Source organism: Nasonia vitripennis, chromosome 5 (assembly GCF_009193385.2).
Source record: "Nasonia vitripennis strain AsymCx chromosome 5, Nvit_psr_1.1, whole genome shotgun sequence".
NCBI lineage: Eukaryota > Metazoa > Arthropoda > Insecta > Hymenoptera > Pteromalidae > Nasonia > Nasonia vitripennis.
Window position 1 is genome coordinate 4443694 of NC_045761.1, and position 63048 is coordinate 4506741.

At 47.8% G+C, this 63048-nt stretch overlaps 3 protein-coding genes across 3 annotated transcripts; all 3 read right to left on the minus strand.

The window, feature by feature from the left end:
* Nucleotides 1-19095: 19095 nt before the first annotated feature.
* Nucleotides 19096-25622, minus strand: LOC100678527 (pro-resilin-like). The gene is made up of 4 exons (XM_003426988.4): nt 25608-25622; nt 24619-24966; nt 21319-21625; nt 19096-20726 (listed from the first exon to the last, which is right to left on the minus strand). The coding sequence occupies exons 1-4, from the start codon at nt 25620-25622 to the stop codon at nt 20623-20625; spliced, it is 774 nt and encodes a 257-aa protein (XP_003427036.1). The 3' UTR covers nt 19096-20622.
* Nucleotides 25623-39950: 14328 nt separating this feature from the next.
* Nucleotides 39951-50136, minus strand: CPR23 (cuticular protein RR-2 family member 23). The gene is made up of 4 exons (NM_001167843.1): nt 50062-50136; nt 46107-46358; nt 41352-41673; nt 39951-41277 (listed from the first exon to the last, which is right to left on the minus strand). The coding sequence occupies exons 1-4, from the start codon at nt 50080-50082 to the stop codon at nt 41099-41101; spliced, it is 774 nt and encodes a 257-aa protein (NP_001161315.1). The 5' UTR covers nt 50083-50136; the 3' UTR covers nt 39951-41098.
* A 5685-nt stretch (nt 50137-55821) lies between these two features.
* Nucleotides 55822-60554, minus strand: LOC103316597. The gene is made up of 4 exons (XM_031931872.1): nt 60208-60554; nt 59837-60117; nt 59396-59682; nt 55822-58609 (listed from the first exon to the last, which is right to left on the minus strand). The coding sequence occupies exons 1-4, from the start codon at nt 60552-60554 to the stop codon at nt 58382-58384; spliced, it is 1143 nt and encodes a 380-aa protein (XP_031787732.1). The 3' UTR covers nt 55822-58381.
* Between the last annotated feature and the right edge of the window lie 2494 nt (nt 60555-63048).

The window sequence follows — 63048 nt, forward strand, 5'->3', positions numbered from 1 at the left end:
GCGGTGTATTCCACTGTATGTATGTGCGGGAAGACCTACGGTGCGATTTTGACAAATGACTTTGTATATACACGCGTGTGTATCTATGAATTTCACTTTCAATCGGCGCCGATGTCGATTTACGAATCTATCCATTACACGCCTGCACGCGAGCTTTGGATGAAAACGAAAAGATTCTTTCGAATCGATCGCGCGGGTGCGATGTTACGCTTATGCTTTCCGAATGATCCGACGTCTTTTTTCCGCTGTATACACACGTACACTCATACGCAGTGTTTCGTAATCATATCGATTCACGTCGCGTAATGTCAGCCGGCCGGTGTAATCCTTCTTTACCGTAATGAATTCCATCCCGCGAGAGCTACCGGGGTCGGCTGGAAAATTTACGATTTTATATATCGAAGTTTACGCAATCCTTGCGTAAAATGAAAAATGCTTTCCGGACGCGAAAGCCTCTGCGTACAACATCGCAGCGACGAGAGGAGATATAGTATATCTCACGGGGAGGCTTATAAAGTAAGTATATGAAGCTCGAATGTAACGACGCAGTTCTGCGAGAACAGTCGCTCATCCTCGTAACGGAGAGCTCGTCAACCCCAATAAGGTGCCTCGTTAAATTTACTCTCTCGCGAGCGAGCGAGCGCGTCTTGATTCGCGACGTTACGGCGACTATACTCCGCCGCCACCATACGTTCACGCATTACACGCGTTACGCAAACCCTCGCTCTCGGATAATCGTACAAATTCGTGCGTTGTGCCAGCAGCATCGATATTCCTGCATAAAATTCAAATGAGACTTCGTTTCCTGACGAAAAAATCATCCTGCACTCGTATCTCCGACGTTCATCGTATACAGGTATACATGCACGGCCGTTACCCTGACCTCGCGCGCAAAGTTTCAGCCCTCGGGCTCGATATGCAAATATTGTGCAGAGCCGCACGCTGTTGAAATGACGAGTACACACACTATATCGCCAGAGGAATGCGGCTCCCGGATGAAATTCTCGTCGGTGACTAAATATAAATCGTGCGCGGCTTCTTCGCCGTGTGTATATGCAGGATTCAGCGCCGCCGGTCGTAAAGTACGGCTGGAAACGTCGAGGAAATCTCGCGGTTGCGCAGCTCTCTCTCTCTCTCTCTCTCTCTCTCTCTCTCTCTCTCTCTCAGCTGATGGACTCTCGCGGAGAGGATTGTGGAATAATTCGCGTGTTGCGAGGGACGATGATTCATGCGTCTCATGATCATCCGCGCAGACGTTGACGAGGGAAGAGGAAAGGGTCAACGGACAATGAGTAAGCCAGAGGTCTCGGGACGGATGTGTGGGATGAAGGATTACATTATGGAGTGAGAGAGTATCGGTCACGAGCTCGTTTTTATTTCACACGCGATGCGCTCTGATATTCGAGACTGATTTGATTAGCCAGCAGCAATGACGGATTTTGAGAAAGCTTTCGTTGATAATCGATAACTTCGCCGATCAAGTATTTACGTTCACGATCTCCGCCGTCGCCGTCTGTAGATGAAAATAATCAGTGTTTTGCAGAATTCAATACTGAATATATTTTCGCACGGTGATAAGATTGTCCGGTGCAATTAAAACCCTCGCATTATAAATCGAAGGCGCGTCACGGGGAATCGATAATTATGCTGGCAGCACAAAATTGAATGTATATCCAGCGTAATCGAACACGAATAAAATTTACGGCTACACACACACGTGTGAAGGATATCATTCCGCCGTATGAACGCATAGTTTCGTCGCCGCTTACGCAACGAGCGCAATAGTTGGTAAGTATACATGGATACGCGCGGGATCGACTCGCGCGGGTAACCCACACTTAAAGTGCATAAAAATTCGTCTTAATCCTTCTTACAAAAGGTTTAATATCCGAGCGAGCGAGAGAGAGAGAGAGAGAGAGAGAGAGAGAGAGAGAGAGAGAGAGAGAGAGAGAGAGAGAGAAAAATCGAGTAAAATAGCGGCGTGCATTCTCCGCGGCGGCAGTGCTAGTTATTACATTGTTTATACCCGATATTTCATTCGAAAGCCCGACGCGCGCTCGCGAGCGTGGGTGTGCCCGTTTAATGTCACGGGAGCAGTTCAGCTCCAGCACGAGCCTTCGATCGCTCTGCAGCATGAGGGAGAGAGCGACTAGTACTCCGATTATCGAGAGACGATCTCTTTCTCTCTCTCTCTCTCTCTCTCTCTCTCTCTCTCTCTCTCTCTCTGTATATAACGTCGTTAGACGGCGTAGCGATCGTTTTCGTTCTCGAGGGCGTTCCAGAATTAAAGAATATACGAGAAAGCGAGTCTCCTTCTCTCGCTCCGTAGCGTTGCGAAGGGTCGAAGAGGCAATAAAAATCGCTCGGAGAAAGAAGAAGTGCGAGGAGGAGAGAGGAAATCGAAAGGTGATTAGAATAACTCGAGAGGAATATCGGCGCCCGAGAAATTAACTCCTCGCTGCAGATCGACGTAGGCCTGATTAAACTGCGACTGGGAGCGAGAGCCACTTAGGAATATCAGATTGCCACCTTGTCAAAGTGTATGGAGAGCGCAGGAACGCGTTAAGCGCATAATCCCGACCTCTCTCTCTCTCTCTCGTGAAAGAGAGGCCGCCGCAAGTATAGAACGTATAAGGGCAGATACTCTCGAGAAGGATCCCGAATTCCAATTTCGCCTGTACTGGCGCGTACAGACGGAGAGTCGCTCGGTATAACACGTCGGTGATCTCTTTTGCCTGTGGAGAGCGACGGATTCTACTAGAAGCCAACAGAACACACCGACTGCTATAATGCCAGGGTATTGAGACACACACGCGCGTTGTTGCATTCCGCCACACACACACTCGTAGCGTCGGCGAGGCACAGGTGCGCGCTGCACTCGAGAGGGAAACGTACCTGTAACTCCGTTATACGTATACCTATGCATGTGCACATCAGTGGGCTCACACGTATGCGCATGCATCATCATGATTACGGCGGTGGGAGTGAGCAGCAGTAGCAGTAGCGATGGGAGATTAAATTTCAAAAGTCAAAGAGAGTAGCTCGCTCGCGAGAACCGAGCCTCTGAGCTCGAGCTCGTTAATGCCTCTGCTCATTTTCTGCCAGTCCGTGTGTGCGACGATTCTATATTCAGTGTGTCAACGGTTCGTCAGCGAAGCTTTCTTTACCCGTGTATCTACAACGCGATGCGTGAGCCGTTTTCACTGCCGCGCAACGACGAAATTAACTCGCGGTATATACTCTCCCTCTCGTAATCAGAACGTCGATATTGCCTCGCGCTTTCCATGGATCATGTGCGAGTGTATAAAGCGGTCTATTGCCTGCTACACCCCCTTTCTGTCTACACAGCCGCGTTATGGCAATAAAGTGCAGGTATACACACGAGCGGAGAAAGCTCGACAATCGGCTGCTGCGTGCGCGGAAAGAGTCAAAAGAAATATACGAAGCTCTGCAGCGCTTTATCGCCGTAAAACCAGGCGCTCCGCTATTGCTATTCTGATGTACTTTTTATCGCAGCTTCCAAGCCCGCTCATTTCTTTCTCTCCCGCACTGCTATCGTGTGGTATTGAGTGTGTATACGGGCCTTTTGATTTGTTGCCGGTGTTAATCGCTCGACTCGACGACAATTCGACGCGACTGTCTGGGTGTAGAGTGTCGAAGCTGATCCACAAAAAGTTTAATTTTTTACGTATAAAGTTTTAGCATTGTTGTTTTTGAACACTAGTGAATATATAGCATTAACTGTTAAGTTCACGCCCCTTGCGACTCTTCCAACAATTACGAGAACTGCAGTGCGAGAAACGTCAAAGAACTCGAAGCGCAATCCAACTTTGGCGAATTTTCATTTTCACGCAAAGTTGCCTCACCCGCCGTGAAAAAGCCAAGTTGGCGAACTCCACACCCCTCCTCTCTCTCTCTCTCTCTCTCTCTCTCTCTCTCTCTCTCTCTCTCTCTCTCTCATTCTCTTCATTGTGCAACTCGATCTCAGAGCATTGCCAAACAAAACAGCATCAGGGAGCGCGCGCTTTGACTTCATTTTTCGCGAAATCTCCTTAATTAGCCTCGCGATGCTCTTGGATTTCCAGTGCTATCTGCGCGAGCCATCAAGCCAGCCCAAACGAAGCATAGTTATCGAGCTGTCAAGACGATTCATTAAAGCAGCGCATACAATACGTCTCTCGTGTACACACTATATTCCGAGTGAAAGACATCGGTCTCGCGATTCTTAAAAAAAATATCGTATACGAATAGGCGATAGTCTCGCGACAAAATTCCGCGATCTTGAAGAACGTGTGTGTATACACGAGAGGAAGCGACGGTACGCGATAGAGTACGTGCACCTGGAGGCCGCGAAAGAGAGAGAAGGCTCGAAGCCGCGCCTCGCCAACAAGAATGTCCTTTGTGGGCTGGCTCTCGTGGCGCCCATTGTGAGCGCCGCGAATCTCCTTCTCGCTCGTTTTTTTTTTAACGCCGCTGTCGCGTCTATCCTCTCTCATATTCGCGAACAATCTTCACACTCGTAGTGAGAGAGCGTGAATGAAAAGCTTTTTCTCATTCGCCCTCGTTCTGTATAATAACGCACGTACGATTGAATAACGCGCGCTCGGTGTCGGAGTTCACGTGCGAAAAAACAAGCGCGCGCCCGCGACAACAAAAGACCATCAAATCCGATTAACTCGCTCGATGTTTGACGGATAAAAGTTTTACGAGCGACAGAGGATCGGATTCATAATTAAAAAGCGATAAATCGCGAGCGAAGCCGCAATTAAATTCTCCATTCTCGCGCATTTATTTATACAGCTACAAAAGCGCTGCACACACACATCGCGGTTATGTACACGCGAATATGTTTAATACGGCAGCACGCTGGTAAATCCAATTCATTTGCGCAAATGCTCGAAATTTAAACCCCTTTGGGTTACACGTACATATATATATGTATAAATGCGGGTAAACATTGCAGAGAAATAAAAGCTCCGACGCTTCGGGAATCATCAAACCAATTTATTTCATATTATTCCTATACGCGAATTCACTTTTAATCCCTGGCTTGCACAGCGCGAGAGCTCTCTCCGCGTGTGTGTACGCATACACGCGCGGGGCTGACGAGAATCGATAATCGTTTGTCTATTTGACTGCATTCAGCCGGTTGTTTCCGCAGCAGCCTACTCGGCATCGGACAAAATCGACTGTTTTTGTGTGCGTCTGTGTGTGCTACCCTACTGTTGCTGCCGCTGCAATTCGGTTATGAAAGCGAACGGCGCGGCCCCCGCAATGGCCACGTTTGCATTTATTGCAATAAAACGCGAGCGTTATACGTCGGGGGGATGTGCGGCCTGTATCGGGACTAGGGAAAATAAAACGGGATTTTCAGTGCGCGATGGCCTTTTTCTTTAATTGCTGAATGACTGCTGAAAAGGGTTATGGCTTCTCGGTTATCTTTCGTTGATGCTCTTTATACGCGCCATGCGCTCGTTGTTTGAAATCACGCTGCGCTCTGTGCTCTCTTTTGCAGCGTTTGGCGTTTGTCAAACATCGCAAAGTACCTCCGATGGTATTATTGCTATTATCGTCAGCTACATGGAGATTAGACACGACGAGTATAGACGTAGCTCGAATAAGCAAACAGGTTATTGGCACGACAGATGATAGCCGGGCAAATAAGCGCGGGTAGTTCATATTTACACTTTATCAGTTTGCGTCAAACAGCGCCTCTTAATTTATAGAATTTCCATCAAGCCGGCCTAAGCCTGCGGGCAAACTTGTGTAATCGATAACGATTAGGCCATCAGCCCGAGCTGATGGTCACACGCCAAGGTTTATTCGTTGCTCTCCGCACAACAATATACCATTACTAATCGGAGGCGAATCAAGCGATTTCGACCCCATCGGAGCGCGGTAAAGCTCTTCCGGCGCTCGTTCAACTGTATTATTTAGAAAAGCAATCGGACCAGCTCGTACGTGTACTATATCCCTCGTCGCTGGTATTTAATAAGCCTAGAGAGCGAGAGGGCGCAATAAAGCACTGCGTTTCTGACAATTAAAGCGCCTTGTGTATTTTATCGCGCTTCGCCGGAGAGTTTCGCGTGCCGTTAATCTTAACAATAATGCACGCTCTCCCGCAAGCCCTCAGCGTTCGCGAGCGCGCGGCTATACCCTATACACACACTAAGAGCTCTTTATACGGGCAAAGTTTATACGGGCAATTACAAAATAACAGCTTTCCGGTTTAACACACCGGAAGTAATTCCGGCTAAGCGCATCGGTTATTGTATACCAGAGAATTCTAATATTCAATGTAATATCCCGCGCGCTTGCGCTTATATTGCCCGGGTCCTCCTCTCTCTCTCTCTCTCTCTCTCTCTCTCTCTCTCTCTCTCTCTCTCTCTCTCTCTCTCTCTCTCTCTCTCTCTCTCTGCTGCGCTTTACTTTGTGAAGAATTGCCGGCGGAAATTCGGAGGCTGAGCTATAGATCCTATACTCGCGTTTAATAATACGCGATAGCTTGTATTAAAAAAAGCCACGCACGCGTTTGAAGTACGTAATTGTATGTCGCACGCGCGCGCGCGCGCAAGTCTACAAACAAGCTTTAATCCTATTTGCTGTACAAACGCGCCCATGTGAACGTATCCGCGCGCGTTGTAATTTCATTCGGGAATATAATCATATCAGCCGAGTGTACATACGGAGGGAAAATTTCCGACGCTAGCTGCACTCTTTTCTAGGGCACAAAGAACGAAAGTCAAGAGTGGAACGAAGTTTGCAATTAAGCCAACGTAGCTGCAGCGCGCGCTGGACTAATTTGAATTCGCTTGGAATTAGGAGAGAACTCGAACGCGCGTCTAATTTATAGAATCGACTCGTTGGATAATATGCGTTGAAGAGAGCAATGAATCACTTGCTCGCGGGTTGCTCAATTATCGCGCGACATGCGCACGCGCGCGGATCGTGTGCCTTTTTGTGTGTGTGCATATAGGAACGATGACGAATCACGTTTGTAAGGCGCGAAGACGTCGAGCTGTTGCGCCTTTGGCTCTGTCTGTCTTGTATACTAATTAGGAGAGACGTCGTCATGTGTTGTAGAGGCTAGAGAGAGAGAGAGAGAGAGAGAGAGAGAGAGAGAGAGAGAGAGAGAGAGAGAGAGAGAGATGTCGATCACGCTGTAAGTAGAAACGGATGGGCGTGGCCAGACATCCTATTTTTTTCAATGTATGATTCGGTTGTGCGTTTGTACATAACACCTCCGTTCGACGCATATCGGATAGAGACCCGCAGCCGCGGCAAACTCGCTCGCAAATTCTCAGAGTAAATTTCGCCCGGGTCACGCAGGCGCAGGCAACGCAGCCCGATAGACAGAGAGAGAAAGCAAATACCACCTAGCCTCTAATCCCATCAGAGCTATATCAATAGGACGCGCTGAGAGGGGCCTCATCCGTCTATATCTACAGCCGCGTGCGCGCGCGCGCACAGTGTCTCGATCGATCGTCTTTGACGATTGGTTTAGCTCGGCGCAGTTTACATTGGCTGCTTACCGGTTAATGTGCTTCGCTGATGCGTCTTCCCTGCCCTCGTGTATCCACTATGCGGCGATATATAATATATGCATGGATATGCAGGCTGTAGTGTGCATATTACAGTGAGAGAGAGAGAGAGAGAGAGAGAGAGAGAGAGAGAGAGAGAGAGAGAGAGAGAGAGAGAGAGAGAAAGAGGTGGGCTGGGGGTATGGCGACGCGTATGACTCTGGAACTCAGCTCCGCTGAGAGATGGAGCAAGTTTGACTTATCGTAAGAGGATTGCCTCTCGGTCTGTATACCTTTGTTTAATTCGTTATGAGATTGGAATTCTATACGACGACAACGGATGGGGCTGATCCCCTTCGGGATCGGCGAGGTCGAATGAAGCCACGACACCGATGATAATCTCGAGATGCTGAAGACATACGTATATAACCAGAGCGTATAAAAGCTCTTCCCGACGTGCGTTACCGCGAGCACCACCTTGTCGGCAATTACCCACTCTCTCTCTCCTACTCTACTCCTCGACTGCAGCTGTTCAATACAAATTGCTACAATCTCGGCAGTAAATACCGGCTCTCGAAGCCGTGGATAACTGCAGCGCGCTAAGAGAGAGTTCTCGCGTTGGCCGGGCCAGTCGCGAGCGCGCGCGTCCGCAGAAACAATTACCCGTGGGTATACCTCGTACTCTCGGCCGAAGAATCCGAGCCAGCCCCGAAACTCCGAACATCAGTGAGCCTTGAGAAACTCAACTCCAGGCTCTCTCTTGGCCCCCAAGAAACTGCAGCGCTAGAGAGAGAGAGAGAGAGAGAGAGAGAGAGAGAGAGAGAGAGAGAGAGAGAGAGAGAGAGAGAGAGAGAGAGAGAGAGAGAGAGAGAGAGAGAGAGAGAGAGATGTAGGGCAAGGTGTCTGCTTCAGAGCCCCGTTGAAGCCATATCGAGTGTTACACAGCTCGTCGTCGTCTTGAAACTTGCCCGCGAAGGATTAGGCCAATTACCAAGTTCGTCGCCAGTGCGCCGACACTATACGCTCCGCACACTTTGGGCGTCAGATTCTGGGCCTATTAGCGCCTGCCAGCCGCCGTCGAGGTATTAAATCGAGTCGTCCTCGTCGTTCAGCAGAAGCTCTCTTCGCCGACCCACACACACACACACACACACATACGCGGGACATCGTCGTCGTCGAACGGAAGCCCATTAGCGATGTACGAGCTATATACGTACTCGCTTGTGCGACTGCTTCCTCCCTCCTGCGCCTATACCTATCTCGATTACCGCAACATTGTTCGTGGGAGCGCGAGCTTACCCTTTGACTGCAGCTGACATCGATCAATCATTCGCGCGCCCGCGCGAGCGAGCTACTTCCCTTTGTCTCCGCGGCTCTGCATAGCTATATGTACGTGAATACGTCTTCCGGTGAATTCCTCCTCGACGTGATCGCTTGCTCCTGGAAAATGGCTATTTGCTTTGGATGTAATGCCGGAGTATCGCTTTTGATGTGCCACTTGCGACTGATTTCATCACAAACATGCGCGATGTAAAAACCCTTATTTTCTCTCTTTTCAAGTTTCATCTAAGAGCGGAGAGCTTCGTTAGAGCGTGCTGTAGCTGATAAATTTTCTTTTCAGTCGAGGGGATGAAAAAGTTGTTCACCGAGCATCGTTTAGCATTCCAGCTGGATTACGAGTTCTTTGCCCACGTTTCTCTATCTCTCTCCCTGACAATGTTCCGCTTTTACAGATCAGTTCGCTGCTGAATTAGCAAAATCCACAGAGATCCGAGCGCGCGGCGTGACTTTTCTTTGTCCGCCTTCGCGAAGCTCAACTTATATGCAGCTAATAATCGTCCGCGGAGGCATTTGACCCCTTGCAAAGGGATAACCTGATTTCATTTAAGAGGAGAGATCGCTATCCGTATCCACGTATGCATGTATGTACATACAGCAAAGCTGCAAAGCGTCAATAATTTCGTATTTTATCGGCGCTGAAGCCCGTGTCGCGCGTGTTCGCAATATTGCAAAATCGGCGGAGCATTTATGCGCGCTGGCGCCCAGCTACGAGTTTATCGACAAATCGCACGGGTACCCATAGTTGCGCAATGCCGGGAAATTTTAAAACGAAGACGCGACGGCACCAGTAATTACAACAGCAATCCTTCATGCATATCGCTTTCATAAATATTTAGCGTCAATAAACATAAGCTATGGAAACGTAGCATGGGGTGGTGCTTATAAAAATAAGCTCGACCTACTACAAAGGGCACAAAAAAGTATTTTAAAACTTGTAAACAAGAATAAATTCGATGAAGAAAGTCCTTTGAATATGAAACAAATTTTTGCATATGAGTGCGTAATATACCACTATATTGATCTCAAGAAATTATATGTAATGTCCAGCAGTGGCACTAGAAACAAACTTATAATACCGCCTAAGAGCTCTAAAGCAGTTAGTGATAAAAATAACTACATAAGAGCGATACAAGTATACAATTGTCTTCCAAAGAACAAAATTAATCTTAAAGTCTTAGATATTAGCAAAAAATATAATAAGAACAAAATTAAAAAATGGATTAAGAAAAATATATTATAAAATTAATAGTATATTACAAGCAATATTTGAATAACATAATTAGAATCTGTTATGGTTTTGGGTTTTGTTAAAATTGTTTGATTCTGTTCAAGATTTTCTGAAGATCTTGGAATCTAGTTTTAAGTAGTTCGTAAGTAGTTCTAAGTAGTATGTATCATACTGAACCTATGTACAGGTAGCTGTGTCTACCTCTATAGGATGTTTTGGCTGCCTCGGACATATCAAGTATGTCCGGAGGTTAGCAAACATGTATTACATGTATAACTTATGTATAACTTATGTATTACTCTAGTAAATAAATAAATAAATAAACGAGTGCGCGAGAGAGCTAGCCGTAGGTGTGACTCCACTCGGACCAGAGGCCCTCGCATGTTTCTTGGGGTTCACTTGTCGGGCGTTCTCGGTACATTGGCACGTTTTCTTGTGAATCTAGCCTACATAGACTTAAAGAGGACAAGAAAATACGCGAAAATAGGTAGGCTAGAAGTTTGGGCAGTTACTACTAAGGCCCGAAGCATCGGCGAGAAACAGGGGCTGTAATTCGCCTGTTTCTTGGGGGTCACTTATCGGGCTTTCTCGATGCCTTGGCACGTTTTCTCGTTAATCTAACCTACATAGACTTGAAGAGGGCGGAAAAACACGCAAAATCAGCTAGGTCTGTACCAGCGCCAGTTATTGCTAAGGGACGAAGCATCGGCCGGCCATAGAGGGGGAAGTCGTTTAAAATGCCAGCGCGCCGAATATGATTCGCGGTGAAGCTTGCATAATTTCGCGACGACGCTCTCGCTGTATACTTGTAACTTTTCAACGACAACTGGCCGAGAGTTCACCGACGCGGATGTGTAAATCGAACGACGCCAAGTGGCCCGCAATCTCGGCTGAGGAGATTCGTACACGCGTGTGTACGCATATAGAGATTACAGCCCCAGGGCCGCCCGCTTTACTCTAGTGTATAAGAAACTCCCCTTTTCTCGACCTCGCCGAGAGTATCATTCTCGCGCGAGCTCTAGATGTACAAACTCGCTGCCCCAGGCCAGCGAGATTCGAACTTTCCGATTGAATTGGTTCGCGCGCGCGCGCGAGAGAGCGACAGGGAAATTGCTCCGGTAGGGAGAGTTTCTTTAGCGATGACGCGCTGCTGCTATATACGTGTATACACACACATGCGCGCGCGCAGTAGCTTCTCCTTCTTGGACGACGGGGAGAGCTGTAAATTCGTCGGCGGCTCCCGGCACTTCAGCTTCGCGCGCATTATGCATTTATAGGGTCCATTCGCTCTCCTTGCAGCGCTCGCCGAGCAGTTATGGCCGCGGAGTATAGGAAAGGGGACGTTTAATAGCACTTTGGGTCCTGTATACGCAGTGCGCTCTCCCTCTCTCTTTCTGTATATAGTATACATTTCGCGGAATGCGCGTACGTGCTGCGCTGGCTTCTTTGAAATTCGTATTATGACTCGAGCTTTTTTCCAGCTCCGTGTCGCAGCAGGAAACTGCGGGCGCCGTAAAGCCGGATCCGCGTCGATTTTGCAATTAGCCGAAAGCACCGCAGCGGAGAAAAAAAAGGACCGGTTTCGCTTCCAAATCTCCGCGAAACGAAGCAATTGTGCGCCTATGCTCGCGCCGTAAAACCATATACTCGTCGACGAGTGTACGTAGACATTCCTGCGACTTCGTGGGCGACACACCTGCACGCCAGGCAGATGCGCCCGGCGAATTTCGCTCCGATGCTGCGCGCGCTCTCGGGATCGCGTTCTACGAGGGCATAAATCCCGAGTCGAGCGTTCGTGCACTGCTAGAGCAGACAGAGAGAGAGAGAGAGAGGAGAGACATTCGCTCGTCGGTGCAGGTATGAATGTACTACTACTCCCTTTTCTCGATGCTCCCGCTTCAGCTTGGGCAGATGGGCGAAAGGGTATGATTTGCGAGGTTGTAATTACTTTCGGCAGGAGATGCCTCGCTCAGATCTGTAAATGCATTGGTGAGAGAGGATTTAGTGGTAGCAAATTGGCTATTGCTCTGTGTGTAATGCTTTCATGACCCTTTCGATACCACCTTCTCCTTTATAATACATATACCATCAGCTAAGACTCGCGAGAATATGGTTTTTTTACACATATAAAATTACGCCGCGGCGCCGCGAATAGAAGCGCGAGGTCCTCGGGAGCCTAACAAACGGGATTACGCCGTCTATGTGCGGCCTGCCTCTGACCTTAATCTCTTTTCCCTTGAGAAAGGTATAACAAATCGCGTTACAGTCCATAACTCTCGAAAAAGCCGTGTCGCCGCGCAGCTGCCTACTGCTGATGCGCGCTTCGCGTCTTTTACGAGTCGTCGTCGTCGTCACTCTCTGCATTACTGCCGCCACTGCCGCCGCCGACGACGACGACGACGTCTTGTTATACACGGCGAAATGGCACCGGTCGTATAGTACCTATATATAACAGGAGAAAAAGGAAAACCGGACACCGCCGCAGAACGGGAAATTCCTTTTATCGCTTTATTCCGGGAAATTGAATTTGAATTTCTCCCATTGTTATTTTATTGAAATATATAAGAGAGCTAGTGGGAGACTCTTTGTTAAAAATGCATGCGGGACTATATATAGTACGATCGCAGTGTCTGCGGCTCATGGCTAAGTGCATTCTTCCCGCGTTGCAAGCTTGCAAGCTCTCCACGGAGCTTTGAAAAAGATATGAGAGAGAATCCTCGGGTGAAGAAGTTTGTTGCGGATGTACGGGCTGAAATCCAATACACACACACACACACACACACCCAGGGCAATTGAAAATCTCGAGCTTCGGACAAGTAGGGCACGCATGACGTCTCCGATTACACGTCTGCGTGAACGAGTTGCCAGCTCCTCTTAGCGCGAGAGACAGAGAGCGAGAACGTCGTCTTTCCTCGGGCGCGTGTTTAATTAAGGAACCGAGTTAGGCGCCGCTCTATAAACTGCCATTTCATTTTGGCCAATCCAGAGTTAATCGCGCGCGCGCGCTCGCTGGCAAAGTCGAAGGAGCTGCGCAGCACGCTCGAGAGGACCTCCGCTCCCTTAAAACGCGCCGCTGTAATCAAGCGCCGTCGAAGCGCCTAAATCGTCCTCTCGCGCAACCATTATACATACTGCTATGTACGCAGAGGGAGGGAGCTGCTAGAGAGCGGGAATTCATTGTCTCGAGCTACTCGCTGCTCGAGTGCCGAAAACGAAGGAAATTATTCGCCGGAATTTAATGGATATTTAAGGGTAGTCTCGTTATCGGGATAATTATAACAGAAAATAAATGTCGAAGTGTATAAGTGCCTCGAGCACGGGCGAGTTAATTAATCGTCGGGACAGCAGTCGATCGGCGCTGGAAAAAATCAAGACAAACGCGCGAGCTTTCAGCAGGGGCAGTTCAAAGGAACGAGAGAGCTTGTTAAGATGAAAGCTCGCGCGATGGTCTTCTTTGCTCGCTCGATGGCAAACATTGAAAGAGAAGCGGCCAAAGACGTTGCACAAGGATGCTCCTTTCTCCGGACACTCTGCCGTCCTTGGCTGTCTCGCCGGTCGTCGATCGCAGGCGCGCTATCTCTGCGCCTCGGAATATAAGCCGCGCCTCGCGCAGAACAAATAGCTGCGCCTGTTTCGCTCGTATACTCTCGCGTGCGCTGCCGCACTGGGTAAACTCGTCCTCGCGTGCAGCCTCGTATAATTGGAGTTTGGTTAGTTTTCAATAATTGCCAAGCAGCAGCCTGTCCATAGCTAGTTTACCCGTCACGCCCGAGAGAGGGAAAACTGATTCGCGCAAGCTCGCGCGATGATACACGTGAAAACTTTGCGGCCCGCTCTTTAACGCGCACCGCCGCCACAACTTTATGCCTAATTGATAACCGACTTTCGTGCGGATGTGTGTCCGTGTCCGTGTGTGAGTGTGTGCTTAGTCAGGTAAGAGTTTCGAGCGAGAAAGTGGTTCGAACTCGCGCGCGACGAGCTTTCACGGCAGAGTCTTATCGGAGGGGCGAATGGATAATGCATTTCTGCCTGCCGTCGATGAAATTAAATCGCTCTCGGTTGTAGATATGAATGAGTGCGCACAGTCTACTTACATCTAGCAAGGGCGAATATATACGTTCGCCCGCGGAAATTCAAAGCACATACAAAAGACTCGCGCGCAAGCATCGGAGGAAGTAAATAAGGGTAGCGAAGTTGGCGCACGGCTCGAGCTCATAGCGAGGGTGTGTACGATGTGACGGGCCCTAATGGGAAAGTAAATAAGCTACAAGTCCTACGGCCGCGCGAGAGGAGCAGGAGGGGTGGTATACAGCGGGCGATAGAGCGGCACACGCCCGGATGGAGGTGCGCCCCGGCTCCGTGTGCAGTGCGGAAACTTTCTCGATCACGAGGCGCCGAGAAAGTCGAGAACGGCCGTGTGTCGGTAGTCTGCTGGGCGAAAATTTCATTTTGCCAAAAGTTTCCGGCGTCGTCTTTGCGCCTGCACACAGCAGCTTATGCAGCCAGACGGCCGCCGAGGACGATACCGCCACCGCCGCCGTTAAGAGTTTCTTGCCACGGCAGCTCACGTGTGCGCAGGTGCTCTGGGCGAGAGATGTGATGAAATTTTGAAAATTTCCCCGGTAAAAGGGTGCTTGCGAAATGACAGTTATTATTAAGCTACGTCTTTCGCGGAAATTTCGTTGATTTCCGTGCAAAGGCTTGTTATCGCAAAGATCTGGTTGGATGACTGTTGGCTGCTGCTATCGATTGGCGAAATGAGCGAATTTTGCGAATAATACTTATGTATTCACTCTCCTTGAGTGGATAATTTTTATTTTTGTTTCGGAGAAGAAATACTGCCAACTGAATTTGGCATTGAAGCTATCTCGAGGAGACAAAAGCTCGGTCATATTTCAGTTGGGTTATTTAAAGTCTTAAAATATTAAAAAAGCTCCGATGAAAATCGCTGTTTTGATTTGAAAGTTAAGCTTTACTTAAAAGTGAATTGCTGCGAAAATCTTTGTTTATTAATTCTCTTAAACTGCTAGGTCGCCCTATTGTTAATTTACAGTGCAATTTTATTAAAAGTATCGTAATTTATTAACGACGACCTTTGGAACAGTACCTAGTTGGAAATTCAAGAATTTCGATGAAACGTTTTTATTTTCGTTACACAAAAATACTTCTACAAGGATTGACAAAAATTTGACTAATTCAACGCCTGTTTGGGCTGTCATTCTAGAAGAAGGTATAGGACGAGAAAATAAAATAAACACAGAATAAATTTAATCAAGTAACATCCTTTATTCACACGGCCCTAGCCGATTAGCCACTCGGACTAATCTCACCAGCGGATTCGCGCGAGCGAGCGCAAGGAAATTTCCCGAAGGCGTATAATGCGCGAAGATAGTGCCGCGCGTGCACACATAAAAGTGAGCGGCGGGACAACACGAGGACGCTACTCTAGCCCCGGGTATATCCGCGGCGCGAATGCAGAGATAGGACGAATGCGATGAGTATCAGGGATAAGCCACTCTAGTGGGTCATTAAGTAAGTTAAGCCGCTCGAACGACGCGTCCCTTTCGCGAGGGCCTCTCGTAAAACTTAACGTTTACGAGAGACAGACTGCGCCTACATCCGACTGCGCGTTTCGCCCTAGGTACCTCTCTCTCTCAACTGCATATACTTTCTTAGTTTTGTCCCCGTTTTACCCGCTTCATTTGCTCGCGAGTTCGGACGATGCAAACGAGGCCGCGAAGTTCGAGCGCGAGAAGTAGCCGCGTCGAAAGAGGACAAGAGCTTTCCTTTGTGCGTCGCCGCTTCAGCTGTTGATCTACAGGAGACCCTCGATTACGCCCGAGTGGCTGTCGGTTTTTTCTTTCGGCTCAAAGAAAGGGTCGAGTACTGCAGTGTGTCGTTGATTTAATCGGCACCGCTTGCCAAAAGATTTTATCTCCTTTCATCCCGCCGAGTCGCTTGTTTAGCTCACTTCTCGTTTGGCCAACTTCTCGAGTTTTTAATAATCCGGAAAATGAAACCGGATTACAGAAGTTCCAACTTCTCGCCGTCGGGAGACAAACTAACTTTGTCATTAGGAGCTTCTAAGGCTGAAATAGCGCGTTTGCTCTCATTGCGCAGATGGAAGCCTTATTCGCCAGCGAGAGCTCCTCGGGCAATTTTCGCGCTTCTGCAACCTAGCGCAAAAATCGAGCACGATCAAAGTTCTGAGAATTTCCGTCGCTGCTGTTGCTGCGTTTCTCATCCCATCAGCAGCAGCCCTGCGCGTATAATCGATCTCCTCGCGACGGAGGAGGAAAAAAATATCTCTCTTTATTAATAATTCAGCCCAGGGTTGTTCGAGCATCACGCCGGGGGTAGAGAGAGAGAGAGAGAGAGAGAGAGAGAGAGAGAGAAAAAAGCGGTTAATTAAAACTTTTTTAATCCTGTGTAGTATCCCCTTTAAACACGCTCTCGCGATTATTCAGCGGACGAAGACATCAATAGGGAGGAAACGGAAGAGTAATGAATAAGGGAGGCCGCTGCCTCAAAGCCGTAGCAGTGGTGGTGGTATTAGAGAGAGAGAGAGAGAGAGAGAGAGAACGCGCGTGCAAGAGCAAATTAGACGAGGCGAAGTAAAAAGCGGCGACGGAGCGACAGAGACGAAAACAAATGAACAGCTCGGCCGCGCGCAAAGTGCACGAACGCGGAACACTGACCGAAAGCCGAAGGGTATTATACCTCTATAGGTGTGTTGGAGAGTGAGAGAAAGGGACATAGAGAGAGAGAGAGAGAGAGAGAGAGAGAGAGAGAGAGAGAGAGAGAGAGAGAGAGAGAGAGAGAGAGCAAGAAGCGCCGTGCCGTTTTCGACAAATTAGGATCATTTGGATCGAGCCGAGCTACATCCTCCTTACTTCGTGCGCTTTGTACAGCCGTGCGCTTCCTGTGTGTATAGCTCCGATGCGCAGATATGCTCTCCCGGAGAAAGCCGACTACACACGTATATACAGCTGCAATTTATCGCTGTCCGGCTGGATTGGATCCAATTTACTAAGTCGGCGAGCGTGTGTGTGTAACAAAGTTTACGCTCTTGACACGCGAGACGAGTGCGAACTTTTTGTCGCTCGTCGTTATATACAACCGATGCTGCAGGTGCACCGCCTCGCCAGAGAGGAATGTACACGCGCGTATGTATAGTGTATACCTAGATTTTCTGACGTTGATACTCGAGAGCGCGTTACGCTTGGCAGCTGCTGACGCGGCAGTGGAGTGTGAAGAATTTTACAAGTTTCTGACTGACGTAAAAATTGCTCTCTCTCTCTCTCTCTCTAGCGCGTGCGCACGTGTTATATAGTAAAAGTTTGATGATTTTCTTCCCGTTTTATATATCCTCGGCGATTTCCGCTTTACTTTTCTCTTTCCATCCGCCCAACCACGCGTGACTCGTGTGACTATATGTCGTTTAATTAATAATGACGCGAGGTTTACACTTAATATACGTGGTTACACACACGGCGCCTAATTTGAGCTTTGAATAATAGAGTTAATTTAGCTCCGTATAAGTCCCCGCGAACTTTGTCACGTCGCGCGCGGATACTTTAGCGACTCGAACTCGGAAACCCAACTGCGTCTCAATTTAAGGACGACGAATTTACCTCGAAATAACCTACTCCAACCCGATGACTAATTACCACGTGCGCACCAGCTGCGCGTCATTGTTGCTTTTTCGTCGCTGCGATGCGAAATCCGCGATCCTTTCGAAAGTGCGCGCTAATATATTAATCCGAGCTCACCTTTATGATGAGAATCGCGGAGCGGCCGAGTGAAGAGGCGACTCTCTGAGAACGTTCCCATTATATCGGATCGCGCGCGGCGGCGCCTTTCTTATTGTTGTATTACTCTCTGCGGGTTGCGTCGAGAGTAGTTGCGGCGTTGTTGCGCGCGAGCGAGAGCCCAACTTAATCACTCCTTGCTTCGGTCTACATCGTGTGTATGTGACACACACACACACACACCTAAACTTTCTACGTGTGTCGATTATGCACTCTCGCGCTAGTTCGCTCTATCGGGTCGAATCTCACTCGTTGAGAGAGCAATTTGGATTGTGAGAAATGCGTAACCCTTTCTTCTTTTTTTTTTGAGAAAGCACCTCGCGCACAAAGCTCATTATTCGCGGATATAATTTTCCGAGTAATGCACGCTTGCTTCTCCCGATGAGCTTTCGCGCGCGCACAGGTGGACTCGCGGCCTCTTCAGTGTTCGCAATCCAATGGAAAGTATAGTGTACGTCTGTGCGAACGTCGAGCAGAGCACATAGCGCATTCAAACTAGTTAACGCCTCGAAATGTCTGAAACAGCTTATCATCAACTCGACCGAAACTTGTTTTCCGCCGCACGCGCGCGAGCGTTCTCAAAGGCCCATTCATAGAACATTTGAGCGCGAGCCAACCCGCAGACGAAAATTTTCATAAAGAGCACGGTGCCGTATACGAAAAAAAAAATGTATAATGATAAAGAACAAGAGTCCTCTTTGCGCTGAATAACGAAGTCTGCGTATAGTGTGTGAAAACAATGGGCCGCGCGATTGTAGCTCGTGTGCTCGCACACGGTCAGAGAGCTTCCGCGGTGAGCCTTCTGCTGTCAGACCCTCCGATTTTGTTTTCCGTTTTGTTTCTTTCGACCAAGGAAAAAGAAGCAGTCTCGCGGCTCGGATCCTTTGTGCCCCACGGACAGTTGACAGATGCTGGCAAAGGTGTTTGTAGCGCCGAAACGCGCGTTGTCACGGAAGGCGAGCTTTTTGACGAGAGAGCGGGTTTTTTGAATTTATTGTTCGTCGGCGGGGGCGAAAACAAGCCTCTCGCGGCTGTTTTCAGTTTTGAGACGCTGCTGCTGCAGGCGGAATAAGACACAAAGCGATACGCGTTTAACGGGCTCGACGCGAGTTGAAAACAATTATCTGTGTATACGGAGCTGTAAATGTGTCAGGAAGTGCTCGTTTGCAGCAAGGTGTGGATGGTTATGTTTTTTGAAGAATACCTTTGCTGCTGTGCACACGTATTTTTATTGGAGTATGGACGTTTATGCTGGTTTTTCTTTACATTACGATATGCGAGGGAAAAGCGAGGTATACAATTGCAACGCTAAGCAATACAATCGTTTTTTACATTTTTTTTTCGTGTTTTACAATGCATCCATATTGTTCATTAAAGGTAATAGTATACATGCGTGTAAGGGTATTGTTAACATTTGATACAAGCAATTTTCACTTTATTCATAATTTTTTGGAAAGCTATTTTAGATTTTGTGTTGAGCAAAAGCTTCGGCTTGGTTTGAAAGAATGATACCCGATATTTCAAATCATCGTGAAATTTATCATACCAGCGATGGAAAACTTGGCCACAATTTAGCGAAACTCGCGAAATACGTAAAATGAATGAATGTTATAAAAGCGAATATTTTATTTTTAATAGTAGACGGCATATTTCGTGTTTAAATTCGTCGATTCACGCGCCGGATTTGAATATACCAGACAATAATATGTGAAATACTGATCGCTGCAGAATATAACAGTAGATAAACTGTACAAGTTTCACGTTTTTTTAAAATTTATCGACGATTTGCTATACAGTCGTTTCGCAAAACGTCGAATCAAGCGCAAATGATAGCGAAACCACTGAAAACTATCACAGTAGCGGGAGGAGAGACAACTAGAGAAAAAAGCGAAGCGAAAAAAAAAGAAAAGAAAAATTACACCGAATCGTAGCCAATTGTGTCGTTATTCACTCACGCTTAAAATGACAAAATCGCTGCTATACTGCTGCGCCCGCGCGCGCGTTCGGTTTACTCGAGCGAAAATAATTATTTTTCCTTTTTACAGAGGCTTGCGGGGAGACGTATTTTTCCTTCTTACGCAATCGCGTCGCTAAAGTGCGTCCACCGCAGACTATAAGAAGAAAAAATAAAACAAGACACGAGAGGGAAGAAGAAAAGAGGGAGAGCGCGAGCTGGGGGGATACAGGAGGAGAAGAAGAAGAAGAAGAAGAAAGAGGAGGCGAAGGCGAAGAATAAGAAGAAGCCTCCCCCTCTGGGTACTCGAGTGGCCGATTTCCTGCAAAAGAAAAGCTCGACTCGTATAGCCGCTATATATATATATCGAGCTCTCGAGAAAACGACTCTCGGCCTCGGGGCGAAAAAGCCTGTATGTGTCCATCTGTATCAATCGCGTGCGCGCTCGCGTACGCCTGTGTATGAGCGGTGTACATATGGGCGTTTCCGTGCACTATACGTTGTTCTCTTTTTACAAGAAAAATTTATCGAACAAGAAGTAAAGTCACCCATACATCAGCGAGCATTCATATTGTACGTGTCGCTCGCGCGCGCGCGTGTTGGTACATCGTCCTGGGAGTTTCCACGGCTAGCGCTGTCGTCTATCCGCGAGACTTCCGCATCGGAGTCAAGTGTTGCCGGTCCGACTATGCCGTCTGTCGCCCAAGTAATAAGTGTCGAGTGCGGGCTCGGTGCTGCTGCTGCTATAGCCCCTCGTGAGAGAGTCGATCACTTGCCGTAAGAGCCCGCGCTGGGAGGCAGGTATTGATTACTGGCTCCGCCGCCGCCGAATCCGTCCGTTGCTCCGTTGTAGCCGGCGACGTTTCCCCTACCTGTCGACAGAGACGCCGATTCTCATTTATATGCATGATCTGTCGCGCCGTCTTTCGCCTCTCGGAGCCTCCGTCGTCGTGTGCACTCTAAACGCTTTCGGCTCCGATCCTCCAAGCGTCACGCGGCTATACTGTGCGACTTGCTATTACGGAGGCTGATGTGTATACAATGCTGAATTTGCAACGAGGCTTTTCGTATAATTACGGAATTGGGAAAATTGGGTGAGCCGAGATATACGTATTTGTGTATGGAAAAGGGTGCGGCTGGAGATGAGGTGAGAGGATCACGTAGCCGCACTTGATAATCTATGTGGAGTAAGAGTCTCTCGATGCAGCTCTGGAACGTTTTCTGTTAAGATATGGGAGAGATGAAGGGGCATAGGATTATCTCGGCGCTGCTTTGATCGCGATCTCGACGAGATATCGAGCGATGGTATACTTTTCACACATCAGAGTCGCTGCTGAACGAAGCTATACAGTATAATTAAGAGGCAGCTGATGTATCACTTAGATAGCCACTGTTTCAGCTGACGTATAACACGATGACCTGTTTATCACGAGAGCACAAAGTATAGTATACATCAAAACGAACCTTGATATCCACCTGCACCACCACCGGCAGTACCGCCGAAGAATCCAGGCCCACCAGCAGGGGCACCTCCGGCTCCGAAAAATCCAGGCCTGGGAAACTGCGCCTGTCCCTCGTAGCGGACGTCGGCGACGTAGCCGTTGGCGTCGTCGGCCGTGTAGCGGACTATCTGCGTACGGGAATCCGGCAGCAGAACGCGGTACTCACCGCGCACCACACCTGCGGCGTCGCCGCTCTCCTGCTGGCCGTAGTCGTTGCCCGAGGCTGCGTCTCGCACCTCGTACTGGAAGCTGTACGGCCGTGGCGCCGACTGTTGACAGACGCGTGTTTACCGAGCGATTAATTGACACATCCGACACGTTGAAATATGTAAACGAATGCTTCATCATGGAAGACCACGAACAGGGAAGAAATAGCTGACACACTGTGTGATCCATTATAGATCGTGCATTTATATTCTATGCGGATGCATGTTTCAGAGGTGCAGGTGCGAAATTTGTAACTTTGCACTTTCGAAGCTGAGAAAATGATTTTTTAAACGGGAAATAAAGCGGATTGAAAAGCTTTATCATGTAATTCAAAGCCGTCTGTGGTAGTTTAAAATTGATAATAATCAGCTGTACTTAACGTTCGGAACGAAAACCGCTCGCTCATTTATTCAAATCTATTTTCAGCCTTCGATCCCGATATACATACATTAATATGAAAATTCTCACGGAATATATATAGTCCGCGACAGTGAAGTGACACGAGTGCAGGACAGCAAAAAGTTCTTTGAGCTCGGAGCTTCCGAAATCGCTTCTCTCGCCCTCTGTTTGCCCGGCGTATCGAATATTCACGATTTCGTTACTTTGCCGCCACACACACGCACCGGAGCTTAAACAAGCGCAGAGTTTAAAGTATCGCGCAGCTATACGACAGCGAGCGCTTCACTTCGCCTCCATCGGGCTGAATATTACACAAGCTGACTCAGAGCCGATCGAAGCGCTTTTGATCATCCATCCGCGCTTGCGTTAGCGGAATATATTTGAATTACTTTTAAGCTCGACGCCGCGAGGATTTTCGATATTTTGTTTCGACGAGATCATGTCCAAAAGTAATCAGAGAGCGCAGCGCGGTCGTCCCCATTGAAATTCTTAACAATGATCCCCGCCAACAAGCCTTTTGCGCGGCGCTTGATCAAAAAGAGTCGCCGCTGCGAAATTCACGAGAGCTTTCGCCAGTTTCAATAAGAGCCGCGCGCGCGCGAGCGTGCGAGCGCACTGCCGAATAATTAATTTTGAATAATCTGCATCAGCGCGGCCGACGCGTCGTTTATTAGAAAAGACACTATCAGACCTTCGACAATAACCCGCGGGCCGAGCGCGCGCATTTGTCGCGAAAATTTCAATGGGGCTGTTTAATTTGACGCGACGCTTGCAGCGCGCGTGTCGACCGATGCGTTATTATACCCGAGAGCTGCCTCTCTCTCTCTCTCTCTCTCTCTCTCTCTCTCTCTCTCTCTCTGTGCGTCTGAGTCTGCGATGTGCCGTCGAACCGCAATTTTCAGCGGACTTTTTGCACTGCGGAGGGAGAAGAGAGGGAAAAACACGCGCGCTTAAATAGAGCGCGAAACATTGCCGCCGTACGCGCGCGTTTCTATATGTATGAGCGCATACAAACGTTTGCGGGGATACTACGCGCGCAACAGCCGAGAGGGGAAGAACGATAGCTGTTTGCCGCTGGAATAATGAACTTTTCATTAGGGGACTTTTGTCTCGCGCGCGGCACGGGAAGATACGAGCCCGCGCCCCCGATGAAAGGCTATTTTGCGCGCCGCTCTGATGGCTTTATCCACGGATTAGCGCGAGATTTATAGAGGTACCATTGAGCCGCGCGGATTTTTTTATTCGGATAGACATCTTCTCATTCGGCTTTTGTCCCTCTCTTTTTTTTCAATCGCGAAATTATGAAACACGCGCTCTGCGTCGGTGCAGCAAAAGCCGATTTATTCAAAATTTTAATCACTCCGCAAAAGCGAGCTCGGCTGGAAAAAAAATGAAAAAGAAGAAAATTACTCGTTCGCATAAAACTACAGTTCGACTAATCCCCGGGAACGCTATGTGCGCGCACTCGAAAAGTTACGCGTGCAGCACTTCACTTTCGGCATTACACACGAGTCCGGCCCACACACGAACCGCATACTCTCTGATGCATCTGGGCTCTCCCTCCCTTCCTCTATACGTCTAACGAGTGAGTCGGTCTATCAAAAAAGAATATCCCTCTCTAGAGCTCGTACAGGCTTTTCATTGAAATTATCAAGAGAGCGGAGTCGGCCGACTCAAAAGCCGAGAACGCGCGATCCCTTTGAGGTGCCCGGAAGCCGTGCGGCCGCAAAGCGTTTTCCGCACTCGACTCGGAAACGCGCTGCATTGGCCCTCTCTGCAGCGGAATTCAACGATGCTTTGACGTATCCAGCGCTATGCGCGTATATGGTAGCCTCTTATCTTACCGCTGTGTACTCGCCGATGTTTTGTGTTTAATTAAACTATTGTAAAATGGCCCACTTACATTCGCGGTCGATGGTTATACGAACACACACACACACACGCGCGCGCACACGTACAGCTAGGCTTGCGATATCGGATCGGATCCATTTGGCCGGCATTTAGGGAATAATTTGTCGGGGCGGGCGCCAAAAAGAGCAAGCAAGGGGGGGGGGCTGACTCGTAAAAAGGAGGCGGCACCGCCTGGAACGGACGCGGAAGTTGTTAATCTTTAGCGAGTATGCAATTACACCAGCCCTTTCGAGCCCTCCTCACACACGCGCCGAATACGTAAACGCCTGCTTGGTCATAAGGCTGCGAGGGAGACTTGATCGCCGCCTCTATACACTAATACTGCTGTATCTAGTAGATTATTTGCTTCGGGTCGATGCTAACGTTGTTGCCTGCTGCATTTTTTTTAATCGAAAATCAAAAAGGGCCATTATAGGCGAGCCGGTGTATAAATATTGGCCTTTGGATGTAACGACGAGTTATATATTCACGGCAAGTTTACGGCGCTCTAACTAGCAGAGTAAATCGTTGATAGAGTTTGCTCATAAATTTACGTACCATAATAACTAAAAGGGGGCAATAAGAGGAGACAACGATCTAATTAATTTACGCTAAGAGAGCGCTTTATTTCCCTCTTGAAAATGCCCCGGCGCAGACTGGCTTTTTACCGAGTGAATAGTTCCGTGAACCGTTAACTAAATTTCTCGAGCCACGAAATTTCTCATCTAACCTTCGTTATGCAATCGATAAGTGTTTTCAAACTCACCCTTCCGTTATCGCCCGCGTCGAAGCTCCGGTAACCAGCGTCGTTGTCTCCTCGGAATCCCTGATTGTTGCCTTGGAATCCTTGGTATCCGGCGTTGCCCTGATAGCCCTGGTAACCCTGATTCCCCTGATATCCCGCGGGGAATCCAAAGCCAGCGGGCTGTCGGGAATTGAATCCACCGCCAAAACCGTCGGCTCCTCGTCCAGCTCCAGCAGTGGGTAACCTACCGAGAGCGTTGTTGCGCTGGCCGAAATCAGCGGCTCCGAAAGCTGGCCGGTCGTACTGATAGCCGTCACCCGGCAACAGCCCACCGCTGGCGGCACTGCAGAGCCCAATCAGGAGCGCGAACTGCGATAGAGAAAAGCTTTGTTGTTTGTTTTTTCATACGCACTATATACCGGAGTGTTTGCTCGGCGATCAAGCTCTTGTTGGCACGACATAGCGTTTACTTATAAATTTTCCGTTATGCACGTATGCGTGATTTTAGCGCCGAGCGACCCGTTCATTCCTTTACAAACGAGAATTAATTTTTTTATATTTCGCGGATACGGCCGACGCTGCAGCTACGCGCACTTTCGATCGGATATGAAATTTTTTATTTAAATTTGCATTTGGACGACTGGAAGTACGCTCGGGAGCTTTTTATGCATATATTGAAAAACAAACCGTAAAGCTTCCGCGAAGGTAAACGGTTGGTCTAATACAAGCGAGTTAAGCGGAGTCTGCTTGTAAAACATTCGAGTCGGTAACTCTCTTTGATCGAAAGCTTCGCGCAAATGAATTTGCATGTAAATCAATGCCGCACGAAGTTACCGCGTATAATCTCAGAAGTTTGATTCGAGCGTATTAAAGCACTTCACTGTCTCAATGCATAAATCCACGAACCGAAGCTACGTAGAACTGTCTTTTCTCGAAATAAAAAAAGTCCGAGGACACAAGCGATTAATGCACACGACGACGTCTCCGATGTGTCCAATTTCTTCCCTCACCTGAAGGCGGTTCATAGTGTGGCCTGAGAGTCTATAGCGAAGGGAGTCCAGGCGAGAACTGAGAGGACGATTCCCCATTGAAGCTTATATAGCGTGATTCTTTGCGTTACAGTTTATTACGTCGGGACGAAGCCCCTACTACGTGCGAGAGCAAGGCGACGAGACCAAAGGGGGAAGGCGGACTTTGAAATCGAGTTTTCGCCGATCAAGAGAGTGAGAAAGAGAGACCGACTGGGGGGGGGGGGGGCGCCAGTCGATCCCATCATTTTTCTCGGAAAGAACTTGGAAAACGTTCTTTACGTCCTGTTTCCCTTTCTATAGAGATCACTCGTTCGCAGCTCTGCGCAAACAAGTAATAAAGCTCGAGAGCATCGAAAAAACACCTGCGAAACGCATAAGTAAATCGCCAGTTACGGCATACGTCTGCGCACGCTCGGCTAATAAATAATCATCAGCATTTGACTTTCGTCCGCAGAAGGCACACGTGGCCGCTCGTCCCCCCTCCTTATGCATCCATTTGCCAGGAAAGTGAATCCTCTTCATTGAGAGAGAGAGAGAGAGAGAGAGAGAGAGAGAGAGAGAGAGAGAGAGAGAGAGAGAGAGAGAGAGAGAGATGATTGCCAGCACGTAACTCTCACGGCGTGCGAGGCATCTTCATGCGCAGTGGTGTATCGAGCTATCCCTTCACTCAGCGACGTCGATATTCGCGCCTATATAACTGATTGGCACCTTGCAGCGCAAATTGGTTCGACGTAAGTTACGTCGACGATAAATAACAATTAGAGCCGGATCATGCGTGCGCGAGGGTATTACGGATGGCTCGATGATAAATTATTCGCGGCGGTTGATGTAATTGATAAAAACGATCTTGCGAAATAAACAGATGCGCGAACTGTATTATCCAGTCGACGGATGGTCATTTAACGGCAGAATCGAATCATCGCTCATGATTCTCTCTCTCTCTCTCTCTCTCTCTCTCTCTCTCTCTCTCTCTCTCTCTCCCTCTGTCGCTCTCGTTACGCTCCCTCGCATTATTCACGCGTTATTTATGCATAATTTATATATCCGCGGCAGCGTACGCGTATGAATAATCCGCCTGCGGGGGTGGCGGTCAACGCGTGGCCGCGACCGCGACGTATATATAACAGCTCTATATTTTTCGCATTAGTCGGTCGCCAAAATGCAGCGCGCGCGGGAAATAATAGCGCTCAAGAACGTGATGCCGAGCAACGGCGTATACAGCCTATCGATTGCGCCGATTAAATTCTCGCGATCTCTGTGCGGCGGCTCGAAAAGTCAGGTAAAATATATGCGCAAACAGGATATCTAGCACGCTTGTATTCGTCGTTCGCTTATTATTTATGCATTATTTGCGCGCGGGGGCAGCGTATATGAATATCTGTATTTTCCATACACACCGATACACGGCCGTATAGAACCAAGCTCCCCGGCGCGCGCGAAAGATCGTCGCGCATATTTACGCGCTGCATAACGTCCTAGACTCTCCGCCGCCAATTATGCATGGGCACGCACGCTGCAGCGTTTACGAGAGCGAAAGGGCCTCCGACATCGAGTTTATGCCCGCGCGTGTAACGCCGCATTGCACGGGGCAATTGTATTTAGTGCCCCGCGCTATACTCTCTCTCTCTCTCTCTCTCTCTCTCTCTCTCTCTCTCACTCCGTGCTCCTGTGTGTGTGTGTGTGTGTGTGCTGGTATGCGAGGCTTGTTTGCCCGAGCTGTGTGTAGTAGTAAGGCTATATCGCACCTGCGAGTAGGGGGTCGAAAAAGCTGATTCGCCCCGATGGGGGATGAATATTTATGACGAAGAGTAGCTCGGCCGATAAATGCGCGCCCCGTGTTCCTCTCTTAACGTATTACGTGTGTGTGTGTGTGTGTGAGGGAAAAAAGAGAGAGCCGCTCGAAGATTGATGGAGAGTCGTTCTTATATTGGATTGCCGCGTGTGTCTTGCCGTGCTCGGCTGTTTCCACTTGCTATATTTTTCTCTCCGCCGCTTCGCAGTCCGTTTCGTGTATCGGCATTAATTAAATATAGCAGCGGGTGCATTGTTGGGTCGGAGTGAAAAATAGAATATATAAGAGGAAGTTGAAAGTTCCGGGAAAGTTGAAAAGAAACTTCATTTATCCAGCCGGCGGAACTTCCTCGGCGTGTCATTTATTATCAGCGCGCCGTGTAAATTTTCAGGACGAGTGACGCGCGACAATAAAGCTGTGTTGATATCGGGAAAATGTTCAACTTCTCCGCGATCGCTAGCCTGTCAGGAAATATCTTACGCAACAAGATGTGTGTTGCTCCGCGATGGATCATCTCTCGTGTGTGTATGACTCTTGAGCAACGTCTCTCGGCTAATAGTCGCGTTCGCGTGTAAGCGCGATGATGCACTACTGCGATCGACTTCCTCGACTGGAGAGGATTTTTTTACCGCCGCCTCTACTCCCCCGCATCGCTTGCGTAAGTCGATTTTCATCCCAAATCTCTTCTTTCCTCGTCGAGGCTGCATACCAGCCTCTCGATTCGGCCGAGACTTAGTGCCACGAGTGAGCCGTTCACAGAAAGTTGCGGCGGCTGTTTCAGTGCAGATAACACTTATAGAGTCGATAACGCCGTAAAATTTATACGCACACACGTATACTCTACGTGACGCTGTAAGCGCGCTCGCGAAGTCGATTCTTCGAAGATAATAAAGCCGACTTAATTTACTTACCTCTCGCTCTAAAGCTCATTTTTCGTTTATCGCGTACACGGAATTCGCGCGCGCGAGTAGGCCGTAAAAAAAGTAAGCGCGGCTACTCCCGGGAAAAACGAGCGGGTATTGCTTTTTAATATATTCATCGATCCGCAAGCGTGCAGCGTGATACTTTTACACTAAATCGCTTAATGGTCTGATCCATGCACGAGTGCTGCGAAGCCGATTATATTATACTACAGGTATCGATGACCCCCTCGTGCCTGTTCCTTTGAATGAGCCGTGTTGATATCACCGCAGGATAACATCGTGTGTGATGGAGTCGAACCTGCAAATGAATGGCGGTGAGAACCGAGAAGTCGCCGTAATATGCAATTACGGGAATTGCGTTGATTTTACAATTTGACGGATACGAAATTCTGCGGTGAAACTGCTTATACCTCACACTTTCCCGCTTTGATCTCCGTATTCCATATTGTGCAGTTTCCGCAGAATTATAATTTCAAAAATCGATCGTGAATATCGACTCTCCGTCGACGGTTCAGCTTTGCACATAATATAACGCGATGTACATCGCGTAAAGTTTGCCGATGAAAATTTATCGAGCTCACTCCTTGCGGAAGTTTCTTTAATATACCTACAAGCCAAGAGCAGCAAGTTAGCGAATTAACCTGGCCGACGAGTGTATAAACACAGGCCTAACCGCATTACACACTTTCATCCTCTATTAGATTCAAGCGGTAAGTAAAGATGCGACTTTCGCTTTCTCCGCGCGAACGACGACCGCGTAATAAGGTTAAACAATGAAGAGTCAACGAAGCAACCGTATCGTCATCAGCTCTCGGGTATTATACGTATGTTTTTTTGCAAACTCATAAGCCTTTACGCGGGAGATTTGAAAATTGATAAATAACTAATGAAAAAACTTCTAAAACCGGATAATATTAGCCGCGGCAGCTCGTGTCAAAGCATCGCTGTCGGAAGGGGGCGAAGCCGACGGAGCTTATTCAGAATAACGAAACGTCCTCTTTGACAGTCATGTATGCAGCTCGAGGAGCTGCATTATTCAGTGTTCACGGGTCACTTTTTGTCCGCGTTGTTGTAAACAGCGTAAAGCGGCTGCAAATGAAATGCTAAAATTATGTGAATTTTTAGATTCTCATCGGACTCGTGCTCGGCCCTAAAAGCCGCCACGCGTGTAAGCTCTCTATAACGCCTAGCACGGGCAATAAAGCTCTTGGCGTTGACATCTTTATTTTCGATTTATCGCACCTCGCGCGAAATTCCGGCACGCGTCGCTCTTTGAACATTTCTATAACAGCCGTGCGTTCCACTTCACGGCGTGAGTACATGAGCGCACGGGAAAAAGAGCGACGATCGAGCCTTGGCAAGGTGTAGTACGGAGGTGAGATTACGCAGTGAGGTAATAGCCCGTGATATGAATTTCGGGGCGACGGGCGCTTCATTAGAATAATCCAGTGGGAAAACAACGATTGCTTGTACAGGCTGTACGCTGCCGCGGGATCCCGCGCATGTAAGGTGGACCGTGATACCTCGAGCTGCGGGAAAGTATTTTCCCGCTGCTTCGGCTTTAACCATAACGGGATTGTGTCGGAGGAGAACGATATTGTGATTGATACACGAAACGTTGTAAAAAAAACACGCTCTACTTCTATTTTTTTCCATTATGCTATTTATGTTTTCAGATATTCGAGGAAGCGTATACCACTGTCTCGTATCTTGTTCGATCGACGTTCCGGCGAAGCTTTTCTTTCTTCGCCGGGGCTGCGCAGCAATTTCCTCGCTACTGTGTCGCTCTTTTTCTCGTCGTTTTATTTTTCATACTTTTAATAGCCAGAAATCGATTTAAAAGTCTCGGAGAGAAGAACAACGTCGCGTCCGCGGCAGAATAAAGCTCAAATATTTATAAGCGAGAAGTTTAATGGCGAGCAATTTTTTTTTACGACTCTCGCGCGCCTCAGAGCTTTCAGTACACGCGCGTATACGGGGACGTAATTTACTCAGCGGTATTACAGTTCTTGAAACTCGGCAAACGTCGGGGCTATATTGAAAAGGCGTTTTCGAGATTGCTACGACTTTCTTGGTACTTCAAGCGTCGAACGGAAAGAATAAATCAGATTTTCACCAGAAATATTTCCAAAGATAAGTTGCTCGCCAGTATTATTATTATTGTTATTATTATTACACTCGATCTAGCCCCGGCACAACGGGTACGCGAAAAAAAATTCAACACGCCTGTATAGCCGAGAGTCTCGGCGGGACACGCACCCGTAGCTTTACGATCGTTTGGCCCACTTTACAGCTTCCTTCCGCTCGGCGCTGCTGGCACGACATTCGTCAATCGGGTATCACGGCCGGCGCCGCCCAATTTTTTATTCCTCCCTTTTTCGTTTCGCCGACGCGGGCTCGCCCGCATTTTAGCCTGTCGTAAAGCAAGCTGCCTGCCGTTTTTTTTGTGCACACACGCATGCGGGGAGGTGCAAATGGGTTGACCTTCGTTCGAAGCTCGAAACGAGCGATCGAATCGCCGCTACGGCTCGTTAAGGCTCGCGTTTACGGCTGGACGTATTTTTTTCTCTCCCTCTATCGCCTGGCTTCGATCCTTCCTTGGCGATACGCTGAACGAAAGCCGCTTCTGTTTTGATGGACACTCGTTTAAAGCTTCGAGTAGTTTTCGGTATTAACCGATTCACCTTTCGGCAGGAAATTTTCCAGTCTGACACTTCCAACTCGAAGTCCCGTCGATCGTCGTGCTAAACCAGAGAGCTGGTGCGCACGTGCTCCCGATTGATTTTTCTCGACCGGCGGCGGGCATTTTAAAATTAAAAAACGGCCTGCCGCGCGCAGAGTTCTCGAGCGTCAGTCGGTGCACGCGCGCCCGCCGGCTAATTACAATTAGCTCTGCTCCACAGTTCATTAGTGAAAGTCCCTGGATAATTGGCAAGGGATTTGGCTCGCGTGTATGTATATAGCCGTCGCCCGTAAAGTGTTCACCGCTGCGCACACGACGTTCTCTCTCCCTCTCTCACTCAGTCTGGGTAGAGAATTGGAATATCGCGAGCGTCGATCGATATATTCGTTTGCGCCCGTCCTCCATGAGGGGGCGACTGTGATGGTTTAACGGCGGAGGGAGTCGAATCAGAAATTCTCGCCTCGGTATAACGTCGCGCTTCGCTGCGTTTTTCCTATGGGGAAAGAGGAAAGTGTATCACGAGGTCGCTTGCGACTATTGCAATGGATGGCGTTGGGACTTTGAAGAAGGTACGAAAATGTGGAGGATCTGAATATTTATTTAATCGTACAATTTTGAAACAACGGATTAACGCCATTTCCAGCGCAACAAACTATACTCGCTCTATTCGATCGCGCATGTGCAACGTTACCCGATACGACGACTGGTCCGATAATGATGATGGTTTATTCATTTACCAATCGCAACACGGTGCATTAACATCGGACGAAGACTGCGTGCGCATACATCTCCCGCGCACAGCAGCATCTGTGAAAGCAAAAGGGCGGGAGTACGAGAGGCCGAGCCACAAAGCAAAGTATCAGTGTGTGCATTTAAATTCTGTAAGCAGCTACAGCGCCACGAATGCAATCTAATTGCCGTTATAGAATATTGCCTACTTGCTGCTGCAACTGTTGGTATGCCCTCCGCGTCAAAAGCCCAGCTTTGCCAGCTGCCGTGTGATGTAATATGAATGTAAAACGCGCTATTTCTAGGTGAAAATAATAGAAGATGTCAGACGAAGAAAAATTCAGTTTGATTTTGGAGCATCTTGAATTATTTAAAAAACACACTCTACTATGACAATCATCAAATTTATTTGGGAAATGTCGTACAGAAGACATAGTTTGTCAGATGTTAATAATTAACAGGCGTCAAAGAAGACTTGCATCAATAATCCGGCGACTATTAATCCAATGAAATAACTGAAAATTATACAACGTCAAATCAGAGGCAACTTTTTCCAATAATAATTATATCGAGATACCAGAGATAAAGCAATCGCATTTTTAATCCCATTTTGTTAAAGGCATCGTTATTTTAAATCGAACCTAATGTCGATATATTGGATTATGCAACCGTAGCGCGACACGGATTCCAATTATTTCTTCAAAGGACGAGAAAATGCTTCGAATAATTCAAATCCAAAATTGGCTCGAATCATAAAACCATTATTCTCGGCTCAAACTCGAGCATCACGATTTCTCCGGTAATCCATCTAAAATTAGAAAAATAAGAAGATTGACAACAAACCCGAATAAAATGCAAAAAGCGGAAGCTTCCGCGTAACAAAACTGTCTCGAAAACTTCCGCGCGCCACGGCATCAGAAATGAAATCGTCGGATATTTCAGCGCGGAACGATCCACACCGTCCTCATTGGTACGAGGGACGCCATCGCCGCAGCGTCGAAAGAAATTCATGAGGATTCTCCTCCATCGCCTTAAAGCTCCCGCGATTTCCGCCGTTTGACTCTCGGCAGACGCTTTATATCTCCCTCCTCCCCACGGCCGCGCGCGGAATATGACTACGATTGCACTGTTTATCGCCGCGGGCGCTCGAATAATAAAAATGGAATTTCCTTCCGCCCGAAGTATAAGAAAAATCCCACACCCTTTTCCCTCATCTCCCTCTTTCCCTTCGGAGGTTAGCCTACTTTCCGACTTATTGCGCAGCGGCACTTGTACTTTTACGTCCGGTTGCGCGCATCGACGTCCCGAGGTCATCTGCGCGAGAGATTGAAGAATATCAAGGGAATTTCCAAGGGAGTCGGTGCAATATCTTTACGACGCGATTCGCGGCTAGGCACAATATAAATTCGGCGGGAGGAAGCCACTCGCTTATATTGGCAAGTAAACGAATATAATACGCGCAGAGTTCGAAGAATGGTGACGCCCGCGGGGAAGGAGATGAGACGAGTTTTACGAGACTAATATGTCTGGAAATTGATATACGCTGGATTTATTTGTTATTCGCAGCGAAGCTTTCATACCGGCAGCGCGTATTAAATTTATTCCTCGTCGATGTCTCTCCTTTTTGCGCGGTATTATCGGAGGTAAAACTCGGGATATAAAAGCGCGGGTAAATATCCCGCGCGTATACACAAACGCGAAATGATGAATCCTTCTGACAAAAAGAAAAAAACGCGTCGATAAAGCTTCGATGATTTTTCAAAAAAAAAAAAAAGAATAGCACGATTTTTCACCCGCGAATAATCCCGCCATAAAGAGCCGCGCACGCGTCGCCGTAAAAACGCCTCGGTCCCAGCACGGTGCAAACGAGCTTCCGAAGAACCAGCGAAATATAAACTTTCTCACCCTGCGCTCGCGCCTCTCCCCGAGATTCTACTCTCAGAGAATATAATACACCGCGGGGAAAATTGTTTCACGATCCTGCCCGTGTGTATAGCAGTCCGGCTTATATTACCGATGCAGTAAACAAAAATGCCGCGACCGAGTCGTCGTCGCGCATATTTCTTTGGATAACCGCGTGCGAGCGCGAGCCGCTTTACGACTTTGCTCCAGATCCACTCGCTTGCGCTTCTTCCTTTTCTTCGGCCACTCGCGCTTTCCATCCCAGCCTCCTCCGACGCTTTTATAAGTAGGTACGTGCATTTTGCGACCTTTTTGATTTACACGCTTATGCTAATTTCGCGCTAGCGCGCTTGGCTGCTTTTGTAAACGTTGTAAATCACGGAGCGGAGGCTGCGCGAGTGTGTGTGTGTGTGTGTGTGTGTGTGTGTGTGTGTCGGTGCTGGCTTAATGATTTCGTCGTAAAAAGAGTCCGGCATCGATTTTTCTCCGGCACTGGGTTTTCAGAGTGCTAGGGCTTTGTCTTTCGCTCTTGGAATTCATGGAGATTACGCGCGTATGTTATGCGAAAGGGGAGTTTTTTTTTTGTTCGATTTTGCGCATAATGGCACGAGATAGGGAATGAGGCGACGCATTCCGCGTGATTATAACGAGTGACGAGTCATGACGCGCGTCGAGCTTTGTACTTGAGCGACCGAAATAGCTTCATTTGCGACGTCGGCATGAATTTCGCACAAAACCGATTCTGACAGCTAAACGTTGCCTCATTGTTAATACAGGCGAGAGAGAGAGCGAGAGAGAGAGAGAGAGAGAGAGAGAGAGAGAGAGAGAGAGAGAGAGAGAGAGAGAGTGAACGTTAGGCAAAACAGAAAATGCTATTCTCTCTCGCTTTGAGCCATTGAAACGAAGGCTATAATGACTCCCTAGCTATAACGCGTGCATTATTAACGATCGGAATAATAACTCTGGGATTTCACAATTTTCCTAATAAATGAATGATTCGGTTAAATATTTTAACGATCTTGATTGTCCGCTATCTCCGCTCCATAAAGCCGAGAGACCACGTGAGAGTGACTATATACACTAGCCGGATATCAGCATCAGCGCGACGCGCGTTCCTCTCGTTACCGCATGCCGTAATACGGATCGTTGAACTCGTTGTCGCTGCGCAGCTCGACGGCTCTAGTATTATAAAACCACGCCACACACGTGGATTATGCACAAAGCTATAAAGCACAGGGAAAGCTTCATTAGTATAACGCAAGTGTACGCGCGTTACTGATAATATATGTTTTTCCAGGAAAATAAAAAAAAATGTCGTTTACACTTCTCTCCGATACTTTTCCCCTCTGTGTACACACGTTATGTGGAAAATAAAGGTAAATAATGCGTACGAAGCGTAATCGGCGGTGTGCGGAAAACACGTGTAGAGCTGCGTATGAAAGCACGTGTACACGCTTGTTTCTTCATTCGAACGTACATAGCACGGCTCGAGCGACTTTAACCGTTGAACTGCCTGCGCGGGAAACATGTTCCATATCCGTTCAGTTACACGCGCTGCGCGGCTACAACTATTTGCCTTGCCATTGGTACACTAATGTTCACTGCAGAACGCGCGCCAGGCTGATTCGCGTCACGTACACCGAAAGACGCTCATGTGTACGCGTACTTGAATTTAGACTGGTGGATTTCGCACCGCACGAGTATTTCGAGTAATAAAAAGTCGGAGATGCGTTTTTTAGAGGACGTTCCGCGAAAATCCACGGTTTTTCAAAAGCTCTGATATTCAGCGACGGGAGAACGCGCGTGGATTAAAAGCTTTTTTTTCACCCCTGCAATCTGTAGCCTTTTGATTTGACGGGACAACAAGTTTTCGATGCTGTCGGTTTTGCAACATATTATCTTCGCGCATGGGTATCGCGTGTCTCGCGGGAGAGAAAATTGAACGCGCAGAGCTTTTCAAAGCTTCTCGTTATTCCCGCCGAATCCGTCAAAGTGAAATATCTCTTTTACCATTATTTTTACATAGGCTGCATTGAACGAGGAATAACGTCGTCGTATTACTTTTTTTCAAATCAACGCGGTATCGCGAGGCAATTTTTCGAAATTCCCGCTTTGCCGCGTAAGAGGCGGAAGTCGGCATATCACACAGCGCCTCTCGCTTGCGCAAACGGTGCCCGCGCGAAGGAGAGAAAAATCGAAATAACCGTGTCAGAAAAAGGACGCAGTCTCGCGAAATTCCCATAAAAGCGATGAGCCGCACGCCGGGCGCGCAAATCATTTTCGACGGCGCAGCGGTGGTATGAATGCGTTTCTCTCTTATACTCGCGCGCCAGCGGAGATATTATGACGCAAGGCTTGCATTACGAGACTCGACGACGTGAGACCATTTGCCGAGCGTTATTCCCTGGCAGGAGGGAGAGCTCGCGGCGCGCTAACAAAGTGCAGCGGCCAAACGTTCAATTTGTTGTTGCGCGAAATCGATCGATCATCGGCGCGTGTATACGGATGATGCGCGCGCGAGCCAGCGAAATCTCGCTGTGGATGGTCTGCTTGGAAGTAGATGGGACGTATTGCGCGCATTGTTTTTTTTTATCTTTTTCTTATACTGCTTCTGGCTTTTTATTTGCAGCGGTGTAAATTGATATCGCGTCGTGTGTTTGGCAATACGTGCTCTACACTTGTGAAATTGGAGGATGGAGCTGCCGCTGTTGATTTCAGAAGTCGTCCTTGTGTATATAACGTGAAGTGTACTCATTACTCGCCGGGAGAAACTCTTTCCGATTTCCTAGTAATTTCCAATGAAAAAGAAAGCATTGAAATATAGTCCGTCTGCTCGGCGGCATCTTGTATATAACACGCGGTATAGTCGCGAAATAAGAAAGAAGCCGCAAAGACACAAGGCGAAAAATGAGGCGCGCGAGCTTCTCCTTCAGCGACGGAAAAGAAAGAGAGGCGGCTTTTCAAAATATTTTAATCTACCGGTCGGGAGATGGACGTGGCCAAAGGAAGAAAAGCTATGTAATACACCCTCTCGCGCGACTCGACGTGTATACATATTCGGTATAGACAGCGCATGACTAGTGGTAAAAAGTAAAGGGGATGAAAGGGACGGCGGTGAGAAGAGAAAGAGAAAGAGAGAGAAAGAGAAAAAAGGGAGAACAGCAGCGCAGCTTTGAAGTATATAGAGAGAAAGGTATATATCTATATGCGAAAGATACTCGAGAAGGACGTGGCTAATCTGCCTTCAATGGACGCGACGACGACGAATCGGACGTGTATACTGCGCTAGCTCTCGCGCTCGATCATTCATGTTGAGCAAGTTAAAGCCTCCCCTCTTCCTCTCTCTCTCTCTCTCTCTCTCTCTCTCTCTCTCTCTCTCTCTCTCTCTCTCCCTCTTTTCTGGCTTTTACGAGGTGCGCCGCCGCCGCCGTCGTCGTCGCTGCAGCTCACTCTCTACACCTATACACGCGACGAGGCATCTTTTGTTAAAGGCCGCACAAAAGCTCTACTCGCTCCGTAGTATATTTGCCTCGTCTCTTTCTCTCCCGTACAGTCGTTCTACTCGTCTATTTCCAGCGAGTGCACCGAAGCTCGGAAGTCGAGAACGCGCGCGCGGATGACGACGTAATTGCTGATGCGATGATCCACTTCACGAGGGCTTCTTCTATATTCGTTTTCTTTCTCTCTCTCCTCTCTCTCTCTCTCTCTCTCTCTCCTATAGTCTCTCTTTCTCGCTCGCTGGGTGTTCGACTTCTTTATTTGCGCCAGCTTCTTTTATTCGCACCTGGGCGCTTTTTTCTTGCTTTCAGACCATAGTCTCTTGCCTCATCGTGACGCCGCGCGGATGACTTCACGCTATCGGCACAATGCGGACCCTCCCGCGATGAATTTTTTTGTTATTGTAAACGAGGTGTTGATAACGATCCACGCGCTGATCTCGTGTACAGAGTTTTATCTTTATCTGTATACTTTATCTACTGCATTCGTAGTTTTTTCACGATACGCGGCTTTTTTCTATTTTCGATGACTTCATTACATTTGTATTGCATTGTACAATATAACGCAATTCATCTGCTGCATGTAGGTCAAGTTATTACATTACAAGTTCGTTTATTATTCACGATATCTCGTTACACTTAATCGAACACGAATTACAAGCGCCCGAAATAAAATCATGCTTTTACAAATTTGATTAACCTCAGCTAATAAAAAGAGTGCAAATACTGCTTCACCCTTACAATTCTCAAACAAGCGTACAGAATACCTCCCCACAATGCAAGGCCGATTTTCCCAAAGCCCGTTGTACCTACGTCCGCGTGCGCGCGCGCTAATATCTCATTTTTAACGCATACCGGTCCAGCCCAGATCGGCCTCTATAATTAAGCCCCTCTCGGTCGCGGGATTAATATAGCGCGAGCGGGCCGTAATTATTAAGTAATTACACGCGCGGGATTCGGCGTTCGCGGGCTTCCCGCCGCGCGTTAACGAATTCGCGCTCTGAGAAATAATTCGAGAGCGCTATACGCATGTCGAAGAGAATTCCAATCGCCGATCTACACGAGGGCTTGGCATTGCTGGAAGCGCATCTTGGCCGTGGTTGCGATTCCGCCCTGGCATCGCCGAGATAGCTGCTGTCCGCTGAAAACGCGGCTCGATTAGATTCCACCGGGCTGATTTACGCGCCTGTGTGTGTGTGTATAGTCGCGCGTTGGCTAATAATCGGAAGCCGGGCTGCGTGTGGTCCTTGAAAATGAAATTTTTCTTTGGTCGGCTTTAATACGTGCGCAAATTTTGACTCGACCGGGCAGTTCTCATATCGCGAGCGGTAATTAGTTTGCCAACTGCAACTGCGGCGCGTTTTAAAAGGCAGCTCGCGTGTTTTCCCACGCGGTGCATCTCGAGAGAGGTCCTTAGCCGTACACAGAGCGTATCGCTCGCGAGAGTTATTACTCCCACTACTGAGAACAGCTGATCGCGCTCGCGCTTGCGTGAGAGAGGGAACATCCTACTGCGGCAGCCTTGCCTCTCTCTCTCTCTCTCTCTCTCTCTCTCTCTCTCTCTCTCTCTCTCTCTCTCTCTCTCTCTCTGTTTTTCTCTTTCTCTCGCTGAGCGCTGGTACTCACGCTTTTTACGAGGCGAGCGAAAGGTATACATATACTGACTGCGGTGACTGAGTATATATAGATATGTATATAGCTTGCGCGATCGACAGCTACCGCGCGATGATTAGCAGCAAACGGGAGCATATGTATCGTCGATGCGACGACGCAGCCTTTACCGATACACGGCCGATTACGTCTGTACAAAGCGCTAACGACCTGTTATTACACACTTTTTTACATCGTTTACGACTGTCTCGAAGTCGTTAGCAGTCGTTGATCTCTTTTTTATACCTTCGTTAATCGCCGTTGCGAGATTGTGAATCTTCCCGCGAACGAAGAAGCTTGTATTACGTAGAGCGAATGTATCGCATATATATAGCGCTCATTCATAAATCGTTGTAAATGAAAGAGCGCAAGCAGAGAGCGTTACAGTGAGTTAGCCCGGCAAACGGGGCGATTCCGTCATTAAGAGCCTTCATAAAGTCGTCCCGAGAGCTATGATTTGGATACATAGCGGCTACCGGAAGAACGAGCGCACCTGGAACGTATCACTTATATCGGCGTCGGTGTGGTGGGCACTTTTAACGCCTGGTCGCGTGAGCGTTCTAGGAGCTTTTTTTTAAAGAGGCCGTTATTACGGATTACCCAAATTGCCTGCTCTTCAAGAAGGGGCATTGTGAGCTACGGGGGCTTTTGGGTATGCAGGCTTAATACACTGGCATTATAGGTACTTTGCTTTTGAGCTCCGACCGGGATAGAAGGCTGTTTATGTAATGCTTCTGTGTTCCGTACGGTCGGAATATTAGTGTGGATCTTTTGGAATGAATTCTGGCCGGTTTGTGCTAGATTTTGCAGTTTTAGTAGAGCATGGATTTTCGAAAAAAAGTGTAATCTCGATTGTGATGGTATACGACAAAAAAAAACGACTACAAAAGCTGTGGGCAATTGCGAGTGACGATGCATGATTTTTCATCAATATGAACTAGGTTTTTCTGTAAAGATAATTCCCGTAAAGCATAATATACAACGAGACCTTTTTCAGAACGTTTATAAAGTTCGCGTATACAACACATCCGACCACGGAATATAATGAAGGCGTTCGCCCGACCTACATTGGGCAACATCCACAGATGGTCTGCATTATGCAACAGTCACGTAAGCGAGGGTATACGAATGAAAATACAACTATGATTATTTTATTAAAAAATATATATATTCATACAAAATCACAAAGTCACATTTATTTTACAACCAGAAAAGTATATGCGCAAGAAAGCAAGATCTTGCGAAATTGTTGATCTTACAAATCTACGTGGTATATAAAAAAATATCAAAGTCTTACTCGAATCCTTGATCTCCTCGTCTATAAATACAATTAAATAATTTGCATGAACGTATGAGATTAAAAAATTATGGATATACGTTTAACGTATTTCCTAGCAGTCCCTGATCCCAGGTTCATTGACCAAACGAAGCTTGATATATTACCTTAATCTATTCCGTATAAAAATAAAGTGTGCTGGTAGTTGTACAATTCATAAAAATTGTACACTTCAACAATTTATACTTGTACTTATCAAATCCCCAAAAACGACTCGATAAGCTTTAACAATCGTGCTGTTGAATTCTAGTGTGTATGATAAATTCAGCCGATGCCGAATGAACACTGAGCTTGATGGTTGAGAAATAATTTCAAAACCACACATACGAGCTTACAATTTGTCTATCATGAGATGTCAATTCTTTTTTTCAAACGTCTCGACATGTACAGGTGAACCGATGAATAAGATACATCGCACCGTCAGAAATAAAATTAATCGGCGCATATAACACACCTTAGTGCAAAATGAATACGAGAGTGAAAATAGTCGCAGCTTCGTCATTAGTACACGACGTAATCAAAATCTATCCGTTACACATCGAGGTAAGATAGTAGTCAATAATATACACAGCATCTGGAAAGCAGACAAGTCCTCAGACGTATTGTGCTTACCTTTTAATGCTCCAAGATTGCGACTCTCCGTCCGCTGGCAAATCCATACTATTGCTGAATATCGAGAGGCAGAGACGTTTTCAATCCAATCGAGTGTTTGACAGAAGCAATTATCAGCAGACGAATTTGCAAATGAAACTCTCAAGCACGAAAAAAGATCTCATCCAACGCGAGAAGTGAATCTCGTCCGGAGAGAAGTGAAGAGACTAAAAAATTCACTCGTTCAGACATCAGAGGGATTCGCACAAAGCCAACAAAGAGCCGCAGCGTCGGCTTGAAAGCTCACGTGGAGTAAGTTCACTTTCATCGTCTCCGGAACCGACGATCCCCGACGAGTGGCAGCAGCTTAGTGGAAGGGCACACCGTACTGGGGCTGGGGTGCCGGTGGCGCGACGGACGGTCCGAAGTATCCACCCCCGTTGTTATTGCCCGAGTCGATAGAGTTCGAGCCGTACTGGTAATTGTTGTAGCCGGCGTTGTTGAAGCCCGAGTTGCCCTGGTAGTTGTTGTAGCCGCCTTGGTTGCCTGCAAATTCAATCGGATACATTAAACCTAACTCAAACGTAATTTTTTCTCCAGATCAATCGAACTAATCGTACCTCCATTGTTGTAGCCGCTGTCGATGCTGTTGCTGCCGGCGTAGTCATATCCACCGTTGTTGTTGTTGTTGTTAGCGTTGTTGTTGTATCCCTGGTTACCAGTGTTGTACTGGTCGGGATACTGAGCTTCTCCCTCGTACCTGACGTCCGCGTGGAAACCGGTGCGCCAATCGGCGGTGTAGGTAACGATCTGGGTACGACCGTCGGGCAGCTGGACGCGGTACTCGCCTCGTACCGTCTCACCGTCGCTAGTCTCCCTGCGGCCGAAATCGTTGCCCGAGGCCGCATCCTTGACCGCGTAACCGAACTCGTACGACTTGGGCTTCAACAAAGAGTACATAATTGTTATAGATCGTTGTACGAATACAATACCCGAGACAATTAATGGAGCGAGTAATAAATCGCGGAGGTGGTCATTAATAAATCATAAAATTATTTCCCCTCCTCCTCACGATTCAGCCTACTACTTAGAGCGGAAAGCACGCCGAGAGAGAGAGAGAGAGAGAGAGAGAGAGAGAGAGAGAGAGAGAGAGAGAGAGAGCGCGACAGAGGCAAAATAAACGACCTCATGAAAAATGCATTCGACCGCGCAGGAGGATAGAAGAATACAAATGTTACGCCAGTTTAACTTTCCGCCAAACGGGAATCCGCCATGAATCATCGGGGATTCGTAATTCGCTCTCTCCCTCGAATTTCAGATCGGGCTGGCGTAAGTCGACGATATACAAAACAAAGCTAATCGCGCAGGCGGATAAGTTTCGTATACACTTATAGCTTTTATGATACACATCTGACTATGAGCTCGTATCGCGCATTATCAGAGTTGCGAAAGGCCGAGAGACAACCTACGAAATTTTCGAGTCACGAGCTCGCGATTTGCGCTGCAGAGCCACACAGACACATACAGGCTTATAATAATAACGATGTAATGACGCCAAAGGCTGATGCAGCGATCGTGTGCAACGAGCGCGTTATTAAGATGAAAAGGAGAGCTATGCCAGCTCTTTTGTTCGCTCCATTTTAATCTCGTGACACTAATACGTGTGTGTGTGCGTGCGTGTAAGTATACTCCATTGCGTGTACAAGCGCAAGCGTGTGTGTGTAGCTGTCGAAATGCGGTGTGGGAAGGCTGTATAGGTGCATGTATACATATGGCGATCGTAAAAGTCGCTCGAGGATATTGCGGCTTCTCCGAGTGCAGTAATTACAGCTGCTCGCGCTTCTTTACGGATGTAAGCTTGACGTCGTGATGTAATAGCCTGGCGCGGCGTATTTTTGACGCCCGATTAAATAATCCAACACTGGTTGCTCAAAATACAGAATTCCAGCGTTTATAATAAAATCTTCTTAATCATTACAGCGAAGCGAAGTGATTGAAACATCCACTTTTAAAGCGTCTGGAGAGCAAAGTGGAACACGACAACGTATAGTGCTCGCAACGTTGTACATACTTCAGATGGGCTTTCGGTAACGAATGTGTTTTCTCAGCAGTACGAGGTGATTCGAGAATATAGTACACTCCGCGAATAGCTTTCTGCGGTTAGCTTTACGATCAACCTTGAGGCTTTTCATGATATGAATTTTATTCCGCGCACACAATGACGTCATCGCTCGGCGAATTATTGTAAAATATTAACTAAATAACGAGATTGGCCGTTGGAATATTTACTGCTTGTACGCGGCGGACGATGCCGGGGATTAATTTTTTACTCGATTTCGAGGCAGCGGACAGGGAAACTAATTCATGAAAGATATAAAGTGTATAGCGATATAGACCGCGGAGAGATGAGTCGGCAATAATCCCGCTTACTGTAATGCGATTGTTTTTTCTATCTCTCTCTCCGCCAATTCGAATCAGCCTTGAGGCTCGATGCTCGTACCCTCGTTTCTTTTTGCACATTAATCCCCGATTTGGATCGATTTTTCCGTGTTAACCGCCAACCATATCTTCTCAATCATTCAGTTCGCGGTTCGCGTACAAAGAGAGCTTGCAAATTAATTTTCAGTATCGAATCGCACGCTCGCGTCAGTCCAAAGTTCGAATGAAATGAGGGGCGAAATTAGCGCAAATTTTCAATTCATCGAAAGTTTGCTGCAGCGCGCGAACCGCAATCGCTAATCCCAAAGACACACATTCGAGTTTAATTTGCGAGCTTTATAGCAGAAGCCCAGCGGCGGGAAACTTTGAAAAAAAGCCGCAGCAGGTACTGAGCACACTCGTGATAAGCCTCAAGGGGGTTTAATCGCAAAACTTTCGGCCCCGAAAGGTAATTAAAATCTTTGTTCCTCGGTCGACGAAGCTCATAAAGTAGTTTACAATCCTTAAGGGTAACGAGCTCGAGCGCGCTATCGCACGCGAAAGAGAAAACCAGGAATCGTTTTTTTCGTTTGTTTATTTAATCAGCTCGCGAACAAAAAGAGTACTGCGCCGATTGTAAAGAGCGAGTGCGGGAGTCATATCCGCGATTGCTGGCAAAACTCCAAGATAATAAGCCCGAATGGGAGACAGAGAGAGAGAGAGAGAAAGAACGGGTCAACAATGCAGTTCCGAATGGGTTAATACGACCACAGAAACGCCTCGGCGCGTCCGCGAGAAAAAGTGTGAAGAGCCAGGCCGCAAATGCGGGTGCTTCCCATGATGCACAAGCTATGTACGCGCGCGACGCGAATCTTAATGACGCGACTCGTTGCTCAAGAATATTTCCCCCGTGGAAAACCTCTCTCGTCCTTTCCACGATCCCGCTCGCTTTATATTTCTCCTCTCCTGCGAGATAGTGTCGACACCGTTATTATAATACATCCATCTCCCGATCTCCCGACAAAACTACGCTCCCACTATAAAAATCACATAAGCACACGGACAGAGAGCGAGAGATAGAGATAGAGAAAAAGGGCCCAACTGCAGCAAACTTCATCTCTCCTTTACGAGTATACTTGTTAAACCGAGGCGAGCTTTCAATCTGCCGCGTAAATATCCGGCTCTTGTGTGTGTGTGCGCTGCAGTAGCGCTGGAGAGGCGGCCAATAAAGTTTTACGGCTTTTGCCTCACTCCTATGCACTGGCGTCGTTGTCGAGATCGCCCCCCGTGCTTAGCATCGTAAAGCGATGCAACGCTGCGCCCGCGCGCGACCATAAAGCGGCGACGTCGTCGTTCGGCCGCGCGTGAGGGATGGACGAAATCAAGAGCATTAGTAGAGCTCTCGAGTAGAAGAGAGAAAGTTGTTTTGTCTCCGTACGAGATCTATCTCTCGGATACACTGCGCAATAGCTCTTTGATACGAGAAGCGGGCTGGATGTGTATACGCGATCGTCGAGAAGGCTAATGGTGAGAAGATGGAAAGTGTATTATATTGTGTGTGCACACATTGCGCGACGTTGCTCCGGATTACGGCGGAGATTACGAAAACGTTGAGGTAATAACCTAACGAGCCGCGATATAAGAGCGCGAGAGTTAAGAACGAGTCGTCGAAAGGATAATCGATGGAAATCCAAAGCCGTTGCAAGCTCGCTCTCGCTTTATCGTAATGCTCGCGAGATAATGGCAAGCTCAAACAGCGCACTCCGCATCTCTGCGCAGAGCACAATGGCGCGCGAATGCGTCGAAGAATGCAAGTGTAAACATCGTTAATCCCGCAGCTGCTGCCGCTGCTGCTGCTTCCTTCGCCGAGACTCGCTCGCTCGCAATTTGATTGCTCGACTCTCGAGGTGGAACTTGCGCGCCCTCGGGAGGTAGCGAGAGAGAAGCTCGACGCGCGTAATTAAAGCGAAGCCAAGGCAGAGATCTAATCTTGCGAATTTAAATCACTCGAATGTGCGCTATGTATGCTCATCTCTTTTCGCGATGATTCTCCGAGAGTCTTTGTGATTCAGCTGTTGTGTGCGATGTGATAAACTACGTCGGTGGACAAGAAAAAAAATCTCGTATATTTATACGCGACCGCGAAACCTTGAAAGCGACAAAGAAAGCTCTAAACAAACGAAATATCGGACAACAGCGTGCGGCCTCGCGCATACGATTATTCCACTTTTGCGTCCCTCTCTCTCGAATACTCCCGGAAGAAATATCCAGCATACGTGCACGCATACTCGGGTTACGCAAGTTGCATTATAAATACGCGGGAATTTGAATTCTCTCGAGAGATAGAGAGGAATTAGGGAGTATAGAGGGAGAGTCGCGCTCGCGTCGTCGTATAGTCGGGAAAATTGCGAGGAGTTAATTGTCTTTCTCTCTGGGAGGAGCCGCGGCGTTAATCGAGCTCCGCTAAGCGCGCCCGCGCAGCCAGCGAATGTAATTGCTCTTTTACGACGATTGATGTACCGCCGCCTGAATCCCGTCGTCGTCTCGCGCATATAATTAGTTTAACCGCGCGTGTGCAGCGTCCGTTCGCTTTTGATACTGTAAGCGCCGAAAGTAGTTCACACCCGGAGAAATCCGAATTACTCGAGGACCGCAGAGTCATGTATATAATGTATAGCAGCAGAGGAGGCAGTTGAAAATTCCGTCAGCTGGAGGTTGTTTCGCGCGCTATAAATTCCTCCCTCTCTCTCTCTCTCTCTCTCTCTCTCTCTCTCTCCCTTTCTCTCTCTCTCTCTCGGCTCATCAGGCATGCATGTATCCTCATCGATTTTCGATGCCTCCGTACTCCCGAGTAAATATACGAAAATCATCTCTCTCGCGCGTGCCGTCCAAATATTTAACCAGGATACACACTACGCGGTCACCGGACGCAATTACACATACAGCCTAACACCTACCTGGTTATCGATGTAATCCTGATGCTCGTCGTGGCCGCCACCGCCGTGATGTCCTCCGCCGATGTCACCACCCCCCAGAGGTGCTCCGTAGCTGTTCGTCACGCCAGCTGAGTTGTACGGCTGCGGTTGCTGTTGCTGGTAGCCTTGGTTCCCTTGAGGTCCAGCGTAGTTCCCGGGTACGCCGTACTGGTTGTTCAAGACCGGCGGCTCACACCTCACCAGACTGACGCACAGCGCCGCGGCCACGATCATCTATAAGTCAGGACGGACGTGTATGCCGGGCATTGATTAAAACGGACTCGATTCCCCAAGTGAACTGCTGCTGCTGTCTCTTTTGAGGCGGTAACGAAGCGATTATCGCGTTAATTTACGGGCCTCTTCAAGAGCCGCTGTAACGACGACTTTACAGCGCGTTTAGCTCTTATGGTCGCTGTGTAATCGCTCGCGAAGACGAGTGATATCATTGTTACGAGATGACGTGCGCGTATATTGCGGTGGACTTGTGATTTACGGCGTCGTCACTCGTTGCGTCAGTGCGGTCTGCATAGCTAGCCGCTGATGCGCCAAATATGGAGATCCGAATTTTTTCCCCTCATCCCGCGTGAGCTCTACACTCGAGAGCGAGCCGAAACTCGCTGCCTCGGAATGACTTGAAAAATTCTCCATCGGGACTTTATTAATTCCACGGTGGAATGCAAAAAATTCACATAGAAGCAGACTTTTCACCCTGGCAACTCGCCATCCTGCCGAGAGGGCGGCCTTTAATTAACATTTTTATGAAATACCAGTAGTGCGCAGCGGAAACGAGCTTATTTAGAGATTGCATCACTGGACCAGAGAGTCGAGAGATTAGGCCCATAGAGGCTTTCTCTATGAGGAAACGAATAATCCGGAGCAGTTAAAATTTTCAAGCCCATTTGGAGCCCATCCATCTCCCGAGATATTTGCACGTCTTTGCAGTGTGCGCCGTTGCGGCACGTGAGCCGTTTCAATGAATAAGAACGAAAAAGTGCCGCAGCTCGCTCGGCTAATTAGAAAATAAATTGTACCTTATGAGGCGCTCTCCGCACCAGAGGCGCGCGCTGATATAGTCCCTCTCTCTCTCTAGCGCTGCACCGTGTGGTTAGCTAAATAATAGACTCGGCGTTCGCCCACTCTGCAGCGTATACATTGTGTCGTGTTAACGAATGCGCGCAGGAGCGAGTGTAAGAGGATCTCTGGAAACGGCTATGGGGAATACGAGTAAAACGCGCGGAAACATCGCATGTGGGAAGCTCGACTTTTTAACCTCGGCTCACAATGACACCTGACGAGCGCTCGGCTCTTCTTTAGGCTTGCGCAATTGCTTTCTTCGATTGTGCGCGCTGATTCTAATTGGCAGGAGTGAGAAGAGCTGCTCGCGTTTTTCACAATATATTGAGGAAGCATTGATATTCGTTGTTCGTTATTGGTAGCGAGCGAGATCTTCTCACGTTTTTCAAATTTTCATCCTCTCAAAGTAAAAGGTATCCACGTACTGGTGGTAATGTAGCTGCGCTTCCTCATTAAAGTCAAGCGAAGATTTCTCCTCGACAGCCGCACACGATGAATATCGGATCGATGGAGCAGACACGGCGAATCAAAATCCGTGATAAAAGCTGTCGAGAGACATCACGTATTAGCGCACGGGCGAGCGACTAGAACGCGCGCGTCAGCGGTCCTCTCTCTCTCTCTCTCTCTCTCTCTCTCTCTCTCTCTCTCTCTCTCTCTCTCTCTCTCTCTATCTCTCTGCTACTATCCCCTCGACTCCCGGACAAACGTACTCGAGGATAATTTTCCATTCATCCGGGATGCGCGGGAGCTTGATAGATATATATAGAGACGCAGACGTTTATAACGCGATTGCGATGAACTGACGTTCGATCGATAAGCTGCCGCACGGATTGGCAGCTCGTCCCTGCTAAATCGACTTAACGAGCAGCTTACTGCGCTCACACACACACACACTGGCTCGTCTTTCTAGCTATAGCCACCCCTACCCCTTTCCTTATAATGCGGCATTTGCAGCAACGCAGTTCCCGGTAGCCCCTTTATCTACCGAACCCTGTGTTCTCTTCATATGCGGCCTTGTGTATACACGTTAAAGGGGGATCGTGCGCAAAGTCGCCGATCATACGGTGATTCGTACCGGTCTTTCGGCACGAGTGGATTAGTTAGTCGATCGAGAGTTATCGCGCTATTCCGGGCGAGATGAGCTTTTACGACGCTATATCTATATTCCGAGTTGATGAGCGCGGAAGAATCGCGTTTCATTTCGCTTGTAAATACTGCGCGCTACTGCTGTTACGCAACGGTGTATAATACCCGTGCTCACAATCCCGCGTGTGCGAACGTAACACAGACTTAATTTATTAGGGTAAAAATCGTGGATGCCCCAGAAACGCCGATATTAAACGCTGCATGACGATTGTGTTTCGTTGTTTCAGCTTTTGATTATAGCCTTTGACTCGCAACGGTATATATAATGGCTTTATAGCGCTTGCGTAACTTGCGCGATTCGAAAAATTCATTTAAAAAAGTGTTCTCGATTTTTATAGAGTATACGTCGTGTTGTTCCTCGTGGATTCGCACACACCCCCGCCCCCGTCTTCCCAACCCTCTCGCGACGCGCAATCTCCAACTGTCGCTATTCCGCCCTCGCGGCGCAAAAGGATCGATGGAGCGTAAATCGTACGCGCAATCGAACGACGGATATTGAAAACAGTGTCTATCTGGAGTTAGACCGAGTCGCTCTTACCGTCCTTCTCTCGCCTGTATTTCATCGTCTGCGTGTGTTTGTGTATAGCGAAACTTCGCCGAACTGTATAACATGCGCAAAGAGCGGAAGAGACAGAGAGAGAGAGAGAGAGAGAGAGAGAGAGAGAGAGAGACGCGTATCGGAATTGCTGCTTAACCCGTCACCTTTTTTCCACCCCATCGGCACGTTTGATGAACGCGTGGGATGACTCGAGCGTCAAAGCTGGCGCGGCGGGAAAAAAATTTTTTAGAGGATAGACCGTTTGTTTGGCTGCTCTGATAACAGCTTGACCGTGAATTCCGACTGACAGGCAGCTCTCCCGATGCTTGATGAACGCGACGACTATATGTATATACCCGGGCTTTGCTCGGCTCGACAGAGTTGTAGCTTTGAAGTTAGCTCGCGGCTCAATTTCGGCGCGGATACGGCCAGAGGAGCGATATTATACTGAGCACGATTTTTCTACGAGGGGATTTCGAATTATGTGAGCGTGCTTCGTGCTTTCTTTTGTTATATTAGTTAACATTAATTCGGAATTGAACGAAATGCATACAGCGAATTTCGGTTGCGTAATTGATTTCTCGTTAATTAGTGGTTAACTTCGCTCTGCTCATGTGTTGATCGGTATATTATACGTGATTTAATTCGACGAAGTTAAACACGCAGGAATGAACTGCATTAATTAAAAATGTTATTAAAATGACTGAGGGTCGTTTGTCGAAGCCGTCGAAATTTTATACGCGTATGCATGTATATCAATTATTAATTACATGATTGCGGATATTATAAAAACGAATCGTGCATTCCAATTGTACATTTAATTGAATATGCTACAAAATCGTTAATTAATAAGAAATACTGAATCTCACTCGTCGTAAATCACAATAAAACTTCACGTCCATGGCAGAACAACAGATATACGATTGCACTAGTATTTTGTCTATTGTATACCTGATGTTTACGTCGATAACCAAACGAAATCGAAAAGCAAACCGTTAGATCCACAGCAGCAGCAATAGCACATCATCAGACTCGTCTTCCTCGTCTTACTCGCGTATACAGCACACTCGCGAAAGAAGAAGCGAAATTGCAAAACCGCGAATCTTATCTACCGGCGCACAGAGAGACGTTGCAGCAGCAACAGCTCTAACTCTTTTTATGTGTATGTGTACTATTTACCTTCCGCACAACGGTATCCATGTCTTGTAAGCTTGTCGAACTGTCTCGACTGGTCAGGGCGAAACGTTAAAGTGCGGAGGTGCCTGGGGCGCCGGTAGGCTTATATATGCGCGCCTGCTCTGCTCCTCACTTCCTGTGCGCTCTGTAGAGCGTAAGCGCAACGCCGAGCTGCGGAGAGGAGGGCATATCGGCGGAGGACGAATCTGGAGCCGAGGCTGCTATAGGTCGCCCGGGAGAGAGGGAGTAAGCTAAGATTCCCTGAGCTCCTGGTAAGTGCTAACTTTCGTCACCTTCTCGAACTCTGATGATGCCTTTTTTTTTCTCTCTCTCTCTCTCGCTTCTCAGCTCTCCTTCGAGTTTTTTCCTTTTTTTGGACCTCGACAGGCCGCGTTGCGAAAGCTTTTCCTCTCTGTCCGTCTCTCGTATTCACGCTGCAGTCTAGTAGATGTATTACGAGGATGAGTTGTTTACTGCCTACAAGCCATACGCCGGCGAAGAAATGGTTTCTGTTGTCTCATGCAAACGAAGGATCTCCGACGTTTTTTGGAAAACTTATCACTCGGAGCTATGGGGTATCTGGTTCACCAGCTCGTGTGTGTGTGTGTGTGTGTGTGTGTGTGTGTGTGTGTGAACAATGCGATGAGTAATGAAGCTCATCTTTTTGAAAAATGCGATGCTTAAAGGCAACATGCACGATCACGCGGTGAAACGCAATATTCTCGCGCGCAAAAATGCGTTGCTCAAGTTTTGCCGCAAAGTTATAAAACTGGCCGAGAGGAGCTGGAAATTAAACGTGGATCCTTCACGAAAATTACAGCTCTTCTTGTTTCTTGTAAATACATTACGCTGCAGATAAAATTGTTACAGAAGATGCTACGGGGGAGATCGTTACGGATTCCACTCGCTTCCATGTCACTTTCGTTTACAAGACGCTTCTTCCTGCGATTCATTAGAAGCGCGAGTATACAGCGTTTCTTCTCCGCGAGGAAGTTTTATACGTGCGAATTTCTTATTTAACCGAAAATTTAGAGCTCATGTGCTCTCATTGTTGCAGTCGGAGTACTTCGAGCTGTGTTGGGTAAGTGGATAAGGGCCGGATGTGGTGAGACCTGTGCACGGTATATCATTCCATTACAACAAAGTTTAACAAGGATGTAACATCGTCTGTAAACCGCAGGTAAAAGTGGAGCAGTTCAGGATCGACGTACTTGGAGAAAAAAAAGCGAAAAGCTTAATGTAAACAGTGAATTGAAGATCACCGATGAATAATTCAACGTCGAGAGTTCAGGAGTCCCACACTGAATGGTTAACCGAGAAAAATCGCCGGAAAAAATTGGGACTCGTTATACCCATCCGCGTTCAGCCAAATACGGTTTTCAGCACGTCTGTCATCTACCCCCTCCCCCCTTCTCTCTATACATACATGTACACGGGATGGTAATAGTGACTTTCTTCGAAACAGCTCCCCAATACTAATTGAAATCTCAGCTTTGATTAGCCTCAGCGCGGAAAACAAATTTTACCAACTACGTGACACTCATCCTAATGACGCTTTTGAATACAGTCAAACATGCTGTAACGTAAATTACCGCTGGTATAACGCTCCCGAAAGTTTAATCGTTGTTATCGTCGCTCCGCTATTTTACGTACACGTATAGAGCTTCCAAACTCGACTTATTGTTTTCGAGTGCACTCGCAATAATAGCTTCCACGCACAGAAGTTATACGGTATAATATTTGCTCGCAACTCCGCGAGCTGTACCTCGAATCTTTCGCGATCTCCCCGGCATGAAAATTAACCGTCGAACGCGTCTATTCCATCCGAAGTAGCGCAAAGAGTCTGAAAAAAAGAGCCGCATGCGAAACGAATCGGACCGAGAAATTCGCGCTCCTCGAGAGAGAGAGAGAGAGAGAGAGAGAGAGAGAGAGAGAGAGAGAGAGAGAGACGCATCCATTTTCACCGGTTGCCATACGTACCTATACAGCTATAGGCGCGTGTGCGCACGGGCATGTGTGGCAACCGCGAGCAGAGTTCGAATTCACGTCTGGCGAAGAAGCGCCGCCGAATCGACGGGGCACAAAAAAAATAGAGGAGGAAAAGCAGCAGGCCGTCTCTGTTGCACTCGCTGAGCCGTTTCCGGACGCGCGAATATGCGTCGTATACAGGTATATAGAAGCCACAGAGCGTCTGACTCTCCGAACCATATGATTTTCCACGGGGGAAGCCAGCCGCAGGATTAGAGAAAGCAGAAGCGCGCTCGCTGTTACTTCATCTCGTGGGATAATCCATAGTGTGCATGTGTCTGTGTGCGCGCGTCCGCGCGCCGCTGCTCCGCTTTATCCGAGAGAGAGAGACGACTAATTAGGTAATTGAGACTTCGTTAAAGCGAGCGCGGGCGTCTTTGTGTAGTATCCAGCTCCTCTTCTTCTTCGTCTTCGAGACGATGAGCAGTTGCCGAAATGCGTTCGCATTCTTCGGATGCTCCGCTTGTTCTGTAATCGATGCCATGGAGAGACAGGCATTTGTAACGTTTAGGAGTTCGTTTGTTGATGAGGATTTTTTTTTTTGCAGTAGGTCTTGCGTCGGATGAAGCGAACGTTGGGAAATATGAGTCGTCGGAATCTGGAGCAAGGATGATTTCTAGACAGTTATTGACTGTGCGCTATTCGTTATTCGGCTGTTTCGTCGTTTTATTTCAAACCGAATGGGAAGTGAGCTGATGAGAAATTTTTGTAGAGCGTGAAATATTGGATTTCCTGAAGAAAAAAAATTCGAAATCAAAGGATACGTTTTAACGACGCAACTTCGTCGACAAATTTTTAATTAACCCATTAAAATTAAATATTTCATTAGTTTACTCGGGCAAATAATACATCGGACGAGTTCGGAGAGCATACATATTTTAATTAGATCGCACCGTTAACTTTTACGGTATAAAGTTCGCAATTAAAAATTCATAATTTCACCCGATCAATATTGAATATGCATATAAATATTATAACATATGAATATTATAACATAGTTTTTCAAACGTAGGAAGTAATCAACGAGCAACTCTTTTTTATTTAAATTTTATTTCACGCACAGTTCATAGTACGCGTCGAGAATACGCCCCGACGCGGTGCTTAATTCTTCATGGGAATATCGTTCAAGCATCTACATATACACATTCTAAAAAAAAATTACAACCAAGTCCAGTCGCTTGTATACGTTTCGCGCACAAGGTACATTTCCGCTCTCGCTACGCATGGAATACCTTCGTTTCTTCATTTTCGCGAATATTTTGAAAACGTCGAAACACACAAACGCAAAAACGAAACGTAATATGGTATTCAAGAGAGATATGCTCTGCGGAATTCTGCATTACACGCATTTCTTCTGGACTGATGAAATTCGCCCGAAAATGTCCACGCTTCTGGCAACAAATGCTTCGGGATATGCGTTGCATTCTCGAAAATGGTATTTTGATTCTGCATCACGTCTCCCTTTTCTCCAAAGAATTGGCTTCCACGTGAATATCTCCTTTCGAATGTTTTCAAAAAAAAAAAAAAGTTTACCATTATATTATATTTGATACGCAAACTTTTTTATGCACGGCATTCAATGCCGCTGTCTTGGTTGCACCGAGCAAACTTTTTTATGAGCAAAATTTTATGACATTTTTTGGCGAACATGATTGCGCGTGGAACATTTGAGAGATTTGAGTTTGCAGGGCAAAGAATAATAAGTTTCACAACTTCGTTTTTGTTACGAGAGGAGAAACTTGTGCAAGCAAACTTTTCAGAAGAGAATATTAAAGTTGTATTCATTCTTTCTGGCCTTTATTTGTAAATTCAGCGTCGAACAGATAAGTTTTCAATACGCTGTCTGGCAGTAGCGCACAGCCATACACGCGCGCAGGTGCCGCGATTGCTTATGCGAAAAAAAAAGTATTTTCAGGGCAAGATTGCTCAAAATGAAGAGTTGCTTTAACAATATGCGGTTGTCTCATGAATATTAATTTCGATCTCATAAGCAGAGGCACGAGTTTCGCTTGTATGGCAGTGTTATACGATTATTTCTTAATCATACATTTCTTGTACTTTATTATTATTTCGGATATCATGTTACTTTTTGCCATAATTTAAGCCAATAATCAGAGTGTTTATTACCTCGAGTCATCCGCAAACATCCATCAAAGACACAATACCGCCATGTACTTCAAAATAATGCAAGGCCATTCCGTGGAGTCGAGCTATTATTGTACGCCCCTATTCTCTGGCAATTAGGAAATCCTATCATTTTCTTGAATGATGTATATAATTTTAATTGAGTCAAACGAGCCTCGCGCGCCAAGTACAACCTTCACGTGTCAGCCGCGAAGATGATTTGAAATTCCAATTCGGGAAGGTACCGGAACGACCCCGATCCGTTTTCTGTTTCTTTATTTCGCGATTGCATGACACGATAATACTCCCGTAAACAATGACCTATACGAACGCATTGTCCTGGATCGATAGAAAAAAACGCGGATTAAACTGGGCGGATGAATATTGTTTATCTGGAAAATTCGTCGCAGTGGGATTTTGTCCGAGCGTGCGAAACGAGTGACATTTATGAAATTATAAGCGATTTTCTCGGAATAACGCAGAGCGCCATCATCAATGATTCCGAGGTAAGCCGTGCGCCCATCAATCAATAAACATCAATTTTTCATTCGAAAGCGGTCTGATTTCGCGTATTTTCCTATACCTGCGCGCGATTCATCAAAATTTGATGTTTGATCGTCAGCGATGAATCGAGAGTTGATCGAACGAATAATCGTTATTTAACTCTGCCACAACCTCGAATAACGTCAATTACCGAATGTTCAAAAAGTGCCAGCTGCCACATACGTTTCACCGAAGAGGCTCGTAATATTTCAATTACGCCAAGAGTCGCATAATAACTCAGCCCTCTGTGCGCACAGAGAGATCCGCCAAAAAGATTCTGCGCAACAGCCAAGGTCCGCGACGATCATCAGATCGCGAAACAGCTGGAAGCCTTGACTCAGAAAGAAAAAGAAAGAAAAGAAGAGCAGCGGCGCGATAGCCGTCAAAACGCTCGAGACCCACCTCACACGAAGCCATAAGCTAATCAGAGAGAGAGAGAGAGAGAGAGAGAGAGAGAGAGAGAGAGAGAGAGAGAGAGAAAGAGAGAGCCGGTATACCTAACAACAACTAATGCTCACCACCGCACACGGAGAGTCTGGTACAACTACAGTATACAAGACTACTCGGTGTATACCGGGAGAGAAATGGCTGTCGTAACAGGCGCGCGTAATGTAATCTCTTTATAAAAGGACTCCCCGTAGGTGTTCTCCGCTCGCAGCTCTTCCTCTCCTCGTTCTCGCTGCTTCTTTTTTACGAAACAGCTTTGAGCAACGCACAACGCGCGCGCGGTAATTATCAAGCAAATAGAGTCAAATTTAAATGAGATCGTATCTCCAGGCCCGGCGCGCGTAAAACTCGAGCAGCTCACGTACTCGCGAGCGCGAGAGAGTGTAAGTGTATATTGTATAGTCTCCTTACGCACTCGACGCTGCTGCGCGCATGAAGTAAGCGCGTCTTAATTAGACAAAAGGCTTTCACTTTTTTGGAAGGCTTGCCGCGCGCGCGTCGATGCGGATGTGCCGCGCACGAGATGACGCGTCGGCGGACACACTCGTGAAGCACGAACGTGAACATTTTTTCACGTACCCATGGCGGCCGGAGAAAAGGAGAGAGATTTTACGGCTGAGATATAGGTAGACTGCTGGGTCGACGCCTCGCACGAGCTGATGGAAATGTAAAATAGGACGACGTTTTCGAATCTGTTTATTTATTAAAATAAAATACAAAAAGTTGCGTACAAAAAGTAAAAAACACTTACGAAACCTAAGGAAAAAAGAAGAAAACAATAGTTATTTACAAAAACTTAAAACTCAAGAGTGTACAACAGCTCGAAGCGGCTCCTCGCAAGTCAATAAGACCATTACGCGTCACGCCTCTAAGTTGATCCATAGCCGAAGCACAAAGACGCCTTGGTGTGCGCAGCTTTCGAAGCTTGTTTTTCTCTCCCTCCCTTCCAGCTGGGCGTTCGAGCGAGAATCTCAGCTGGCGCGAGAGAGCGGCACTGCACTCGGGCGCGCAAAATCCGAAATCCGCCCCGGCAAAACTGGCCAGCCAGCCGCGTGCCTTACGTAAGTTGCCGTCAATTAAAACTTTGCCAGGTAGAGCTTCGCTAGCTAGCGCCCCTCCCGACACTTTACAAATCGCGGAAGTTTTGCCGGCGGCAACGAGAGAGAGAGGGAGAGGGTGAGCAAAAGCTTAGCAGCAGCAGCAGCCGGGGACACGTCTACTTAACTAACAATAATTAACTTGGACGCTTAAGCTTTAATTAATCTTTCCTGCGACTCATAGATAACGTCAATTACAGGATAGCCCGGGCGCTTAGCGTCGATCGTGATTAAATTGTTTCCTGCTTACTTACGCGCCAGTCCGACGCGCTTCTAAACTCCTGGACTTTTGTCAACTTCGCGCGAGCGAGTATGTGTGTGTGGGGGGAGGGAGGGGGGGGGGGGACGATGATACGGGTTAATCGAGCGTTCCCAATCTTGTTCCATCTCGCTTCATCCGTACAAATCGAGACGCAAAGATGATCGTCTGGCCGAGAGGGACGGGAAATTGGACGTAAAGAGATGCAGCTCTCCGACTTCGTGACTGAGATAACGTCCGCGCTATCTTCTCACGCCGCCGCGCGTCTATGCTTGTATACTCAGGCCGATTATGAAAGGCAGGACGCTTTGTGTTTTTGCCGCGAGATCGGCGTCCCGACTACACACGATATGTGTGTTGTTCTGATGTCGCGCGCTTATGTCAGAGCAGCTTTGACGCCTGATGAGCATTTGATATCACGTTCTCCGACTGCCTCGAGTCTACACGATTTTAACGACTTTTTAACTAGCGCGTATGTATAATACGTATACGTTTGGCAATGTTCGCGTTTGTCCGCTAGCTGTATTATTATTATTACTATTCAACTTCCGAAAAGTATAACGCATTCAGTGCGAAATATTTCACAATATACCGAAAAACGTAAAAAGCCCGGCGCTCGCGTTAATTAAAGCCGACGGCGTTGATCACTCGTCGCCCTAATTACTTTTCGTAGCGGATAACGGTTGGGAGGGAAAAAATTTTAATTAGTCAAATCCAATATTAATCATCGTCAAAACTTAATCCCACAGCGTAAAAGGGTCCACTCTCCCTCTCTGCGGGTGAGATTTTCGCGTCCTTTCCCTCGAGCTCCACATACGCTAGTCCCTTATACCCGCGTATCAGATAATCTCGCGCGGCTATACGGCATCAGCCTCCGCCGCTCTCGTTCTAGGATATAGCCCAGGTTGGCGCGCGCGCGCGCGTGCTCGTTACACGTAGAAAATGAATTTGCCCGGCGCATAACGGCCGATCGTGCATCGCCTTGGAAATTGCAGCTGCCCTTAGCCTGCGCAGCGCGACTCTGTCTTATCCGCGCGTGAAATATACCGAGGCGTCAGTCGGGAAGACGCTTTTCGAATTTCAGCGAATATATACCTTCGTCTTACCCTATATGGGATGGATACACCGGGTGATCGGGAACTGACGAATGAAGCCTCATTCCCGATGCGGGACGCGAGCGCCGAGAGAGAAACGGATGCGTCGAATTCCTTGTTTTTTTTCGAATCTATGACTGCTTAACTTTCTCGGTGTTCGAGTTATTCAATAAGCGTCGTCGCAGCTGGATTTTTGCCTAATTTTATAAATACACGTTACGCGACGCTGCTCTCCCATAAGATTGAAAACGCCAGATCCCGTGAGAATTCTTGTTTCTCATTTGCTGTGCTAATCAGTCTAAAACTGCAATCATGAAGTTCATCTCCCCCACACACACACACACACACACACACACACGTGTATACACATTCAGCGTCTTCTGTGCTTCTTTTTACGTAACGCTCGCGAGCGCGTCTCCTCCATTCGGCGATGTCGAAATATCACCGCTGCCGCTCGCGCGCGTATCTCCTTCCGCGTCTTCTTATTGCCGCATACACACAGAGCGCGCACTTTTTGTGGGATAAGTTCTCGCGCGCGCGAGCAAAACCGTAATACGTTGTTAATTACTCGAGTCGCCGGGTTGCGAAAAATCGACGCGTTCGCGTGTGTACACGCGATGATTGATCGCCCGCGTAGACTGTAAATCGTACACACACGCACACACACATACACACACACACACACACATACATGACGAGAACTCGATGAAAAGTGCGATTTTTCGCTCAATTCACTGACGCTTCTGATGAGACTCCTCGTCGTCGCTTCTGGCGTAGCTGATGTCCGCGTGATAGCCGGTATCGTCGGCGTAGTACTCGACCCGCTGCACTCGGCCGTCTGGCAGCAGCACATGGTAGCGTCCGTTGGTCTCCCCCGGCACGCGGTGACTCTCCTCGTGTCCGAAGTCACTGCCCGCCCCGTGATCGATTACCCTGTAGCCGAACTCGTACCTGCTGTCCTGTGTGCGGCGAGAGGGGCATTCGTTAATTGTTGTATGCTGCTATGTGTGTGAGTGGTATGTATATATGGGAGCTTTTAAGGCTGGGAGAGGGGGAGGAAAGTTAAGCGGCGATTAGAAGTTCGGGGATTAGCGCGACGCGCCGTCCGGATGATGGATGCGACGAGAGAGGATATGCTGATGCGTATGGATTGGCCCGTGTTATCAGTGCTGAGGCATACGCGAGGCTGATGCTTTGTTCGATGGGGAGTGATTTGCCCGGCTCCGAAATCAATATCCTAGCCTCGTCTGCGCGTCGTTGTTGTTAACGCGATCGCGAGATTCTATATATTCGGATTTGATTGTCCGTCCAATTGGCGTGTAAAGAAAGTGCGAAAGTTTTGACACGCGATTCGACACGCCGGAATGAAGATGCTTTTAATGCTAATACATTTTTAAGCCAGTGCGCGTGCGTCTGAGAATTTAAAATTTCCGCCTTTCTCTCTCAATTTTGAAACTTTCATATTGACCGTTTCGAAGTTGAGAAGATCGCGCTATTTTCGTTGGTCCCGCGCGCGGTGCTGAAAAACTTTTTATGGAAAAGTTCGCCGGGCAGCGTCACTTTTCCTCTTTTTATTAGCTGTAAAAATTAAGTTCGTCCGCGACCTTTTTTTGCGAGTCACCGGCGCATCTGTCCGAAAAATTGCTTCGTAAAAAGAGGAACTTCGAGCGCATCAGCTCTGCGCGAGACGGGGAGACAGGAACTCGGGGATAAAACGAAGGAAGAATCATAAGCAAACATGGAACCTCCGATATCGCGTCGTCCTTGAAACGGTCGAACGTCTCCCCGGCATTGCTGTCGTACTCCTCGTAATTGGAAGACGCCTCTGCCTTAGGAGCAACTTCCACCTCCTCGTCCTCGTCGGCGACGGAGTTGACGTCGAAGCTCTGCGAGGGATCCACGGCACCTTCTTCGACGATTCTGTGGAACAGCGCGTAGCCTTCGTTCATCACCTCGTCGTTGATGACCTTCGTCGTCAGCGGAGTCAGAACCGACTGGTCCGTCAATTTCTCGCTCGACGAAGTTTCCTCGGCTGTGGGGCAAGGACGGGAGAGAGATGGTCTTTCATTAGTCTCGTTATTGTTTTCGGAGCTGAATAGCGATTTTTCGAGGATGTATTCCATCCCATTGTGCTGTTCTCGGTCTATTTCAGCCATTGAAAAGCCTCGATCGATGCGTCATTTTACCTATGTCCTTCGCGTCCTTCTGGAAGCCGAAGCTCCTGGGACTCATCGGTTCTCTGTTCTTCAGCAGGAAGTTGGCCAGCGCGAAAGCCCGTCCGCGCTCCTGCTGTCCTGCTCGTACGAACGGCGCGGGCAGTTGAGACGTCTCCCCGTAGACGATCTTGGGCGGCAGGAAAGCTCTGGAGTTCTTCGCGTCGGGAACCAGCGACTCCTCGTTCAGGCCGTTGATCTGGCCGGGAAGGAAGCTGCCCTGCGCCCTCTTCTCGTTCAACGCGTTCACGTCCCTGAGGCAAAAAGAAAAACAGCGTGATTTTGTTTATCGAGGCAAACTCCGGTAGAATAAAGAGCCTCTATAAAGCTCCGAAAGCGCTCACCGAACGATCATCGTCCTGTAGGAATCCCTGGCGCCTCGGGCCCGCCTGAGCTGCTTGTAGTGCAGGTCACGCTTGGCGGCCGCAGTGTTGGTGGACTGCTGGTGGGCCACCGCCGGCGACCTCGGCAACCTCGGCTTGTAATCAACGGCCGGCTGCTCTTCCTGCTGAGCAATTAGCGACGAGTCGATCGTCAATCCCCGGCCGGACTGCGCCAGTTTTTCCACGATCGAGGCTTCATTAACGGACCGCTGCTTAGAAACACGGCTAACGACGAGTGGCGGCAGCAAGACCAGCAGGAGCGCCAGGTAAGGCAGCGAGTGGCCCTTAGTCTGCGTCGTAATAAGCATTGTTATTTTTTGATTAATTTCGCGCGCGAATATCGATCGCAGCGCGAGACACGGAGGAGGGAAGCGTAATTATGCAGTAATGAGAGTTTTTCGATCGAAGGAGTATGTGCGCTCGCGGATAATGAGAAGGGAAAAAATCAGCGTTCGAGAGTCGTGCGTTTACACGAGCCATTAGAGCGGAGAGTCGAGCGAGAGAATTTGAGGACAATCGATTTATCGCGGACTGCGTTGAACAAACACTGGGTTCATAACGAACGCGTCTGCGGCGCTTGGTAAAAATAAATAAACGAGGTAGAGGCAGGGACAGCTGTAATTGGTAGCGCACGCTCGTATTGCGCAAAATCGTCACTGCTACGAGGGACGAAGAACGAAACTGTCCATCCTCGGCTTCGCTGCAAGCTCTGTGACCTCGTTATAGAGGTCTTCTACTTCCGCTTCTTTTTTGCGGACGCGCGCGACTTGATCGCCGGGGTGCCATCTCGTTACCATTACGGCCTCGCGCTAATAAGCTCAATCGGCGAAAAACCACGATGACCAGTATAGCGAGCGGCCATTACTATGCGGCTTACGCTCTCTTATCTCCCATTCCGTTATATACACGGAGCGACCTCGACGTCACTGCATACTTGTATATTATACGGATACAATATACGCGCGAATAATTAATCGGTCGAAGAAGCTCCCGCTGATCAAACTCGCGCTAGGCAATTAATTAGCAATACCAAGAGCTCTCTCAAACACGCAGAGCTCTGACCTTAATCCGCGCGCGGTTGATCGATAACCGGCCGGTCCATAATTCGATATTTCACCGAAGCCGTGTTATACACACGCCGCGGCGCGTATTTTTCAATCATGCGACTCGACAGCTATACGTAGCAGAAGCCTCATAGACCATTTGCCTAATCCGTAGCTGCGCTGCTCTCGCTGCCGGCCAAAACGCTCGGGGCAGATTTATCTGGCGCTATATGCGGAGCGACTGATCGCTGCACGCTATCGAAAAAAAGAGGGGGAAAATTGAGCCCGAGCTTTGACGCGCCCCAGACGTACCCGCTCGATTATACTCCGCTCGCTGCAGCGCATGTGGTATTTTCCGTGCGCGGCCGTTAGGTGTATTTGGGTTATATCGTATACGTTGCGAGATGGTGAAATCGCTTTGTTGCGGTCTCTGCGCAGGTGGTACAGTGCGGTTTCGGAGTGGATATGCTTCGTTTACAGAGAATAATCGTAAAAAGAAATCCTCAAGGATATCGAGGGAAAAATAGTCAAAGTACCTATACATACTTGCATACACACTTTACCGATGTCAAAGCTCGCTGTTCATTATATTGTCGATGCCGCAGCTCCGGGAGGGAGGAAACACACGGGGCAACGATACCGCGCGCGCAAAGTCGTACGCGAATATTACACATATCCGAGATGCACACTGCGAGTATAAGTGCCCGAGGGCGCACGATGAATAGTATTCGCGTTTGATGCGATATCACAAAGCCGAGGAGTCGAGCTGACTACTGTGCCAGCCACGGAAAACGTATATGTTTGTGCACGCATACATAGCTACAACTGAACATATTGGCCGAAAGGACGACCGCGTGATTGATGAGTACACTGCTGCAAGAACTGATATACTCATTAGTATATACAGCTCAGCTTTTGATGACAAGGCTGGAAATAAGCGAAATTCGAGGGTTACACTGTTCTATTCCAGAGCTTGCATCATAATGAGCTACTGATGAGATGCGCGGATTTGATTACTGGACGCTCACTGCGCGAGCTGTATACGGAATATTTTACCAGGTCCTTTTAGCGTGCATGCGATGCCACTGCTAGATATAACCAACGGTGAACGCGATGAGTCGAAGCCCCGAGCTATACGCGGCTGACTTTATTGTTTCGCCTTGCGCTGCAATCGCGAGCTCTGATTTTTAACAGATTCTCCGATATCGACGCGGGTTTTATTTTATCGTTATTTGTTACAAGTCAGATCGAGCGCAATGTATAGACTTTATTGCGTTTCGGAGTAATGCACTGCAGGCGATGAACTGCACTATTATCTAACAAATGCAATTTTAATTATACAGTGCATTATAGAAGCATAGGGTTATCCTATGCGCTTGCGCAATATAGAGATTATTAAATTATTAACGAACGTCGTTCGTAAAATTACGCGTAGGGTGGTTATAATAGCGAGTAATCGCGCACAACATAATCGCCGACTTTTGCTTCTTTCAGCAAACAGCTCTCGTATACACGGCAATGAAATATCGATCATTTCTTTACACAGTGTAATACTTTCATTGTCAACTTTCAAAGCTCAAAAGTTGTCGACTCGCGGATTAAATATGAATGTCGCGCATAGCAACTGTCATTATCTTATACCGCAATCTTCCCTCTCGTATACGCGATACACGAACGATTGATAAAAAGTTATTGCCCGTGTAATTGACCAATCGCAGTTTCGACTCTTCCGTGTAAAACTCAGCGGGTATATAGAACG

Bases quoted from the DNA above. Each gene is read 5' to 3' on its own strand.
- CPR23 (NM_001167843.1), bottom strand. From the start codon at position 50,082: ATGGATACCGTTGTGCGGAAG. The intron at 41,674-46,106 runs GTAGGTGTTAGG...TCTTTGTTGAAG, and splicing joins AGGATTACATCGATAACCAG to CCCAAGTCGTACGAGTTCGG. The intron at 41,278-41,351 runs GTACGATTAGTT...TTGAATTTGCAG, and splicing joins CAGCGGCTACAACAATGGAG to GCAACCAAGGCGGCTACAAC.
- LOC100678527 (XM_003426988.4), bottom strand. The intron at 21,626-24,618 runs GTGAGTTTGAAA...GTCTGTCAACAG, and splicing joins ACGCGGGCGATAACGGAAGG to TCGGCGCCACGGCCGTACAG. The intron at 20,727-21,318 runs GTTCGTTTTGAT...CTCTGTCGACAG, and splicing joins TGGTGCAGGTGGATATCAAG to GTAGGGGAAACGTCGCCGGC.
- LOC103316597 (XM_031931872.1), bottom strand. From the start codon at position 60,554: ATGCTTATTACGACGCAGACTAAGGGCCACTCGCTGCCTTACCTGGCG. The intron at 60,118-60,207 runs GTGAGCGCTTTC...TTTTTGCCTCAG, and splicing joins TACAGGACGATGATCGTTCG to GGACGTGAACGCGTTGAACG. The intron at 58,610-59,395 runs GTTCCATGTTTG...CGCCGCACACAG, and splicing joins AGGACGACGCGATATCGGAG to GACAGCAGGTACGAGTTCGG.